General features: G+C 34.6%; 7 protein-coding genes and 5 long non-coding RNA genes across 25 annotated transcripts; 9 read left to right on the top strand and 3 right to left on the bottom strand.

Annotated features, from left to right (window-relative positions):
• Window positions 1-456: 456 nt before the first annotated feature.
• LOC110933908 (gelsolin-related protein of 125 kDa-like) lies at window positions 457-1,592 on the top strand. The gene is made up of 2 exons (XM_022177107.1): window positions 457-991; window positions 1,165-1,592. Exons 1-2 carry the CDS (start codon window positions 457-459, stop codon window positions 1,590-1,592), a joined length of 963 nt encoding a protein of 320 aa, XP_022032799.1.
• A 5,669-nt stretch (window positions 1,593-7,261) lies between these two features.
• LOC110935067 (thaumatin-like protein) lies at window positions 7,262-8,202 on the top strand. The gene is made up of 2 exons (XM_022177666.2): window positions 7,262-7,403; window positions 7,481-8,202. Exons 1-2 carry the CDS (start codon window positions 7,361-7,363, stop codon window positions 8,143-8,145), a joined length of 708 nt encoding a protein of 235 aa, XP_022033358.1. The 5' UTR covers window positions 7,262-7,360; the 3' UTR covers window positions 8,146-8,202.
• A 1,771-nt stretch (window positions 8,203-9,973) lies between these two features.
• LOC110935068 (pathogenesis-related thaumatin-like protein 3.5) lies at window positions 9,974-10,950 on the top strand. The gene is made up of 2 exons (XM_022177667.2): window positions 9,974-10,118; window positions 10,199-10,950. Exons 1-2 carry the CDS (start codon window positions 10,073-10,075, stop codon window positions 10,861-10,863), a joined length of 711 nt encoding a protein of 236 aa, XP_022033359.1. The 5' UTR covers window positions 9,974-10,072; the 3' UTR covers window positions 10,864-10,950.
• A 14-nt stretch (window positions 10,951-10,964) lies between these two features.
• LOC110937285 lies at window positions 10,965-16,276 on the bottom strand. Of its 6 annotated transcripts, XM_035988662.1 has the most exons (11): window positions 16,074-16,276; window positions 14,924-14,977; window positions 14,176-14,275; window positions 13,457-13,540; window positions 12,648-12,885; window positions 12,397-12,446; window positions 12,242-12,290; window positions 12,074-12,148; window positions 11,707-11,739; window positions 11,533-11,615; window positions 10,965-11,202 (listed from the first exon to the last, which is right to left on the bottom strand). In XM_035988662.1, exons 5-11 carry the CDS (start codon window positions 12,867-12,869, stop codon window positions 11,106-11,108), a joined length of 609 nt encoding a protein of 202 aa, XP_035844555.1. In that variant the 5' UTR covers window positions 12,870-12,885; window positions 13,457-13,540; window positions 14,176-14,275; window positions 14,924-14,977; window positions 16,074-16,276; the 3' UTR covers window positions 10,965-11,105. The 6 variants fall into 6 exon arrangements, with proteins under 6 accessions (XP_035844555.1, XP_022035371.1, XP_035844553.1 ...); XM_022179679.2 differs by lacking the exon at window positions 13,457-13,540; XM_035988660.1 differs by lacking the exon at window positions 13,457-13,540 and having other exon boundaries at window positions 14,924-14,953.
• Window positions 16,277-21,818: 5,542 nt separating this feature from the next.
• Window positions 21,819-22,357, top strand: LOC118491157. The gene is made up of 2 exons (XR_004890641.1): window positions 21,819-21,908; window positions 22,036-22,357. It is a non-coding gene; the product is annotated as an uncharacterized LOC118491157 (long non-coding RNA).
• Window positions 22,358-26,570: 4,213 nt separating this feature from the next.
• On the top strand, window positions 26,571-27,761 carry LOC110935069. Its single transcript, XR_002588841.2, has 5 exons — window positions 26,571-26,871; window positions 26,947-27,067; window positions 27,222-27,317; window positions 27,466-27,524; window positions 27,622-27,761. It is a non-coding gene; the product is annotated as an uncharacterized LOC110935069 (long non-coding RNA).
• A 46-nt stretch (window positions 27,762-27,807) lies between these two features.
• LOC110935070 (probable protein phosphatase 2C 38) lies at window positions 27,808-28,730 on the top strand. 2 transcript variants are annotated; one of them, XR_004890640.1, is made up of 3 exons: window positions 27,808-28,128; window positions 28,213-28,468; window positions 28,581-28,606. XR_004890640.1 is itself a non-coding variant. In XM_022177668.2 (2 exons), the coding sequence occupies exons 1-2, from the start codon at window positions 28,063-28,065 to the stop codon at window positions 28,423-28,425; spliced, it is 279 nt and encodes a 92-aa protein (XP_022033360.1). In that variant the 5' UTR covers window positions 27,808-28,062; the 3' UTR covers window positions 28,426-28,730. The 2 variants fall into 2 exon arrangements, 1 of the variants encoding a protein (XP_022033360.1); XM_022177668.2 differs by having other exon boundaries at window positions 28,213-28,730.
• Window positions 28,731-28,792: 62 nt separating this feature from the next.
• Window positions 28,793-29,338, top strand: LOC118491156. Its single transcript, XR_004890639.1, has 3 exons — window positions 28,793-29,061; window positions 29,132-29,201; window positions 29,273-29,338. It is a non-coding gene; the product is annotated as an uncharacterized LOC118491156 (long non-coding RNA).
• Window positions 29,339-29,414: 76 nt separating this feature from the next.
• Window positions 29,415-45,454, top strand: LOC110937286. Of its 2 annotated transcripts, XR_002590685.2 has the most exons (4): window positions 29,415-29,604; window positions 30,352-30,593; window positions 30,694-30,795; window positions 45,387-45,454. It is a non-coding gene; the product is annotated as an uncharacterized LOC110937286 (long non-coding RNA). The 2 variants fall into 2 exon arrangements; XR_002590684.2 differs by lacking the exon at window positions 45,387-45,454 and having other exon boundaries at window positions 29,417-29,604; window positions 30,694-30,893.
• A 3,906-nt stretch (window positions 45,455-49,360) lies between these two features.
• Window positions 49,361-53,906, top strand: LOC110937287. 7 transcript variants are annotated; one of them, XR_002590689.2, is made up of 6 exons: window positions 49,361-49,613; window positions 49,703-49,823; window positions 50,123-50,307; window positions 51,378-51,642; window positions 51,750-52,164; window positions 52,249-53,906. It is a non-coding gene; the product is annotated as an uncharacterized LOC110937287 (long non-coding RNA). The 7 variants fall into 7 exon arrangements; XR_004890638.1 differs by having other exon boundaries at window positions 51,378-51,907; window positions 52,059-52,164; XR_002590691.2 differs by having other exon boundaries at window positions 51,378-51,917; window positions 52,059-52,164.
• A 3,280-nt stretch (window positions 53,907-57,186) lies between these two features.
• LOC110933909 (ATP-dependent DNA helicase pif1-like) lies at window positions 57,187-57,651 on the bottom strand. The gene has a single exon (XM_022177108.1). It carries the CDS (start codon window positions 57,649-57,651, stop codon window positions 57,187-57,189), a length of 465 nt encoding a protein of 154 aa, XP_022032800.1.
• A 20-nt stretch (window positions 57,652-57,671) lies between these two features.
• Window positions 57,672-58,751, bottom strand: LOC110933910 (ATP-dependent DNA helicase pfh1-like). The gene has a single exon (XM_022177110.1). It carries the CDS (start codon window positions 58,749-58,751, stop codon window positions 57,672-57,674), a length of 1,080 nt encoding a protein of 359 aa, XP_022032802.1.
• Between the last annotated feature and the right edge of the window lie 12,384 nt (window positions 58,752-71,135).

Here is a 71,135-nt window from a genome sequence, read left to right as displayed (position 1 = left end):
GGAACTTATTGATATCAGATGGTGCTTAGCTAGTGGCATTAGAAGAGTGCAACGGTTTATGGAGATCACCGGTAGGCAATGTCTAGAAGGTTCAAACACAAAGCTGGAATTTGACAAGTCAAAGGTTACATGCTTTCGATGTAAGCAAAAAGATCATTTCAAAAGAGAGTGTGTCAACCGGGAAGTAGCTGATCATGTTAATCCATTTCATGATTACTACTATAAAAAAAGCCATCTGTCATCAAGTCAGTGATCAATCATCAAAGTCGGTTCAAAAGCAGATTGCTGAAGGATCGTCTAGAGATAAGAAACAAGCTATGGTGACGATTCATGATGATGAAGGGTTCAACTAGAGCAAATATATACTGGAAGAAAAAAAGTTTGTAATGGTGGCCGAAGTAAAAACGAAAGAGGAAATTCTTAGAGAGAAAACGTACAGATTACCGAATAGATGAGATGCAAAAAGAATACGATAAGGCTAGGAGGTTTGGTAGATGGGACAAGAAAAGAGAATGCTACGTCAACCACAAAGGAGATCCAGTTCTTGATTCAAGCAAAGTGGTTTATAATGATGTACTTGCAGTCATACCTCTGTCCAGCGAATATTATTCTAAGATAGAAGCAGATAAAGATTATCTCAAAAAGCTGGATAGGATAATCAGAGATGTAATGAAAGTAAGTTTGAAGAAGAGAGATGAAGAAAGAATGAAGAACAGTGTTGAGAAGCTGGTGGATGAGTTGAAAAAGATTGCAGAGGAAGGCAGTGATGAACAGAAGTATGAAGAGGTAAAGAAAGAAGAAGGAACTGGTGAAGAGAAACAGGAGAAAGTTGAAGAGAAGCTGGAGAAGCAGGTTAGTGAAGTTGTTGCTGTAGAACAGCAGGAGAAGGAAGAAGATCAGAAGCAGACAGCAAAAGAAGCCGAGGTGCCAACTATTGAGGTAATAACTAAACCTGAATCTTCTGACATATTAGATAAAAATGTTGAACAGTGTAAGAATGCATGGAAACGTGGAGTGCTTGTACTGAAAAAGATGAAAAATTCAGAACCAGAGACATGGAATTTACTAAAATTGAAAGAGTTTTCAAAAATAAATGCAAAGAGATGTTTGAAAAAGAAAAGGTTTTGATAGATAATGATGAAAAGCTGACACAAAAATGTATAGTTTTGGAAAAAGAAAATGAGATTTTTAAACAAAAGTGTTCAGCAATGACAGAAAAATGTGTTCAAAAAGAAAATGTGGTTCATGAAATGAAAAAGGAATATGAATCAATAAAATTGGCTTATTATATTACAAAAGAATCATATGAGGCAGTGAAAAGCCAAATGAAACTTGTTCAATCTAGATTGTCACAGTGTTCTGAAACGTCACAAACGCTTAAACAACAGTTTGAAATAAAACAACAAGTTGTAAATTCATATATTGAAGAAGTTGTTGAGCTTAAACGTAAAATGGCTGATTTAGAACAAGATAATAACAACTTGCATAGTTATCACACTTCATCATATGTTCTTGAACGTATTTTCAACATAAAACCGGATGATAAAGATTCTGAAAGAAACAAGAAAGGAATTGGTTCAGAATATCATTAGGTTCCACCACCGTTTGAGAATAAGTTCACATTCTATGATGACGAGAAGGTGGAAAAAGCTTTCAACATGGTTGATCAATTGCCAAAAAATATTGACGTAACCTATTCCAAATATGAGGATGCTGGTGATTCAGAGGTGGTAGGTAAGGTCGTTGAAAGTGTTTTACAAGATGATTCTATCAAAACAGATAAGCCTGAGTCACATGATGAAAATGAGGGAAGTTTTCATGAAAGTTATTTAAAAAATTCAACACCTGAGAAAGATGCGAGTGATGATTCAAAAGGATTGGTGTATACCATGATTGGATCGGAAAAATTAGTCTCAGAATTTGAATTTCCGATTCGAAATGTGGTTTTGGATAAGATTGACAAGGTTTGTAAATTGGTAGAAATTCAAAATTTTGAAATTGCAAAATTTGCTGGGAAAAGCAAGAAAACATTTTATAACAAACCTGGTTACAAAAAGAAAAACATGAAGGCTGGGTTGGGTTATAAAAGTCATCATAACAACAAGAAACGGTTTGAAAAGTCAAATTATCAGAAAAAGATGAACTTTGTTCCCGGAACAAGTTCAGAAGAAGAAAAAGAACTCCAATTTAGACGACAGTCTAATGAAGAGTTCTATGCTCAGAAGAAACATCAACAACATGTTAAAGATGTTTCAAAGAGAACATGCTTTAAATGTGATCAAATTGGACATCTTAGTCGCAAGTGTCAAAATCTTAAACCTGTTGATGTTGAAAAGAAAAAGAAGTATGATATTTTGAATCAGAAGTCAATAAAGTTTGAATCAAAACAAACTTGGAGACCGAAAAGATCAAAGGCTGAATCACAACAAACTTTGAAACCAGTGACACCCAGATTTCAGACAACACAAAGTTGGAAAACAACTGTTGATATGACAAAACCAAACCAGTTTTGGAAACCAAAAGTTGTTGAATCAAAACAAAACATTCAAACTCATTCAAGATTTTATAAAAGGAATGTTTCAAAAGGTCAAATCTGGGTGGTCAAGCAACAAAAGGTTTCTAATAATGAGGAAATTAAAGAAAATGTTTTTTGAAAAGAATGAACGAAATTATCCAGTTCTACCTGGGAAAATATATGTTCAGCTACCTGTGTTAAAGCAGGCTTGGGTTGCATTATTCAAGTGATTGAATTGTTTGAATGTGAAGGTGCTCCTGAAGACAGACGAATGTCAAGTCGAGGAGAGGAGCAGCCTGGCACAGGAGGCTGCAGGTCCCTGCAACTGAAAATAGGGAGTTTGTTTGTTTCTGTTTATAAATAAACCATAAATCAAAAATCCTAAAAATAGAAATTCTAAAAACCAAAAATATGTTTGTGTTTTAAATTTTTGTCAAAAATCAAAATTTTCAAAAATATGTTGAGTGAATATGCTGAAACCCTCACGGCTGAACAAACATGATTATTTCATAAGTGATTAAATGGTTTTAACATTGTTAAAAATCAGTGTGTTGTAAATCATGGGGGTACTTTCTGCAAAACAGAGCATGTGAAGCATAAAATGGATGGCGAGATAAAGCTATCTGCATCGGGTCGTCAAATTTTCTTTAAATGTTTTGAATTTTAGGGGGATTAAAAATTTTAGAAAATACAAAAACATTTGAAAATTTGAAAAAGCCAAAAACAATAGAAAATTCAAAATGAGTTTTTGTGTAAAAAGAGGGAATGATGGTACATCAGTAGACAATCACAATACGCTAAAAAAATGGAAAGTCAAATGTGATAAACGGTCTCACTGATGATGTGCCAGTAGGTTTTTACACATTTAGTAGATTGGTTTCGAGATATAAACATAAAATCTATATCTTGCTTATCTTGTGGGGAACATCTCTCGGGTATATGGGTAACCCCCGAAATCTCGTTTGAGAGATTGCCTGATTTTGAGATACTAGTTCTTTATACTGTTTGATATCTGGGGTATTATACCTGGTCTTCTGATTTTGTGTCAGCAATGGCCTAGACCTCGTATAATACTTTGCGTGCTTTAAAAGCTTTCCATCTGCATAAAAATTGAGAAAATATCGAAAGATATAAATCAAGTGCAGGTGTAAAGAAGATCCCTAAGTGGGACACACCTAAAGTCGAGCCTTCATCTCTTTGACTGAACGGTAATTCATACTTGAGCTCTCAAGGTCTCGCATTAACCTAGAGAACAGATATCAATATAGTATATTCACCTGTAAGACTGAATTTAGGGAATCTTGATACGGGAGTATATTCTAAGGTGGGACACGTGAATAAGTTAAGTTTATAAAACACTAAATCTCTTATCTCGAATCAGTTGAACTTTGTGTGGAAATTTAAGAGAATCAGTATACTGACAATCTAAGTGAATCGTTTAGAACTTAAAGTGTTTATAGCTCAACGGTGCTAGTGATTTGTCATAAACTGATATGATCCTCTATCACGAACTCAAACAAAAATATTATCTGTAAATATTTCTTTACTGTTTTATGTTTCAGAAAAAATACAAAAAGATTTTGTTTCTACTTTAGTTTCGACAACCGATGTCTGAAAGTTGAATTTCAAAATCTAAGTATGCTGAACATGTTTCTGAAAATAAACAAGTTCATTAATTTGAAACTTGAAGTTTTAAATGAAAAATAAAAAATAGTTTGTGAAATCTCCAAGGTCATTGAGTTGGACTTAGATGATTATTTGATAAAAGTTGGGATGCTTTAATTGTCATATTTTGATGCTTAGAGTCAGGTCACGTTCTTGGTTTTAAATTGTCAAGTTTTTGAAGTTGTTTGATAGGGGGAGTAATGTCGGGTAATTCTGGGAGTTTTTAAATTGATAATTTTGAGCCAGGTCATTGATTCTCGAAATCCAAAAATCTTTTACTGTTAGATGTAAAAAACAGATTTCTGTGAACAAACGATGTCCTGTGCAGTCACATATTTGAAATGCTCCAGCTTATCCATGTTAAATGTTTAGAGCTAGGTTTTTAATCCTAATCTTGAATTGTTAAATATCTTACAAATGGTTTGAGGTGTGCAGGTATTAATCCAGATTACGATCCCTATAGCTTAGGCTAAGGGGGAGTCTGTAGACAAGCTCGAAGCAAGGGGGAGCTTGCATTCAAAGAACCAGGTAACTATCCTGAAGGAGTCTGTGGAGATACCAGGTGTCGATTCTTAAAAGCACAGAAGTTTATCGAAAGGGGGCGCTGAAAAAAGAGTCAACTAAAAGGGGGAGCTGATTCAGAACGCAAAATCAAGAGAAGCTTGAAGAGGGATTCTGTTGTTCCTGAAGATGTCAAAGCCTTCTGAAAGACTCAGAAAGAGAGACAGAAAGCTACGAGATTGACTGCATTGATATCCAAGGGGGAGTCTGTGAGTGCATAATGTCTATCACTTCCGTCAATCACGTATCGTAGCTTATGATACAAGACCGGTGCTGAACTGAATAAAAAATAAAGTTGATATATGTTGAAGCTCATTCGAACGGATGGACGTCGGGTCCATTCGGACGGATGCATCATGTTCATTCGGAGGTTTATAGGTTTAGTCCATCCGTCCGGATGGAGGTCCATCTGTCCGTATGGAGCTATGCAGTTAATGCGGTAAAATAGCGAATAGAGGTCAAGGTCCGCTATATGATATATAGTTTATAGCGGTGGTATAGCGGTGATATAGCAGTAATTTTTATACCATGCATAATTTATGTATATATATATATATATATATATATAGGGGGCTGCTAGAATGAGAACCACCTCGAGTTGTAAGAACCGCGAGAACTACACCCCACGGAGCGCCGTTCGCCATGATTTTTTTTTACAAGTAGATGTGTGTATTATAAACACAGCTGTAAAAAATCATGGCGAACGGCGCTCCGTGGGGTGTAGTTTTTTACACCACAAGTTTGGTGTTTTTTAATTTTTTTTCTTTTTTCTTTTTTTTTTTCACCAAACTTGTGGTGTAAAAAACTACACCCCACGGAGCGCCGTTCGCCATGATTTTTTACGGCTGTGTTTATAATATACACATCTACTTGTAAAAAAAAATCATGGCGAACGGCGCTCCGAGGGGTGTAGTTCTCGCGGTTCTTACAACTCAAGGTGGTTCTCATTCTAGTGGCTCCCTATATATATATATATATATATATATATATATATATATATATATATATATATATATATATATCTGAAAAAATATATATAAATTCACAAGTACGAGGACTAAATATAAACTAATGAAGATGGAGGGGGTTATATGTTAAAATACCCAAACTTAAATAACCCTAAACATCCTCACTTTATCATACGCCGTTTTCCCACTCTCCATCTCTTCTTCACTGCTGCAAGAGGAACAGTCGCATCCACATTCACACTGTTCCCAGATACACATTCTTTAGACGATGATGATGATGGATGCTCTGTTCCGGTTACAGCAGGGAAGGTAAGGTTCGATCAGCATGTAAGGTTCAATTCAGCAACTTCGATTAGCCACCATTTCTTCTCTATTATTACCTAGCAACTAAGGACCAAGCTGTACACTCTTCGACTTGGGTTTTTAATGAGTTGAAGCTATAACCGCTATATAGGTTTCCAAATAGCGGCCAAATAGCGGTATTTAGCGCCGCTAATAGCGGAACCGCTATAGGCCACCGCTATTTGGACCGCTACACACCCTGAGGTCCGCTAACCGCTATAGCACCGCTATTTGGACACTCTCTGTCAGTAGGGATATGTCTAATCCAGGGAGAGCTCATGTGACACTCTCTGCTGCCTCCTTACTATTATTTTTTCGTCTCTCTCCTATTAATTAGTTAAACATATTATAATATTAAATCATAATATTCCTGTTTTCCTCTTCTTTTAAATAATAATATTAAATCATAATTTTCTTGTTCTCTCTTATTTATTTAATATTTATTTTCTCAATTATTTCCTTTATTAGTTTCGCTTGTGAATAAATGTTTACGTCTGTTTTTAACATAATAATAAACAAAAAAAAACATAGTAAAATGTTATATTAACTAAGAGTACATCAAAATTCAATTTCTAAAGGCATATGTTGACGATTGCAAGTGTTAATCCAATTAAATTACATTTTATTCAACTCGTGTAATAAACGGTTTTATTCAACCCATGCAATAGAAGGGTTTTTTAAAGATATGTTTTTTTACTACTTAATATACTTAATATTTATAAAATTAAATTTATTCAACGCATGTAATTCACGGGGTTCCAACCTAGTGTATATAATAATACACTAATATTTGTCAAACATTTTATTAGTATGAACTTCAAAGTCTTTAAATACATATATAAAAAAACCTAGTGAAATATCGAACATAAATGTACACATTCACGAACATAAATGAACAAACGTGACCTCTGTTCATATTTGTTCATTTAACTAGACGAACGAACTCAAAAGAAATTCCTGTCAAGCGGTTGACGAATTTCATATGCAATCCTAGTGGTGGTTTCAAAACCAAAAATTACATTTTTCATATTTTATACCCTGAAATAAACCACCAATTTTCAATTAAATACATTAATGTCATGAAGATAGATTTGACAAAGAAGCCTAAAGAGTGCATTAGTGCAACCATACATATACAAATGAGGGTGGCAGTCTTTGTGTTGCACACCTGCGTTCTCCCACTTTTGATAATTTTTAAGACCATGAGATTTGCATCTTAACAAACCTTGAGTTTCCTATATATTTTGGTTTTTTCTATAAATGAGTGTAATCTAACACATGTACTACACTTCAATCTATCCCTCCTTTGATGGCCTTTGTACATTTCTTCCTTCTACTTCTGTCTTGTTTTGGTAACTATCCTAAGTTTTCTGGTTTTTAATCATTCGGTTTTGTCTTCAAATCTTATGTTTTGGTATTTTTATTGCAGGAGTTGATGCAGTCGTTTTTACATTGCAAAACCGATGTGATTATACCGTGTGGCCGGGGATCCAAGCTTCCGGTGGCCAACCGCAACTCATGCAAGGTGGACTTGAGCTGAAACCTTTACAATCAAGAAACCTGACAGCACCAAAAGGATGGTCAGGCAGGTTTTGGGGCCGAAGCGGATGCAGGTTCAATGTTTATGGTGAGGGAACCTGCACCACTGGAGACTGTGGAATCGGTCTCTATTGCAATGGCGCAGGCGGTGAACCACCTGCTTCTGTAGCGGAGTTCACCCTGGATAGCCCAGTGGACTTTTATGATGTGAGCCTCTTGGATGGCTTCAACATGCCAATATCGATTTTCCCATATGATGACTCGGGTGTTTGCCCGACTGTTGGTTGTGACACAGACTTGAACCAGCATTGCCCCACGAACCTCGTAGTGAGAGGAGATCGAGGAGAAATAGTGGCGTGCAAGAGCGCGTGCACCGCTTTTCAGACGCCAGAATATTGTTGCACCGGGCCATTTCAAAATCCCAACAGATGCAAGCCCACAAGATACTCTCAGATTTTCAAGAGGGCCTGCCCTTCTTCTTATACATATGCTTTTGATGACCCGTTAACTACTGTTACCTGCAGAGATTCAGATTACATGATCATATTCTGTTAACTTTGACACTTGGTTATTATTAATTATACATATATATTTCCTCATATTCCATATCAAGTTCATTGCAACAAATAAAATGATTTTTGATGGTATAAATGTATAATATTATCTTAACAAACAGATGCTATTGACCATTTTTAAAACACGTCTTAGTCAGTTGTCACGCGATAAAATAGAAAGAAAAAAAAAGGGTCAAGGAAGCTTGGATGGACCATACATTCATACTTGTATGTTTATACATTTTCAAACCACCATCAACTGCAGTTAGCTTATGCAAACACAAATCAAGAGTGAAAATGAAATAAAAATGATTAATTATGATATTTTATATCAGTTTATTCACATTTATTATTGTAACAATTTTATAAGTGCATAGATTGAAATATACACTTGTAAATTTAAAAAAAAAAAAATTATGAAACTCCCAAACCAAACCAAAGATTGTTCAAATCATGATCAAGAACTCAAGGAAATGCGCGCGCAGATTTACCTAATGTAAATAGGAAATTTAACCTCTTTGAACATACCCATTGAATTCTTAATCATTCTTGCTGCCATATTAAGTTATCAGATTGTTGCTTCTACAACTTCTATTCGGCGGTTGAAATGGCCGGCTGCGGCTTCTTAAATGGAGGCAATTGAATCTTGAAGAGAAGTTTAGTAAGTGAGTGTGTATATATGTGTAACACCATGTTTTTCCTTTTTTTTTTTTTTTGCAAGAAATGTTTGTAGCTTTCTTGAAGATTTTGGATGATTGAAGCTTGTTGGATTCTGATATGTATAAGAATGAAGATGTAGCAGGTGTTTGGGAGAGAGATATATGTAATACTAAGAAGGGTAAAAATGATATATTTCATATTTTAAAATTTCTACTATTTATGTGAATTTATTAAAATGTGTATAGCTTCCAGTATTTATAAAACATATGTGCACATTTTTACACTTTTAATAAAATCATAAAATTGAAGAAAGAGTGGGGAGAAGCAAATAAACTATTCCTTTTTTTTCATTTTTACTATTTTAATTGAAACGCTAGCTATGTGCACGTACTTAAGAAGAAATAAGTTCAGAGGTAGATATGTGAAATTCTCGAATGTGTTTAATGCACTTGTATTGTTGATTTGATACAAGTTGTGAAAGATGTTAATGTGCTTTGTCAAACTATAAAACATAGATAGAAACTTTTGGTTTTCATTGACTTCTTAAGGTCATCATATGAAATCTTTGTTGTATATATGCTAGTGATGTAGTAAACATTGCTTCCTTAATCACATTGTAAGACATTTGATGAGTTATTCTGGCCTTTGTACCTTTAGGTTGCATATAATTTAATATTTAAACACTAAAGATAGTAAATGAATCGTGTTAAAATATTGTGGTTAACTTTCCAATAAACTTATTTAAAGTAATATGATATGAACTCGACGTCGGATAACATGTAGGGACGTCTATAAAGAATAATGTCCATTAGGTGATGGCATTGTTGTTACAAGTAATGATGAATTTGGCCCGATGGTTGTCTAGATTTTAGTTTTCATATGTAACATTCATTATAATTAGATTTCATATGAAAGGGTTTATTCAGCTTTTGTTTTATCATTAACGGCCTAACGGGTCAAACAGGTAAAAAAAGAATAGTTGGAAGATAAACAGGTGAAAGGGGTCATGCATTAAAACAAGCCACGTGTCAGGTGACATATTAAAAAAGATTATAAAAAGGTTGGTTGCTAAACTATGTACAAAATACAATGTCAAGAGAATGACTTAAAGTCGGTTAGAAAAAAAAAATAAAAAAAAAAAAATAGGAGATAAAAAAAGTGCAACCAGGCTGCAATCTTTGTGTTGCATACCTATGCATTTCTCATGAAATGTTATATTATATAAAGGCCTCTAGAAAAACTTGTATACATCATTCCCTCATTCATTAATGGCTTTTCTACACTTCTCTATGCTCTTACTTCTGTCTTCCATAGGTATAAAATCATAAATTTTTAGTTCTCTAATTCGGTTGTCTTTTAAAATATAATTCCTTTTTTCGATTATTTTGTTGCAGGCATTGATGCAGCAGTCTTTACATTGCAAAACAGATGTCAAAATACCATATGGCCAGCCATCCAACCTAACGGTGGGCAGCCTGTACTCATGGACGGCGGTTTTCAGCTTACACCACATGAATCAAGAAACGTGACAACCCCAGAACGATGGGCCGGCCGCATTTGGGGTCGAAGTGGATGCAAGTTTGATGGTCATGGTCAAGGAACCTGCATGACCGGGGACTGTGGAAGCGGTCTCTACTGCAGAGGTGCTGGTGGTGTACCGCCAGCTTCTCTAGCGGAGTTCACACTCGACAGCCCACTTGACTTCTACGATGTGAGCCTTGTAGACGGCTACAACATGCCCATCTCCATATTCCCACATGATGATTCAGGCGTTTGCGCAAGTGTTAGATGTGATGCGGACCTTAACCAACATTGTCCAGCAAATTTGATTGTGAGAGGGGACGGTGGGGAGACCGTGGCTTGCAAGAGTGGATGCACCGCTTATCAGACGCCTGAATATTGTTGCACCGGGGAGTATCAAAATCCTGAAACGTGCCAGCCGACAACGTACTCACAGTATTTTAAGGAAGGTTGTCCGAGTTCTTATAGCTACGCTTTCGACGACCAGTCAAGTACTTTTACATGCCGAGATTCAGATTACTTGATCATATTCTGTTAACTTTGTTACTAGCACATAGTGTCTGGTTCCTCACTCCATATCAAGATTATTATAGCAAATAAAATGATTTATGATTTAAGGATTCAATTTCAACTATAACATTTCCCAAATAGATCTTAAAATCCTTCTGAAGTTTATCATATACAACATAATAGATGCAAACTCTAGTGCGACAAAAGCTCCTATTGTAGGTTCATGAGCATAACATCATTTCAACAACAGATACCACATCATGCCTTCGATTACCCCTCTTGGTCCAATGCCATTAGTAGATCATCCAAACTTAGCATCTTTGGTACAAACTTCTTTTTTCCACAACGATGAGCATATCTAGACATTCTGCAAACAAGAAGGAGAAATAACTTATAGGTGTAAGATGGGTGGGCGGTTTGAGTAACATGACAAAAAGGATCCGTTGGAATCATATCAACTTTTAGAAGAAACTTGAAATAAAATGGGATGGGATGGGATGAGATGGGTTAGGTTGGGCTGATCCGTCAGCAACCTTCCTTGCTATTTTTTAAAACTGTTATATATAATTAAGATGTTCAACATAAGTCATAACCACAAAAAAACATTATTTTTACAATAAAAAGCCAAATACTTTATTAAAAACATTATAAAAGATTGTATAAATTAAGAATAGATCTTAAGAACGAAAATATATACCTGGCCAGAACCTTAGCTGCCCTAGCTTGCTCAACAAATTCTTTTAAGTACCCCTTCAGTTCATCATCGTCACTCCTGTGACACTGTAAAATATAGTATAAGTAGGATAGTTTGTGAAATGCAATGTAAATTTGTCGAATATTGCATTAGAAATATAAAAAAAATAAAAAATACCTTCTCCTTCTTCTGCATGTCTTTGGTAACACACTGTCAATTGAAACATTAATATTAGTTTCATAAAGCATAATAAGAGTAAACATCAAGTGTGACATGCAGTCTTTTGCAAATTTAGAGCCAAAACATTTAAAGGAACTATTTTTAACACAATTAATAAATAACCTTCGAAGAAACATATCAACAATGTGACTTAGAAGTTTGAACACTTTATGATATGAAAATCAACTCATGGGAAATGTCTGATCAAGTCTATTCAGTTTTGTTGTTTTCACTTTGTTACTTGAAAATATAATTTTGCAGACAAAAAAAAAAAAAAAAGCCACCGAATGAACAGAAAATATCGAGAATAAGCCATGACAAAAACCTTATCTTCCTTAGTGACTCCTTCCTTGAACCATGAACGGCCCAGAGCATACAGAGATTTTCCCGGAAACTTAGCCTGAATCGACACATTTATCGGTGAATGAACTAATGCCTTTATCCATAATATCATTTTATCAAACCAAACATATAATAAAGAAAACACACATACCTTCTTTTTACCCGAAACATACATCAAAGATTCATAGCTACTCAAAAACCTACAACAACATGAAAGAGAAAAATATATAACTACCACTGAAGATAAATAAAAACTAAGTGAAGAACAAATAACCAACAATTGGCATGCGAGAGATATAACAATACCCTAACTTTTCGAAGTAATCATCGGAAGTAACTTCCGGTTGGTGCAGAACCTACACAACAACAAATATTTGTACATCATGTGTATGTATTTATGTGTCCATTAAGCCAAAATAACAACAGCATAAAAAGTTACAGAAAAAACTAACCGAACATCATGACAGCATACATAAAAAAAGCAAAGTATTATACTAAAAGACTATGCTAGCACGTGCAAAATCGCATGTTTTTTTTAAATCTATTTTTTAGCATACCTTGTATTTCCGATAAATTTCCGCCTTCTCTTCTTCATTAGGGAAACAAAGGTTAATACTAAAATGTGGTGGTGGTGGTGGTGGTGGTGGCGGCACATCATCCTTTGGTTGCTCAACGGAACGAACCACTTTCTCCTTGATTGGCCCATGGTTCAATTCAAATAACAATCTCTTAAAGATTTCTTTGACACTTGGGTCACGGTTGACAGGGACCGGTTTCATCTCCAAACTAAAAACACTTCATAAAAGAATAAAATAAATTAATAATTAAAAAAAAACTATTTACAATCTTTAGGTACTTGAATTAGTATACACACTTTTCATATACAATTAGCATGAAATTAAAAAAAAAAAAAATAGAGGGTTTATATTCGAAACTGATTCACTAGAAGACCCTCCACTGAAATTCTCATCAGAATCGTGTAATAATTAAACAATCTAAAACAATTAAACTCATGTATGAACCATAAATTGATACCCAAAATTCAAGTATTTAATAGAACATTAAAATTTAAATCCATTACCGTATAAAAATAATAATTAGTCATTATTCATTGTCAAAAGAGGAAAACACAGAAGATCCATTGTACCAAAATAAATCAACAAGACAAGCATTCAAAAAGAATGATAAAAAGAGGGCAATGTGAGCTTTTTGAAGAATCAACCGATTTGTTGATACCAGATAAAAATCAAGAATTGGCACCGATCTTACAAAATATAAATAGACAATCAACCGATTTGTTGTAATCAGACATCAACGACTCTCTTCACCGAAATAATAACAAAAAATGAATCCAGAAAAAAATTACCTAGTTTACTCCGCCGCTGGTATCGCCTTTGCTCTCTTAAGTCTTAACCCTCTTGTATCGCCTTTACTTTCGCTCCCTCTCTCGCTATATACACAAACACACACATATATGTATATATAATTAACTAATTAAATATATCTCAACTTTCTAGTCTATATTAGTCAAGATCATTACTTTCACCGTGTGCCATTAATATTTATTTACAGATTTACCAGTTTTAAAATTTTCCTCCTCTTGGGAAAAAGACCGAAATGTCCTTATTTTACCCCTAATCTTAAATGCCATTGGGATAAACCACACTTATGCCACACTTTAATATAGGATACAAATGGGCTAGACGCTTGGTTTTAAAATGCGTGTAGCAATCCGATGCGTTTTGATCCCAAAATCTGATGCGTGATGCGGTAAGCGCATGCATCACGTATGCAAGGTGTTCTTTATTCAATAATACTAAAAAAATATATATAGCTAATATTTTAACTTGTGAACCTTTAAACACTAAAATATAATATATTCTCATCATCTATAGTCAGATTTGTTCGATTAAAGATCTAATTTGTTCAAATACCGGTCAACTGCATAAGGCGCCACATTAGACCACCTCCTGTAATGCGCGCATCATGGAACCGCAACACGCAATGCGATCTCATCATTGCATCATGTGATGCGCGCATTATGCGCTCCTGATGCGCGCATTTTAAAACCAAGGCTAGACGCACCTGAGAATAAGAAGTTGAAGGACTTCCCATGAGTAATCGGACTCCTTCCTTGTGTTTGTGCAATCTTTCATGGCGAGGATTTGTTTAGACATTACACAGACTGAAAAAGTTCAAGGCAGATATCATGATCAGGAGTAGCTAGAAAAAAAAGCGTAATTTGAAAATCAAATTGTATAAAAAAAAATGCGTCTTACTACTTACTAATTAACTGTTATATAGAACATTTGCAACAATACCATAGCTAAGTATCTCAACTGACATGTAATTTATTTATAAAAATACACTGAACAAGAAAACATCCAAATCAAAGTGAGCAAGAAACGAAAAATCTGGATCCCTAACAATTAAGTGCACATATGTCTACTTCAAAAGCACAAACCATGTTTACAATACCTGGTACTTCGTATATAAATGTGCAATCAATGTCTACGTAGTAACGAACCCTTACAATTCCTACATTTTCCGAACCTTTAGTACTTTTTGATGATTAACCTCATACAAAAACCATCCACCAAAATATTTAATCAAGTTTTGCACAAATTGTAGATTTAAGACGTAGGTGGTATAATATAGATCACTTATTTCGAATCCTTACTCCCTTTGCTCGGAACCAGAGTCTTATCTCAATCTGCCATCACTAATTAGGTAGTGTTTGGATGTGTGTTTTAAAAGTGATTATTGCAACTTCAAGAATCACAATCAAATGAGATAATCAGCAAGGTAAGAGATATATCGATAACCCGGTTACCTGTTTTCTTATAGCAACTTCTTATGGATCCTGCAATAATAATTCTTTAAGTGCCTATAAAATCAAAACCATAATCGACTTTACCCAAACACTTGAAAAAAAAAAAAAAAAGATAACAATAGCATTATAAAAGGTCAAAAGTTCAAAATAACCCAAACACTTGAAAAAAAAAAGATAACAATAACATTATAAAAGATCATAAGTTCAAAATTACCCAAACACTTGAGAAAAAGATAACAATAACATTATAAATGATCAAAAGTTCAAAATAATGGTAATTAACAAAAACTTTCATATGACAATCCGCCAATTTATGATCATTCCCTCTATATGTTTCCCTTGGTGTTGTGCTGCAAACGAACCAAAGGTTTAGCAAATAGTTCGTGAACCGTTTGGCGGGAAGTTCATTTGTGTTTGTTCGTTTGATAAATGAACAGTTAACGAACACGAACAAGAAATTCCGTTCGTTTCATTAATGTTCGTGAACGTTCGGTAACGTGTTCGTTTATGTTCGTTTGCGTTCAATAGTTCATTAGTGTTTTAAATTTTTATTTAAATACTTCAAAATTCCAACAAATAACATATTTAATATGCATTAATGTATTATATATTATGTTCATGAACGCTTATTTGTGTTCAGGGGCGATGCTTTGAAGGGGCCGGGAGGGGCGCCCGACCCCCCGAACTTTTCGGCCGGTAGTGTTATATATGTAGTTTTCGTATAGAAATTTTTGGGTATATATGTTTTCGACCCCCCCCCCCCCGGTTCTATAGAAATTTTTGGGTATATACGTTTTTGACCCCCCCCCCCTAAAAAAATTTCAAGCTTCGCCACTGTTTGTGTTCATGCACGTTCGTTACCTAAAATTAACAAACAAACATGAACTAGTTCATTTCCTTAACGAACGAACCGAACATAAAATCTTGTTCATGAACAGTTTGTGAACACGTATATTTTCTTAATAAAATCTAGCATCCAGTTCAAGAACTACTCAATTGAGTTTTGGAAACTATATATTCAAAATCAAAACACATTAAGGATGCCAAAAAAATCTAAATGAAATTGCAAACTGCCTCGTCATCACGCACAAATTAAGCAACTTTGAAAACACCTGTACAAATTTATGAATAAAAAGGGAAGTGATAAAACCTTTGGGATTTGCATACGCTGAGAATCATGTGGGGCACCGTCAGGAGACCGCCTGTAGAAGATCCGAAGGATGAATAAAAGCATTTAAATACGCAAACCAATACACGAGTGACCACCATCGTCGCTACGAATCATTCTGAAAGTGGTTAAAGGGTTTGTTGATGGAGTTTCAAGTGGCGGTGGTGGAAACAAAAATAAGGGAAAAATCGATTATGTATCATATTTCTTCTTAGTATATCAAATTTGAGGCAATGATAGGACCTGGGTTGGATCGTTAAGCTAAACGGGTTTGACCGGTAATTTTATCGTAGTGCTTATTGGCGGGTGGGTTATCGGGTTTTTCTCGGAATTGGTGGTGGACTCGGGTTACTCTCAGAGTACTCCGTTTGTCCAGTGGGTGCCCCAAGAGTGCTCGGGATTGATTATATTGGTTGTTCAAAAAAAAATTTCAAATCTGATTTGTGGGAGTATTTTATATTTACCAATAAGATAGGTCAAGTTATTCTAGAAAGTCTTTTAAAATTAGGGGTGTAAATAAGTTTAGAGGCTTAAGAGCTACTCGTTATTGGCTCGATTGAAAGCTCGAACGAGCTGAGCTTTCACGAGCTTGAGCATGAAATAGAACTCGTTTAGTTATCGAGCCCGAGCTCGAGCCAGAATTTTTTTTTTATAAATAATATAATGTTAGTGATGATAACATTTGCGAGGCGAGCTTGGCTTGTTTAAGCGATATTGAAGTGAGCTCAAGCTGGACTTTTAACTCGTTTGAGGTTGTTCTCAAAATAGCTCGAGCTTTGGCTTTTACTCGCGAGCCGAGCTCGAGCTCAAATAAGTAGGCTTGAACCGAGTCAAGCTCGAGCTTCATAAAAACATGACGAGCCGAGCTCGGGCTCAGCTCAGCTCGTTTACACCCCTGCAAAAATAAGAATCGTACTAAGACACAATGGATCACAAAGATGACACAATTTCGAGCAAAATATAACTTAATGCTGGAAAATACAACACAACTAGAATTGACTCCACTGCATTGGAGCGGCTGAACAAAAATTTGAGAACGACGTAAAACCAAAACACGAATTTAGAACACTAAGTGACTCAAACGACGTAATCACGAAAATGCCATTATATTTGACTTTACTCGAGAGGGGTCAAAGAGATAATCTATAACTTTTTAGAAGGTGGGTGGTAAAATAATCATGAAAATGCATTATATTTAACTTTACTCGTTTTCGAAAAACATTTACATCGAATGTAATACAACTTTAATTTGTACCGAGACGTACATAAAAATAAATAGACGTATAAACGTTGAAACGTGATTTCTATCCAATAGTGTATTTCCTTGTATGCATTTTAAATAACTGTACTATAATTTTAGTTTACTAACAAATAATCTACGACATTAAACAGTTAGACAATGAAGATGCAGAGGCGCTTGTGAAGTCGTTTTCTGAAGAAGAGATTAAGACGGTTGTTTTTTAGTGTGGTAGTGACAAAGCGCGGGGCCCAATGGTTTCAATTTTAGATTCGTGAAGCAGTTTTGGTCGTTGTTTGCAGCTGATTTCGTAGCGATCGTTAAATACTTCTCAGAAACTGGTACTATTAATCGGGGTGTCGGGTCTTCTTTTATTACGTTGGTTCTCCAGCTCATCTTGGTGAATATCGTCCAATTAATCTTATTGGGGTTATTAGTAAGGTTATTTCTAAAACTCTTGTTAATAGACTCAAAACGGTTATGTGGAAAATTACTTCTGAAACACAATCGTCATTTCTATCGGGAAGGTATATCCTTGACGGTCCCTTAATCATTAATGAAATTTTATCTTGGGCGAAAAGTACGGGAAAAGAATTATTTCTTTTCAAAATTGATTTCGAGAAGGCTTATGATAATGTTCACTGGGAGTTTTTGTTATTGGTGATGCGCCAAATGAAGTTTCCTGTTATGTGGTGTAGGTGGATTAGAGGAATATTATCGTTGGCCTGTTCTTCTATTCTGGTTAATGGTTCCCCTACGTTTGAGTTTAATTGTGAGAAGGGTATTCGTCAAGGGGACCCGATCTCACCTTTTCTTTTTATTATTGTGATGAAGGCATTGTCTTACATGATTCGCAAGGCATGCGATAGTGGTGTTTTTGATGGGGTTTTCCTAACGGGGGTCCGACCATTTCCAATCTGTTGTATGCAGACGATGCGATGGTGATGGGTGAATGGTCCCAATTTAATTTTTCGGCTCTGAAGAGGATTTTGCGCATCTTCCACTTATGCTCTGGTCTCAGGATTAATATACAGAAATCGAGCTAATTTGGGGTAGGCAAAAACATGGAAGAGGTGGGTTCAAAGGCGTGTGGGTTGGGATGTAGTTCGGGCGCAATTCCATTCAAGTATTTGGGTATTTTAGTCTGTGCTAATATGATTCGAATTGGCAATTGGGAATTGGTGGTTGATGTGTTCAAGAAAAGATTGTCGAGGTGGAAGTCTAATGTTTTATCTATGGGTAGAAGGGTGATTCTTATTAAGGCGGTTCTAGAGAGTCTCCCGACATATTACTTTTCATTGTATAAAGCTCCGTTAGTCGTTATTAATAAGCTTGAAGCGATTGTCAAGCGATTTTTATGGGGTGGGAATGATGAACGAAATAAAGTTCATTGGGTTGCTTGGGACAAGGTTACGAAATCTAAAAGAGATGGGGGTTTGGGTCTTAGTAGACTAGAGGAGACCAACAATGCGTTAGCATTAAAATGGTTATGGAGATATCGGTTAGAGCATGATGCGCTTTGGAGGAAGGTTATTGATGCGGTGCATGGATTGACTAGAAGATAGGAAGCGTTTTCGTGTAATAAACGCTTCTCTGGTACATGGAGTAAATTGGTGACCTTTGGTTCTCGGTTGAAGGTTCAAGGTATTAGTTTTGTGAATATGATTCGTGGGGTTGTGGGTAATGGTAATAAGGTGAAGTTTTGGATTGACCCGTGGCTAACAAGTGAATCGTTAAAGACAATGTACCCGGCTTTGTTTCGTCTTGAGGTTAATAAATGGTGCTCAGTGGCGGATAGGGTTCTTATGGGAAGTAATGGTCCTATAATTGCTTGGGAATGGAAGACATATCCTTCCTCAACTGTTGAAGTTAATAACCTCATTGAGGTTCACAGGAAGCTTGCGGCCATTTGTTTACAACGAAAAGAAGATAGTCGGGTTTGGAACCAAGGGGACAATGTCGACTTCTCGGTTAAGGAGACAAGGAAATGATTAAGAAGCAATGAATTGAAGGACGATAGTATTGGTTTTTCTTGGTGTAAATGGTTACGTAATAAATGTAATATCTTCATGTGGAGGGCTAGCATGGATAGGATCCCAACTCAGAGTACGCTTCAAAAGAGGAATATTTGTGTGGGAGATGGTTTATGTCATCTTTGTGGTAACGCGGAAGAGACCTCGGACCATTTATTTTCGGCTTGTCGCGTGGCGTGTGGAGTTTGGATGGGCATATCGACTTGGTGTAAGTTCTCGCCTTTCTTTGTGTTCTCAACTAATAACATCCTTCAATTAGTTAATTATTTGGGTGGTTCGGATACTATGAAAGAGGCGCTATATAGTGTTCTTATCTTAGCTTGTTGGCGAATTTGGAAAGCTAGGAATGAGAAGGCTTTCTCAGCTTCTAATACAGAAGTGGTTCAAATTGTTTCGGATGTAAAATCTTTGGGTTTTCTTTGGTATAGGAGTAGAAGTAGAAAGGGTAACGTAGTTTGGAAGGATTGGTGTAAATTTTCTTTTCCTGTGATGTAACTTTTGTTTTGACGGGTCATCTCTAGCTTGGAGATGTCCGTCTTATTTGTTGGTTGAATGAAGTTTGCCTTTAAAGAAAACAAATAATCTAAACCTGTTGACTTGTTAAACATGGAACGGATGATCATTTAAATAAACGACTAAACGACATTTAAGATAAGTAGCATTACCAAAACTTTACACCACAAACCACGGACTTCACGTAATTAAAATCATATAGCAACCGGATTACAAGAAAAAATGCGAACCTCACATAATATTATTAAAGTGGATATATTATTACAGAAACAAAAAATTGAGAAAAAAAAGATGGTGGTGGACACAACTAAGAAAACAAAACAAGGACATTTGAATTTAATGATTGGATTGTCACTCACCTACGTGTGAATTTAAAATTCATTGTAGCTGTGCAACGGTTCAAAACAGGATCGAACCGAATCAAATCAGAACCGTTTAATGCTAAATATCAGAATTGAAACCGAACCGTATTCTAACGGTTTAGGTTTAGTTCAGAACCTGGTTAAACGCGTGTAAACGGTTCTTGCCCGAAACGGTTGTTAATTAAATCCTAAAACTAACAACAAAATTAAAACAATAAATTGTTTAAAACATACAACTAGGAGTTGCAACATCCAAAATTCAAACCAATCAAAGTAAAGTAGCAACAATAAAATGTTTTAAACCATGAAACAAAAGAATACAATGTAAAAAACAAAAGTTAACTAAAAAGCTTTTAGTAAACCATCACAAAAACTTTATTCAAACATTATGTTAAAACTATTTTATATTCTTTAATACTTGAAACATTCTTTTAAATATAATATTTAAAGTTTAAATAAATTAATGGGGGTTTTTAATATATTACTTAAAGTTTAAACCCAAACCGGTTCTAGCGGTTCTCTAAACGTAACCGTCAGTTATAACCGGAACTGAACCGGGAACCGTTTAATGCTAAATATAAGATCCGAAACCGGACCCGAAATACAACAATACGGTTCGGATCTGACGGTTCCGGTTTGGTTCCCGGTTCTTATATTTAGCATTAAACGGTTCTAGTTCTGAACTGTTGCACACCCCTAATTGAAAGGGTTAAATGTGCGAATCACGAAAGTTAAAGGTTTATTTATTATTTGTTTACTTATTTATTTTAGTAGGGTTAGAAGACTTGTTTGACAAGGTTTATTTTACTATAAATAGTGGTTAGAATCATTGTATTTTTATCGAAAACAATAAAACAAATACCGATATTAACCACTTGTGAAGAACCACATTTATCACACTTTTTGATATCACTAGACTACAAACTCTTTCATGGCAAACCTTAGTTATCCGGATAACAAAGGATCTAGACTACAATCACACTTAACAAGGAAAATTTAAGCATATCCTTTTAGGCTATAGGGTGTGGTTATGACTTATGACCCTCATAGTCACTATGACCCTCCACATCAGCGTTATGTCACCCACTTCTAATATATTATTTAAAATCACTACCCTAACGGTGTGGTCATGACTCAAACCACTATTCATTTATTTTAATTTATTTTTGTGAAATTAAAAGGAATTGTTGAAAAAGGAAAGGAGGCTTATGGTGTGATGGTTTAATCCATGCCAACTAAGATGGACGAGGCAAGGTGGTGATGTAACAATCCATTAATGGTCCTACATGACGATTAATGATCCAACCCATACCCCCCACACCCTTTAGCCGAAACGTTTCTTTATCTTTCTGCAACTTGCCTTTTTTTATTTGATGATATCTATGATACTATCAATGCTTGTTTTTGCATATCATTGGTGAGATCGTAATCAATATGTAATCAACATTGTTCTTTTGGCTTGTGTGTTGGTTTTATAATAGGCCATGACATCTATAAAAGAGGATAACATATAGCACAACAAATGCAATATATTTTCAAACATCGATCCATAGACAACACGGTCTACAAACATCTATAATGGCTAAGATCAACAAAACATTTGTATGCTTGCTTTTTGTGCTTGTTCTTGTCGGTATCATATCAACAACCGAAGGCAGAACTAATTCATTCGGTAAATCCTACACTATAAAATCATACATAATGCATCTTAAAAGTGAAAAAGACTTTTGAACTACGTTTGAAATAATGTTTAGATTCATTATCTTACTTGATATATATTTTGATCTTAATTTTCTCAGTTTTTCCAACAAAATTTTGGCATGCCTGTACGTCTGTTGTCGGTGTGAAAAGTGGAGATACTTGTTTTGACATCGCTCAAAAGTTCAAGTTGAGCACAAAATTCTTCAACTCCATCAACCCGAATCTCGACTGTGACAAGTTATTTGTGGGTGAATGGATTTGCGTCGAAGGAATCTAGTTTGTGTCTTTCAAATGAGTCCATTAACAGAATAAACTTTTCTTTTTTGCTTTGTGATTTCAAGCTAAGATCTGTGGCTTTTTATGTATTATTGTTTTCTCTAATTTTCAAGAAACAAATTGCTTTGACATTTTTCTAGATTATATTGTATAGTGATTTTTCAAAAAATGAGGACGGCATGTTTTCTAGCTAATATTGTATAGTGATTTTTTCAAAAACTTGGATTTTAGAAACCTAAAGGTATATAAAGTAAGCAGATGATGGATGCTAGATTCTATTATTATTTGAAGTTTGTATTGATCAATTAATGACATATAGAAAAGACATAAAGGTATTAACCATACTGATAGTTTGAACAAACAAAGACGGTTCGCATATACATGAAAAACACCTCCTTACATACAAATATGGAAAAACAAAAGAGTAAATTACAAAAATAGTCTTTTATATTTATACCAAATTGCAAACTATGTCTTTTGTTTTCAAAATATGCAAGAAACGTACTTAATATTTGCAAACCCTTGTATGTTATGTCTTTTATCCCTAATTCAGTTAGTTTTCATTTTTAAATCTGACCACGTTGAATGTGTGCCTCCCTTGTAGTGGTGGTGGTGACGGAAGGTTGTGGCGGTGGTAGGGTGGGTGGTGGTGTGAAAACAAGGGAACTAGAGAGAGAAAGAAAGAGAGTATAGAGAGTAGAGAAGAGACTGAATTAACCTGTTTATATATTTTTAGTATCTAAAAGTTCTTGTTTTTGTTTTAGAGTGAATTTCAAGGATTGTTCTTTATCTTTATACCTATTTTCAGGCGTTGTCCTTTATGTTCAAAATTGACGAGTTTTGTTCTTTATGTTTTCATATCATACACGTTTTGTCCTTTAGTCCTAACCCAGTTAGTTTTTTCAGTTAAATTTGGTCATGTGTTTTGCACATGAGGGCATTTTTGTCAATTCAAAGGTTGCAGAAGCTTTGAGCTGTAAATCTGCCGTTGAACTTACCTTTGAATTGACAAAAATGCCCTCATGTGCAAAGCATATAACCAAATTTAACTGAAAAAACTAACTGCATTAGGCCTAAAGGACAAAACGTGTATGATATGAAAACATAAAGGACAAAACTCATCAATTTTGAACATAAAGGACAGCGCCTGAAAATGGGTATAAAGATAAAGGACAATACTTGAAATTCACTCTTTGTTTTATTTATTAAATAGATTTTAAGTTAATGAGTAAAATTATCAATCTATCCTGATTTAAAAATGAAACCTAACTGAGTTAGGGTTAAAGAACATAACATGCAAAGGTTTGCAAACATCAAGTATATTTTTTGCATGTTTTAAAGAAAAAGGACATAGTTTGCAATTTGGTATAAACATAAACGATGATTTTTGCAATTTACTCAAAACAAAATAACTAGATGCAAATCAGGCAACACGCAATCAGATTTAAGGAAGGGTAAACGCATGATTAAATGACCTTTCAATTTCTTCCGTATTTTTATTAAAGATCGAGATTTCCGTTGGTATTTTGATTTTATTTTTTGGAATAAAGATCCAGTTTTTCGAAAATTGATATTTGTGAATACTTTTTTATTTTGTTTTGACTTCTTCGCTGGGGAATGAATTAATGTATTGCAAAAAGCCCAAAATAATTTGCATGCATAATCCGCATGGTCGGTAGTTGGGGAGGGACAAAGTGGACAGTCCAAGATACATGTGCACAAATCGCATATTGGGCTAGAACTGGAGCCGGGAAGGAACCGTGTAGGACCTAATTGGGTACACTTGGAACCGGGTATTTCAAGAAACCAGGTAGGAACCGGACCCGGACCCGGGGGCTAGAGGTATAGCCGTATAGTTGGGTACCCGGTGTAACCCGTTCCCGAGAACCGGGTACCACCGGGTATAAGTTTAAAAAATGGCATTTGACCGTTGGAACCGGTTATTTATAATTCTAACCCTCTTATGTTGAGTATAAATAGTTGTTGAAGGTTTAGGTTTGATTACACCACTTCTTTAACTTTCAAATCCTCTCTAAAACGCAAACCGCTCAAACCTCTCACTACGATGGCAAATAATGAAGAAGTTGTTTTGGTACTCGAAACCAAAAGAAACCCCGAGAATTAGTCCCACTACGACTTATGTCTTATGCCGGACAACACCGAGATGGCTCGTTGCAAGTATTCTTGAAAGGCAAACTCAGTTTCAAAAAAACATACTGTTAAACATTGTCTAACGAAAAAAAAGCTAAAAAGAGAAGAGGAATCATCTGGATCCGCAAACCCTCGTAACCAGTGGCGCATCCGGGATTTTTTTTTTCCATTAGGCTCGCTTTTTTAGATGCTCTCACTTCATATGACCGAACATAAAAAATTCGGGTCGGGTAAGGCCCATCATATAATAAAAATACCATTCAATAATGAAAAGAACATCGTCATTAGAATTTAAAAACATGTAATTTAAAATATATGGTCTTTACGAATAAAAAACTAACAAGTATTACGGATAATCCTCCTTGACTTACTCTCCATGGAGTGCTCTACATCCATTATTCTCTTCATCAGAATTATTATATATCCTTTACTTAAAATAGTTTCCTTAAATCACTCCTGTAAATGCTATATATATATATATATATATATATATATATATATATATATATATATATATATATATAGGGAGGGGCTCATGCGAGAACCACCCTTATTGTGAGAACCTTGAGAACCAATGTGAACACAACCTAAAATAGCTAAAAAAACCTAAAAAACCTAACCCCCACCCCCCCCACCCCCAAAAAAACAAAAACCTAAACCCCCGACCCCCCCCCCCAAAAAAAAAAAAACCTAACCCCTCCCCCCCCCCCCCAAAAAAACCTAAACCCCCTCCCCTACCCCCCCCCCCCAAAAAACCTAACCCCCCCCCCCCAGCTAAAATGCTAAAAACTAAACCTCCAAAAAACCTAAAAAAATCTAAAAAAATAAAAAAAAATCTATTTTTTTTTATATTTTTTTTGCTCAAATCGCTACTATTAGTGGCCAATTTTTTTTATTTTTTTTTTTGCTTCGAAAAGTAGCGATTTTTATATAAAAAATATTAAAAAAAAAACATTTTTTGTGATTTTTAGCTATTTTTAGGCATTTTTGGTGTGTTCACATTGGTTCTCGCGGTTCTCACAATAAGAGGTGGTTCTCGCATGATCTCCTCCCTATATATATATATATATATATATATATATATATATATAGGGGAAGGTTCAAATGAAAACCACTAGTTAACGCGAAAACTCGAAAACTAATTAAAAAAAGCCAAAAAAACATGCAAAAAAATTTTTTTTTTAAAAATTTTTTGTTTCAATCAAATTTTCGCAGGTTTTTTTATTAAAAAAAAAAAAATTCAAAAAAAAAAAAAAAAAAAAAAATTTTTGTGTAGTGCACATGTGTAATACTGCACATGTGTCTGTGTACTACACATGTGTATTATTACACATGTGCACTACACAAATTTTTTTTTTTTTTTTTTTTTGAAAAAAAGTTTTTTTTTATATATAAAAACTAGCGATTTTTATTAAAAAAATTGAAAAAAAAAAAAAATTTTTTGTGTGTTTTTTAGGCTTTTTTTAGTTAGTTTTCGAGTTTTCGCGTTAAAAGTGGTTTTCATTTGAACCATCCCCTATATATATATATATATATATATATAGGATAGGAGTTGGCCAGAAAGTCCAAATTTCCTAAAAAGTGTAAAAAGTCATAAAACACCATAATGTCAACCATAAAACACACCAAAAACCCACAAATAATATGATGAAGATTACTAAAACATCATTTATGTGGGTTTTGTGTTGTGTTTTAGATGTTAAGGCTCTGATTGTGGAATGACAAATATTATTGTGTTTTATGTTGTTTAGCATTGTGTGTTTTATATTCATAGTTATACGATGGTGTGTTTGAAGTTTTTATGGACTATTAGAGTTTGAATATGGTGTTTTAGTAATATTCATTCTATTATTTGTGAGTTTTAGGTGTGTTTTATGCCTGAAATTATTGTGTTTTATGACTTTTTACACTTTTTAGGAAAAACACACTTTTCGTAGGATCCCCACTCTATATATATATATATATATATGTATATATATATACTACTTTATAAAGCATATAGGAAGGATAGAATGGTCATTTGCCACTTTACAAGTCTTTAAAGCCCATTGTACAAACCTGTTAAGCACAAAGTGTTGAAAACTTGTTTTCAACACCTGATACCCACGCGGATCTTACCCGGATTAACTTGACCCGTTTTTAGTTTGATAGATCCAATATAATCTTTCATTCACTCTATCTAACCACAAAATTCGTTTCATCCATCCAGACGCTCCACCTTTCTCTACAAACCCTAACCCTAACCTTCATTTCATCCATCGATCCTCCACCGCTCCTCCACCGCTCCTCCATCGAACCGGTCGTTGCCATCACTGTCTTCTCCCCTTCTCCACTCCAACAGTCGCTTCATGGCTTCTTTCCCGGTGGCTTCAAGATCCGACACTATCTCAGCAGATTCGACACCAGATCCGACACCAGATCGATTTCTATGGCTTCTTTCCCGATGGCTTCAAGATCCGACACTATCTCAGTAGATCCGACACCAGATCTACTGGTTTGACTGTAGGGTACCTTTCTTGTTACCATATCTTATTTATTTTTATTTTTTTTGTTATTTGAATCTAATCTGGGTAATGTTTCAGATCTTCCTTTTGGTTGTGGGTTCGTCAACGATGGTGCTTGTAGGTGGAAGATCTGGCAAGATCTATGGTTTATTTGTAGTAGATTTCTCTCTAGAATAGCACAACAAGCACTCTGTTCTTTGTAAGTAGATTTCTCGGGTTTATTTACAAGTCTAGGGTTTATTTACAAGATTTCTTGATTTTTTGTTTAAATTTATAGGCTTTTTTATGTGTTTTGTGTTTTTAGGGAGATTTCGTTTGGTTTTCGGTTTCTTTGACTGTGGTTTTTTTGCTAGGGTTTCGAACAGTGCGAGGTTATGGCGTCTGCAAATGCTGAGCTGGAGCGACTGCTTAAGGAGACAGGGAAACAGTTATCGCTTCCTCATGATTATGTACAGTTTACTTCTTTTGTTGAATCAATACTTTTCACTGTTAATGAAATATTATGGTTACACTTGAAGATTTGTGGAATTGTATGAGTTTGGAAGGACATTTACTGACGTTTGATTGATTATTTTCTTGATGTTGCGAGAACGGAAGTGGTACATCATACATGGGGTCGACTGGTCGAGCAACTATTTCTAGCGGCACTTCAACAGGTAAGATTTGTATCTCTAATGAAACAAATTGTCTTAATTGATGTCTTTGTAGCATTATTTGGTACAGCCTTTTGATATTTTGTATTTGTGCATACAGTTATCATCTTGCAGGTGTCTATAAAGCTTATGATTTAAGAGATGAGGGTTCCGACTACTTAGGAAAAGCTGTCTCCAAGGTGAGAACTAATAGTCTGGGTTAGTGAGGCTAACTGCCTTTGCAGGCCAGATCAGTCCCTTTCGTTTCTATATCACTTTTGCGATTTTCTTACATGATTTTGTTTTCTATATCACATAAGCATCTGGGAGGTTGGTTCTCGAGAAAGGATGGTACATAAACCCTTCAAGGTTTGGGATTTATCTGCTTGCTCAATGCCTTTCTAGGTAAAGTTCCTTTTCCAATTTTGTGTTCATTGATGCATGTAAGTGATGAATTTTCAATGGTTGTGATTCAAGCAAACAATTTGTTAGATCAGCCAGGTTGAATCAGGACCGTTGAGTTCGATGAATTTAGGTCCGTACGGAACGTTCATCGGCGTCTATGAGGGACATGGTGGACCGGAGACGTCAAGATTCGTTAACGAGAATCTGTTTGCTAATCTCAAGAGTAAGTTCGGTTAAACGGTTTCAAGAATTTGATTCGATTGTGTAAGTGTGAAACTTTATAAAGTATTTGTTTATTTTGGTTCAGGATTTGCGTCTGAGGATCAAGATATGTCTGCGAATGTTATCAAGATATGAGTTTCTTTCGGTTGTAAGAGAACAATGGCGGATATGCCGGCAAATAGCGTCTGTGGGGACGTGCTGTTTGGTAGGTGTTATTTGTAAAGGGTTGATTTACATTGCGAATGCTGGAGATTTGAGAGTGGTGTTAGGGAGAGCTGATCGAGAATGCAGGCGGTGAACGGTTAAAAAGCCAGAAGTCGAAGGTTACCGAAATTCAAAATGTAAGTACAATACATTACTCGAAAGGTTGATGTTGTTCAAGGTCAGCAACAGTTTATATTTACATAATTCTTTATGTCAGTTCAGTTTACGATCTGTTTATCGTATTTTCAGGTGCTGATTTGGCAAATTTGGTAAACATGTCGGCTCTCAAGGTGGCAATGGACGGTGCAAAATCGGTAAACATGGCTGATTTAGGATTATAGCGACTCATAGCGAGAATAGTGACAATTAATTTCTTTTGATATAAATAGCAAGTAAATATAGCTATAAAATGGTTGGATTATAGGTTTTTGTTAAATATATATGTAAAATGGCATATATATACCAGGGTATTTTGATATAATATACATATAAAAATATTTAAAAAATTTTCATACGTATCGCTGTTTATAAAATTTCCGCCCACTATTTATCGCTATTCGCTATGTGTCTTATAGGTACCTTATCGCTATTTGTCGCTATTCGCAATTAACAACTATGGGTGCCCTCGGATGTTGGTGGAGTTGCTAGAGCACGAGCTTTTGCTAAAAAGTTATCTGATGCGCCATTGACCATTGTTGATAAGCGGCGTCATGGGCACAATGTAGCTGAAGTAAGAAGTTTATAGATGAAGGAAAGAATTATATTCTCCCTTTTGATGTTTCTGATATTACCCTTTTCAGGTAACGAATTTGAACGGTGATGTGAAAGGTAAAGTAGCAGTTATGGTGGATGACATGATCGATACTGCTGGTGAGGTTTACTTTCTTCTTCCTCTTGTATCTCTTTATATGGCGATTAATATGTTGATTTTGTGTTTATAGGTACTATTGCCAAAGGAGCAGACCTGTTGCATCGTGAAGGGGAAGGGGCATGGAAGTTTATGCATATAGCACGCATGCTGTTTTCAGGTAACTCACACACCTTTTACCTCATACTTTGTCTCTTCCATATGAAAATGAATGGTTTAAGTTAAGTGGATATGTTTTACGGCAGTCCACTAGCAATTGATCGGTTGTCAAGTGGTCTATTTCAAGAGGTGATTACCACGAATACCATTCCGGTGTCTGAAAAGAACTATTTACCACCGCTGACTGTCTTATTGGTAGCAAACCTACTTGGCGAGAGCATCTGGCGTGTGCATGATGATTACCCTGTAAGTATTGTTTTACATTTATATGCTTTTTCTAGAGCTGTAAAGATCGGCACTTGATTGGTTAGGTTGAGCTGACCCATAAACACTACTTTGTTTGTACTATTAAATTTTTTGTTAGCAGTTCATTCATTTATCATTTACAATAATAACATTGATGATAATTAATGGTTTGTTTTATGGGTTAGTCTAAATGGGTTCGGGTCAGTTTTGGGTCGAACCCATGAAATGGGTGTTTGGGTTGATTTACTGGGTTCGTGGGTTGATCGTTTAGTTACTCAAAAGAATTTTAACTGTGCGACTTAAATTTACGTGGTTTATATACAGTTGAACCGAATAAAATGTGCGACTTAAATCTGCGACTTAAAGTTACATGGTTTATATATACAGTTGAACCGAATAAAATGATTACAAAGTTTTGTTATGCAAATATAACTAAAGATACCCAAAAACCAACCCGACTCATGCTTTTTGGGTGCACTATAACTAAAGATACCCAAAAACCATCCCGACTCATGCATTATAGCTGGAAGTATTACCCCTTTCAAATACCAAATGGTTTAGTTAGAATCCAACTTCAAGTTATAATCCAAAGACTTTTTTGATATTCTTAATAAGTCTTTAGTTAGAATAATATCTTTTAATATATCTCAACCTTTTCAAAAACCAAGTCATGTCAGGATCTTTTGTTTGACTTTTGTCCTTTTTGTTTTTTTTTACTACTTACCGTGTACTGCTTTACATCTACAGCTGTAAAGCAAGATTTTACTGTTGTCTCATGCTTGCTTCAGTCTCTATAAGTACTTCATCAAGCTCAACACTCTACAAACCCTCAACTACACTCAACTGACGTACTGCTTTTACATCTACATCTGTAAAGCAAGATTTTACTGTTGTCTGAAAGAGAGCATGCTTGCTTCAGTCTCTACAAATACTTCATCAAGCTCAACACTCTACAAACACTCAACTGAGACGAATTAAACTTTCAAATTGTAAGTTTATCTCAGTTGAACTAAATCCTACTTTTAAATCTTGCATCAATTAAACCTTCAAAACATCAACCTAACAACTTCTATTTTACTTCGATTTCAGAATATATTGACTCTTTGCATCTGGATCTTGCGTTGTTTCTCGGCTCTCACATCAAGGTTTCACATTTTTTGTCGGCTTTTTACATCTGCCTCTTGCATTGTTGTAAGTTCTTCCAAATTTCTTGGTTTTTTTGTAACTTTTAACTGTGGCTTTTAACTTTAGAAGGTTGTAAATGTTGAAATAACTGTGGTTTTTGGATCTGTATTGTTTAACTGCCTCTTTGTTTTTTTTATTAATTAGTTTTTATTGTTGAATCCAAATGTATTGTTTAACTGCCTCTTTGTTTTTTATTTAACTAAAAGGGTTAAAATCCTGTCAAAATTTTATCGGTTAAAGGTTCATTGTTTGATATAACTGTTTCCTAATTGTCTGTTTACATTTGTTTATTTGTCAACTAGGAAAAAAATGTGGTTTTACATACTAAATAATAAAACAATATATCTTTAAAAACCTTTATTACACGTGTTGAATTACTTTTGGGTGTTTCTAACCGGTGATTAAGCATCACGTTGCGGGTCAACAAAAAATATTACCCAGATTAACTTCATGATTCTCAATTGCATAATTGATTCTCAAATGATCCTACACACACCTATGGAAGATTTAAGATTGGAAATATAAATGTTTGGATAAATATTCATGGAAAGTTGGTGATAAAAATTGGGTTGGGTAAGAATCATCTTTGTAGGTATATGTTTTGTAATGGGTGTTGTTAAATACACCCAAAAAGTCAAACCTTTTTTATTTTTACCCACAAGTCAAGTCATTTAATTTAACTTTTCAGTTTCTTTTTTTTTTTTTTTTTTTTTTTTTTTTTTTTTTTTTTTGCATACACCAACTTTAATACTTAAATGGAACAAGTTTCCATAAAGCAACTTTATTTAATAAAGGTTTTTTTTTAAACTAACTTTTTCTCACTCCTAATCTTATTGTGTAAAATAATTTTCTTTTCAAAAATATGTTATTTAACATGAGTTAAAAGGAAAACAATTTTAGTTCAACAAAAAACAGGTTTGTAAAAAACACCTATTTTGGTAAATATTTTTTAAAGTACCCATTTAGTTAAATAATTTTTTAGTGGCGGAGCTAGACCGTTAATTCAATAAAAAGTACTTTAGCAATTTCATTATGAATGTCCAACACTGTATTTCATTATTAATCTATACTACTTTTTTTATAACTCTTTCCTTACTTTTTTATTCATCAATATAATATTATAGTATTTTCTTTTAGGAAAACGAACGAATCATCTCAAATATATTTAAAAGTGAAATAAAAAACATAAAAAAAGAATTCTACAAACATTTCTGTTCATTAATATAACAGGATCTTTTTTCAACTATTTGATACCAATAAATTAAAATTTTATTTCTTTATTTTTAATTAAATGTATTTTTGGACTATTAAACTAAAAAAATTATGTCGTAATTTTTTTTACAATAACTTATATTATATGCTATATTTACAAATACACAACTTTGTTTTACTGCCTGGGTTCAATATTATGTTTTCATGTAGCGTTTATTGTTTTGTTTTTAAATTAAATTATTAATAAATGATGTCTGAATATAATATCATGGGTTTCGAATTTTCATGTATTGTTTATATGTATTACTGTAGATTTTTACATGTCTTATCATACTAAATGTAGTGTTTATGTGTATTACTTTTTAAATTTTTACATATCTTATCATACTAAAAATTTGGCAAGCATTCTATTCCACTGAGACCCGCAATATATTTAGTATAAGAATAAAGTTCTGTGTTTTATTAAACATACCATTATTTTTATCCTTTTTATTAAGAAAAAGACACAACTAATAGTTAAAAAACACTATTTTGGTAAATATTATTCAAGAAACACCATTTTGGTAAATATTTTTCCTCCAACACTACTTTGTGAAAAAACTCAATAAAACATAGTAATACTAATAATAGTATAACAAAATATAAAAAAGTAACAAAAGTATTATAAAAATAAGAAAAAAACATAATCATTACTTTTGACTTTATAATAAAACATAATTATTACTTTTTACTTTATAATAAAATAATATAATAAATTAGTTAATCATTACAAAATCATTACTAAAATTGACTTTTGGGTATATTAATCCTTGTGATGGGTATATTTATCATACCCCTTTTGTAATAATGTTGTTAATCTTTCTTTTAGTTTTTTATTTGGGTATTTATTGATGGTTGGGTTAATCTTTCTTTTAAATTTATGTTTGGGTATTTAAAAACATTTGAAACAGACAAAATCGGTACTGATCGAAGCAAGTCAACCATTTTAGATCCACACCATTCGGTTTTTACCATTTAACGATTCGGGTTGAAACTTAAAACTGATCATCTAATTGATTCTCAAATGATCCTACACACACCTATGGAAGATTTAAGATTGGAAATATAAATGTTTGGATAAATATTCATGGAAAGTTGGTGATAAAAATTGGGTTGGGTAAGAATCATCTTTGTAGGTATATGTTTTGTAATAATGTTGTTAATCTTTCTTTTAGTTTTTTATTTGGGTATTTATTGATTGTTGGGTTAATCTTTCTTTTAATTTTATGTTTGGGTATTTAAAAACATTTGAAACAGACAAAATCGGTACTAATCGAAGCAAGTCAACCATTTTAGATCCACACCATTCGGTTATTACCATTTAACGATTCGGGTCGATTCGGGTTGAAACTTAAAACTGATCATCTAAGATGAACCGATTGTTTGATCTTTTATTATTAATTTTTTTATACGAACTAATGATTTAAAAGATATTTATAAAAAATCAGTTTAAACCAAGAAAACATAACCCTTAAATTACCATACATGTAAACTATAGGTCGGCAACTAATTTGGTTTGTGGCTTTGCAGATCTTTTCCGATGTTAACATTAAATTTAGTATGCAAATATTCACTTAAATTTGTGTTTATATTTTTCATCGTAACCATTTAAATTGATGTACTTTTACTTTATAGACTTACAAAATCTTTATCTTTTTAAATATTTAAAACGCTAATATATGTTTTTAGATTTTAATAATTAATATATAATTATAACAATTAATATATTATTATCGGTTATCCTTGTCTTTAGCATTAAAATCTATTCTATAAATTTTAAATTTAATATTATCAATAAAAATAAAATGATTATTACTAGAAGATGTTAAAAAGGGCACACGTTTTATCCAATAATCATGTAATTTAATATATGGGCTTCCCCTCATACGGGCCTATCCTCAGGCACAAAAGGTCGTGTTCAGCACTTGCTTCCATTTCTTTTGGTCAAAAAAATATAAATCCAATAAACATTTGACTTAACTTTGATGTTAAAAATGTTACAATAAAAATTTTGTTTTTAAGTTTACACAATCCTTGTGTTTCAGTTTACTTTGATGTTAATTTTTAACATGGTAAGAAAATTGATCTTTATATCCAATAAAAATTGTATGTTTAAGTTTACACAATCCTTTTTTTATATTTAATCAAACTATTTTTATTTGCTTTAAAATTGATCTTTATATACAATCAAAATTGTATTTTTCAGTTTATAAATCACTCCAAACAAATATCAATTGAGAGGTATGGGTGGTGGTTATCCAATTCCCGTTGAACCACAAGGATCAACAAACAATGAACGATCATCCCGTCGCCATTTAAACCTTCCTGATTCAAACCCTCTAACTTCAAACCCTGAAGTTAGAAACCCTTTTCGTCCGATGTTAAACGCACCTCCGGTGTCAAACCCACCTCCGGTGGAAAACCCTCATCCGGTGACAAACCTTGAACACGATGATCCATTTGGTTGGGCGGATGAAGAGTTGAATTGGGCGTATGACTATACATTCGCTCAACTACAATTTGGTGGACTACAAATTGAGGAGGGGCATCATCGTCCGGTGGCAAACACTCCTATACTGCCTATGCATCCTCCACCTACAAACCCCCCTTATGTGGAAAACCACAGTCAAACACAAGAACTACCGAGCTGGGCTGAAGGGTACGAAACTGACCCTGGGGCGGTTTACGAACCACCATTGGATGAAGAAATGGTTTGGGAACCTTAGAACAACTTTGATGATGACTGTAGTTTTTTTTTCTCGAATTAGTTTGAATCTTAATTATGTAAGTTTTAATTATGTATTAGTTTAAATTTAAATTTGTTGTTGTTTTAATTTTAATCATGTTTTAGTTTAAATTTAAGTTTCTGGAGTTTTTATTTTTTTAGTTAACTAACATTAAACACTTAATAGGATATGTCTGATCATTTTTCCGTTGAAGAATTTTCATCATTGACAAATGATAGAGCATGGTATAATATAATCTTTGTTAAGGTGGAGTTTATTTGGCATGACGTCGATGAAAAGAGATCAGTGGTTATTTTTCTTGATCAACACGTAAGAACATTATTTTAATTTACTTTGTGTTATACGAGTAAGCGTTTTTCCACCACTAAATTTCTTTTCTTTTTAGAGACAAAAAATTGTTGCGTTCGTACCACAACATTTGATACATATATAATGACGCGGCATTGATGGGTGGTTTTTTTTCCTTAAATCATTTCCAAATTGAGAATCTCAAATATCATGAGTACCCAAAGTACCAGAATTACGTGTTAGTTTGGTCCGAGAAAAAAAATGTCATCAATGAATATACAAAGCTTTTTTCACTTATGCTTACGATTCCAAGGGGTGCTTCTTTATATGCATTGGTCCCTTCCATTATAGAATTGAAGCATGACAGGAGACCTCAAAAAATTATTGTTGGTACATATAAATTCTCTATCTATATTTTTTTATTAAATATATAAAAGTTTATATATGTATGTATGATATAGTGTATACGATTTGGCTGATTTTGTTATAGATGTGGTTGGGAGAATAATAGAAGGCAAACGTGATCGATGTTGTTTTGAACTTTCTCTTCAAGATAAGACGTAAGTTATTATTTATTATTAACATATTACAAACATAATATTTACATTATATGTAAGAAAATATTATTATTAGCAGAACTTTAATCCAAAATCGTAATATACAGTGGTCACACAATACAAATGTTTTTGTCCGCCCTGAAGCCTTCCGATGTTATACATACCATTCGAGCCATGCAACAAAAGTCTATCATATATGTATCGCGTGTCAAGTTGGTTCATCTACCAGATAGTATGTTATGCTTCACACATGAACATTCTAAAAATTAGTTAGATTTAATGGCTCATGTAATTTAATAAAAGTTATATTTTATTTGTTATTTGAGTTAATATTTTGAAGTCTACGGAGTTGAGTACGATTACGTACGAACCAGATATGGTCGAGGCACGGGATATTTAAGTTATGGATCGTTATCCAAGTTTGTGTTTAAGTTAGAAACATTTGGTGTTGTTATATGTTTAGTTGTTGAATATTAAAGTCTCTCTTGGTGTTTCGTGTTTTGCTTTTTTTCCCCCTCATATTGAAGTAATTGTAGAAGTATATTTTACTTTGTCTAATCTTATAATATGATATTACAAGTATGTTATATTACTTGCTTTACAAGTAATGGTTACACCTATTTTTCACCAAACTATAATCTTCTTAGATTGGACAACTAAATAATCATTATCTGTGTTAAACGAAGGTATAACCATGGCTGACCTTCCTGTTCATACAATCGTGTTTGAGATATTAACGAGGGTGCCAGCGAAGGATGTAGGTCGTTCTAAGAGTGTATGTAAGCAATGGTACGCGTTACTGTCAACACAAGATTTCGTAAGGATACATTGTTCTCGCTCATTAGTTTCATCTAACCAGAGAGTTCTACTAATTGACGACCTAACATGCTCTGTTCATCCGATCATCTTTCAATCCAATGACTATGGGCCAAGCTCCATAGTTACATTTCCATTCCATCACCAAAATAATGATGTCTCAATACTTTCACATTTGAACGGATTGTTGTGTGTTTGCTTGAATCATACATACGAGCTGCTTCTTTGGAATCCAACAACTACTGCTTTCAAGCATTCGTCAACCCCTGATTCTCATGGATTCTATATAAATAACCTTGATGCCGTTGGTTTGTACGTTGACGCTGACAATGATTACAAGGTCTTGCATATAAAGCGTAGGAGTGGTGTACTTGGTGTCTATGTTTATTCTAGGGAAGTAGACTCTTGGAGAAATATTCCTTTCATAACAAGACAAGAGTACCTAAGCCCTCATTTCAATTGGTCAGCTGGCACATTTTGTGGTGGTACTCTATATTTCACTTGTCACACCCCAACCGATGGCGGAAACATCGGGATGAGACGAACAAATTGCTCAAAACAACATAACACTAATTATGACAATATGAATTAAAACATTTTATTAAAACTAAAGAACAATACATTGTCTCAACATGATTAAAACATAAATCATCTTTCAACCATAGCTTATTTTCTAGGTGAGTTTCTAGTCCACCCTAACTTGATTCTTGAATTCTTCATCTATCAACCTGCAACATGTATTAAAGTACAATCAACAAAAACGTTGGCGAGTATACAAGTTTGATACATAGCATAGTAGAATAAAATGTTTAAATGTGCTCATATCCAACATGAATAAAATGATACATGTTACTACTTTGCCATTCAATATCGTTCAACATCGTTCAATATCGTTCAATATCGTTCAACATCGTTCAACATCGTTCAACATCGTTCAACATCGTTCAACATCGTTCAACATCGTTCAACATCGTTCAACATCGTTCAACATCGTTCAAATATCGTTCAACATCGTTCACATATCGTTCACATATCGTTCACATATCGTTCAACATCGCAATACCCCAAGACTCAAGGGCATTGAGATTAACACGTTCAACATGCATAGCATAAGAGATTAACAAGCATCAAATTGTTTCATGTTTAAATGTGGATAGAGCGTGATTATAACAAGACTCAAGTGTTGTGTAATTTGAATATGGAATACATGTTGCACCCAAATGTGTTTAAAACGAAAATGGGATCGAGTATACTCACCTTAGATTGCGTTGCGTTTTCTTGGTAAGTGAGGAAGAGTAGGAAGGTTTGAGATTATCCAAGAGATTTGCAAGAGATTACCCTATTTATAATATGAGGTATACATTAATATTGTTAGTAATTATAAGGGTTATAGTAAATTCGAGCTAGTTACCTTTACACTATTACCGAATATTATTAATAGTGATAGTAAAATTTGGATTTAAAAATAACAATACTCGTTTATAAAAAAATAAATCATTAATTATTTAAATTACTATTATTATTTTTAATATGATTATTTTTATTCCTGTGGCTCACTACCAAGAAATACTTTTTTAAAAAAATGATTTGTTGTCATGACCATCATAGTTCAGTATTATATTCCTTGCATGAAACCCATGGACCACACTTAAGGTAGGATTTAGATTTGGCACTAAATTAGTTTGAAACAGTAAGCCTTTTGCTTTAATTATGACCGGAAAATAAAAAAAATAATAAATAAATAAATAAAACATTTAAAAGTGTTAATTATTATCATTTGATAAAAAAAGCATCAACAACAGCTTATCTTCTTCATAGAATAAATAACCGAACAGTAACAACCGTTGTTCTATGATTAATATATTTGAAAGTGATATATAAGAATAGATTCGGAAAAAAGTTTATACCGAAGCGAAGGTACAGGAACCGTGGTTCTCGATGAGTTTTCCCGGCCACGACTGGTTCTCCGGCGAGCTTCCACTCTCCGGCAACCTCTGTATATCTCCGGTCGATCCTTCGTACGGCTCCGGCTGGTTCGGTTTACTCCGACAACTATGCGGGTGAGTAACGGGTCTTCTCCGATAGAGGGTGGCGGCTCGATATTGTTTTGGCAGTAGCGAGTGTGAGAGGGTGGCTGTGAGAAATGAGGCGTCGAGATGATGATGAAGGTGTGGATTTGGTGAGGAGGGACACGGTATTTATAGCGTTCATACGTCTCGAACATTATGGAAAGGTGTCGTGATTGAATCGAACAAGGGAAAGAGATCGGGTAATTATGGAAACGAGGGAGGTGATTGATTGACTAAAAAGGAACGATTATCAAATTTGATTTGCGGCTGATCATGTTTTCTTTTCTGGAATTATATCTATCACGGAAAAAGTCAAAGGTTGTTGCTGCATTTCTGTTTTGGGCGGCAAATCTTAAAATGGAAAGGATAGAAAACGTATATAAATATGATATGTTTCCATACTTGGTCGGATGGGGCATTCCCGGCCGGATGGTTGTGTGTTCGTTTGTTATCGATGAGGTCACGAGTTCGAGTCCCGTATGCGCCGGTTCCAGGGGGTTTATCCCCTTTTTTTTTGCCATTTTTTTGACACTAACTGGACTAACTGAGTTTTCTAACTCAGTTAGCGGTCCCCTTTATAAAACTAACATAGTTAGACTTTAACTAGGTTATCTCCAATGTTTCAAAGGATTCATTAACTTAGTTAGTTTAATCTAACAAAATTCCTTTTTATTTATTTATTTCACAAAATTTGATAAAAAAAAATAAAAATAATTTATTTATTTAATCAATTAAAATGTTAATTAATTATTTAAAATTAATAAATATTATAACTACTTGATTTAACCCAACTTTCTGGTAATCTACTGAATTAACGTACGAAGTCCCGATTTTTGTCCGGTTTAGGGTAATCTCTTGAAAATGCTTGTTTCGAGAGCCAAGATTAGGATATCTTTCCACTGTTTTTACGTGTTTGACATAGTTTAACGTGATTTAACGTGTAATAACATAACATGGTATTAAAACAAGCATATGATCAAAACGATGCACTTTTTCATTATGATTCAAGTCTCGAAATACAATAGAGTAAACTGAGAGTACAATTGACTGAAATTAGAAAGTACAACCCATAAAGCTATAAATAGAAAGATCAAAAACGCGGAGCGTTACATCACTGTTTGCGAATGTTGGATTGGAGGTACGAATGTGGTGATTTGTTTTGATGTTAATTCGGAGCAGTTCAAGGAGATAAGCTTTCCACCCATTCCTTCTACAGGAATGGTTCAAGGTGTTTTAGTGAATGTAAAAAATGAGCTTCACATGTTTGCTAGCACTGGCATGTTTGAGATGACAATTGACCTATGGACGCTACAAGAGGATTACTGGATTAAGGTCTTATCATGTCCTCCGATCCCCCCGATATATTTGTCAATGTGGTGCGATATAACACATTGTGTGACAAATGGTAATTGATTTGTGATGACTAAATTAGGGAAGTTGTTTACAATTGAAATGGATATGAAGCCCTTCGAATGTTTTTATCCCGTTACTTGGTTTCGAGGTTTTAAGGGTGCGGTGTTTCTGGAGACCATTGTTTCACCAAGTATTTAGTTTGGCTTTCACTTAATGTTATCATTATGTATGTCAATATTTTAAGGATTTGTGTTTTTTTTTTCTCTAAGTCATGATATTCGGCTTAAGTCATGTATTTTAATGTTATCATTATGTATTTCAATGTTATCATTCAGTTTGTTTTTCTCTAAGTCATGTGTTTGAATGTTGTAATGATTTGAGAATTTCATCATCTATGATAACTCTCTTTTATTTAATTTGCAAGGTATTTGTCACTTTATCAATTTACAATGACTAATGGACAACCAAACCATCGTAATCATGCTTCTAGCTCGAGCGGATCTACTAAAGCTGAAAAACGAAAAGAGTATCACACAAGATACTATGCTGCACGCAAAGAAAATAACAAAGTATCTAAATTTGGGAGTGGTGATGCCTCCCAAAGTGCTTCATCAATATCTTTAATGAGTAATAGGTCAACAGAAAGGACGCCGTTAAGAAGTTTACAAACTAATATTACTCAATTTACACAAACAACAAATGAGAACGCCTCAAGTGTTTCTACTATAAAACGCAAGGAGTACAATAAAGGATGTTCTAATACACGAAACGATAATGGAATGCGTATTTCAAATGGCAGTCAAGTCAACCAAACCCCGATAGATGATGTTACGCCGACAACCACATTCCCATCTGTAATTGACGTAGTCAGGCATAGAACATCACGAGGTTTCTATTTATTTAACAATGATTTCTTTTTTTTCGAACTCGACATCTTTTACAACCTTCATTACTTAATACACCAATTTTTTAGGTATTCGAATTCATCCACGTACTTTATTACCCCAATTTGCTGAAGTAATTGATCAACCTTCCTTCCAAGATGGGAGCGTGCAAGATGATCCTTATAATTTGGTTTACAATGGTGTACCTGGAGAGCATCGTGCATCGTGTTTTAAAGGAACGAGGTGCATGTCCTAATTGTGGAGCAAAACGATTTCAGTATGAATTTGATATCTTTTGTTGTATGAGTGGGAAAACTGTGTTAGCAAACTTAGAAATTCCAGAGGAATTGTACCGACTTTTCACGTATCAAGATGAAATTGGAGATATGTTTAGGCAAAACATCCGTGCTTATAACACCAATTTTTCTTTTGCCTCAATGGGTGTGACATTGGATGATACATTGAACAATATGAGAGACGACGTATATACTTTTCGTGCACATAAAGGAATATATCACAGAATCGACCAATTAGTTCCGAGGGATGGGACCCCTAGGTACTTGCAGTTGTATTTTTATGATCCTGATACTGAGTTAGATCACAGACTCCGATGGCCAAATCTTGATCGGCGTATTACTCAGATTTTAACACGTGTTCTTTCTACAAACCCATATGTCGATACATTTAGAAGACTTGCGGGACTAGGACCTCTGGACAACTATAGAGTCACTTTGAATACTTCGGTTGAACTTGACCAAAGGGTGTACAGCCGACCAACGACATCGGAGGTATATATAATATTATATTAATTGCAATTATTTAATTGTATTGCTTATTTTACTTACTTATAGTTCACAATTATATAGGTTGCTGGTATTTGGGTTGAAGGTAATGACAATATCACTTCGCATAAACGAAGTATTGTTGTGTACGGTAGGTCTGAATATAGTCAAACTATTCAGCCGTACTTCAGTTGTTACGATCCATTGTCGTATCCTCTATTTTTTCCTAATGGTGAGTCGGGTTGGCATGGTAACATACCACGTCAAGGAGTATCAATCAATGAGGTTCGCAACAATGACAACATCGAAGGAGAAATGGAAGGTACCAACAATTTGTTATCCTTTTTTAAGTGAAGATCATAAAAATAGCGTAATGCGTTTTATTTTTATTAACTGTTTGTTTTTAATACATCTTCATCGTTCAGAGGCAAACACACGAAGTGGTAGAACAACCGTGGCTATGCGAGAGTACTACTGTTACAAGTTCCAGATTCGATCTACCGATAATGTGCTTTTGTTCGGTGGTAGGCTGCTACAGCAGTTTGTGGTTGATGTTTACATCAAAATTGAGACGTCACGCTTAGAATTTTGTGAGAGAAACCAGGCTAAGATTCGGGCCGAATTGTACCAAGGTATTGTGGATTGCGTCAATACTGGTGAGGTTCATGCAAACAGAGTTGGGAAAAGAATTGTGTTGCCTGCATCTTTCATCGGGGGCCTCGCGACATGCGACGTCGGTTTCTAGATGCGATGACGTTAGTTCAAGATGACGGCAAGCCTGATGTATTCCTTACAATGACATGTAATCCTAAGTGGCCTGAGATATGTGATAACTTACATGTTGGTCAAACTGCTACAGATCGTCCAGACCTTGTTTCAAGAGTGTTCCGGGCTAAATTAGAAGATCTTAAGGATCAACTCTTCAAGAAACATGTCCTCGGGGAAGTTAAGGCATACGTCTATGTCATTGAATTTCAAAAGCGGGGTTTGCCGCACGCACATTTTCTCCTAATCATGTACCCGCAACACAAGATCAATAACGCGGACCATTATGATAAGGTTGTGTGTGCTGAAATTCCTAACAAACTAACACATCCCAGATTGCATGAGATGGTTGTCAAGCACATGATTCACGGTCCTTGCGGCAATTTACGATCAAGAAGTCCTTGTATGCAGGGTGATCCTAAAATTTGTCGTTTTCACTATCCTAGACAATTTAACGAACAGACGACACAAGGAGAAGATTCGTATCCGTTGTATCGAAGGAGAGACACCGGGATAGAAGTGGACCTACGAGGACAAACACTTGATAATAGATGGGTGGTCCCATATAACCCAAGGCTTTTGATGATCTTTAACTGCCATATGAATGTTGAAGTTTGCTCAAGTATAAAATCTGTGAAATATCTTTTCAAATATGTTTATAAAGGACATGACAAACAGGTTATTCAAGTCGATCAAAGTGAGCCAGGGGTTGTTATTAATGAGATAAAAATATTTCAAGATGCACGCTACATATCGCCCCCAGAGGCTATGTGGCGCATTTTTTCCTTCTCTCTTTCTCAAATCTTTCCTGCTGTTCTAGCCTTACAACTTCATCTCCCAAATAATCAGATGGTTAGATTTAGAGATGACGACTTGATGCCTAATATTGTGGATAGGGAAAGGGATAAGAGAACCATGCTAACAACATTTTTTGAGATAAATAGAAACGATGAAACAGCAAGGGTACATTTTTATAAAGATTTTCCAAAACACTTTACGTGGAATGGAAGCACACGCCGTTGGAGTCGTCGTTTCGGTAAAAAACAAAGAGGTCGTATTGTTTCCGCTAATCCAGCCGAAGGAGAAAGGTACCACTTACGCCTACTTTTGTCAAATGTCAGAGGGCCTACTTCTTTTGAACATCTTTGCACAGTTAATGGTCAACGGTGTGCGACATTTCGGAAAGCAGCTCTTGAGTTAGGCTTAATAGAAGACGATGAATATCTATCACAATGTCTCGAAGAAGCCTCTACGTTTCAGTTTCCCAATGCTCTTAGAAGGTTATTTGCGACCATAATGATTTTTTGCCAACCTGGAGATATTCGAAAGTTATGGAATGACCACTTTGATTCACTGTCTGAAGATCATCGGTTACACTGTCAAAGTATAGAACGAGTTCAAAATATGGTTCTTACCGAAATTAGTGTCTTGGTACAATCCATGGGTAAAAATTTCAGTGAGTTCGACCTTCCTAAGATAACAGACGATGTTAACTTACAAGATGCAGGTTATCGTGAGTTACAAGAAGAGTATGGGATTGTTTTGGAACCTGAACACTTGAGTGCCAAAGATTCACTTAATCCGGACCAAAAAAACGTGTTTGATGAGATCATGATGCATGTTGATAATGATCTTCCAGGCGTGTTCTTTATTGATGGTCCAGGTGGAACTGGAAAAACATTTTTGTACATTGCCTTGCTTACTGAAATTCGGTCACGTGGTCTTATTGCTCTCGCAACAGCTTCATCAGGTGCAGCGGCTAATAATATGCCAGGAGGTAGAACGGCTCACTCGAGATTCAAGATTCCTCTTAATCTTGAAAATAATTCAATGTGCAATATCAAAAAACAGAGTGGGGCCGCTAAACTGATTCGATCTGCCAAAATAATCATATGGGATGAAGCGTCGATGGTTAAACGACAGGCGATAGAGGCAGTCGATCGTACATTCCAAGACATTATAGGTGTTAGTCTCCCATTTGGTGGAAATATAATGGTTATGGGAGGTGACTTCAGACAGGTGTTGCCGGTTATTAAACGTGGCACTCGAGCACAGATTGTAGACTCCAGCGTACGAATGTCACCTCTTTGGTCTTTGACTAAGAAGATGCGGTTGACCATAAATATGGAGCGCTAAAAGATCCATGGTTTTCTAAATTTCTTTTAAGAGTCGGCGATGGAACTGAAGAACCAATCGAAGGAAACTATATCCGCATACCCGATGACATGACAATTCAGTGCAACAACAGAGAAAACGCTATAAAAGAATTGATCCATGCCATCTTTCCATCAATTGAAGATAATGTATATTCTTCAGATTATATAATCTCTAGAGCAATATTTTCCACTAAAAATGATAGTGTTGACGAGATTAATAATCAAATGATTGAAATTTTTCAAGGGGAGGAAAAAGTTTATTACAGTTTTGATGAAGCTGAAGACGATCAGCGCAACTTCTATCCGGTCATGTTAGTGGTTTGCCGCCTCATAAGCTTCGTTTAAAAATTGGATGCCCAATAATATTGTTACGTAATATCGATCCATCACATGGCCTGTGTAATGGCACGCGATTGATATGTAAGGGTTTCATGCGAAATGTTATTAATGCGGAAATTGCAGTCGGTCAACATGCCGGCAAAAGAGTTTTTTTTTGCCAAGAATCCCTCTAACCCTTTCTGAAGATGACATGTTCCCATTCAAGATGAAAATAAAACAATTTCCAATTCGACTTAGCTTTTCCATGACGATTAATAAAGCTCAAGGTCAAACAATTCCGAACGTTGGTATTTATCTTCCGGATTCTGTATTTTCACATGGACAACTTTATGTCGCGTTATCAAGAGGGATTTCAAGACAAAGTACGAAGGTGTTGGTACATCTCGCCAAAGAATTCAAACAAAGCGGAGTTTACACATCAAATGTTGTCTACCAGGAAGTGTTGCGTGATTAATTAATCGCATCCGAATAAAAAAGAAGGTAAGTTAGTAGATTTTGTGCCTTATTTGCTTCCAGAAATTACCTTTTAATTACTATTTTAAACCACCTGTAGGCGTCTAACATTTTTTATGTGTCGAAATCTGGTACAGTAGAGGAGAAGGTACAAGAAAGTCATAAGCGAACGGATGTATTGGTAAAACAGGAAGAGATACAAGAGACTCCCCGCATGGTGTTTTTATTGTTTTGTCTAGCTACTTGACTGTTTTGAACTCTTCTTGTTTTTAATTATATCTACTTCCTTGTTTGTACTATTCTTGTAGAAGATCACCAAATAATCGATAAACTAACAGAAAAACCAGTGCCATTGTATCACGAATAAGAAAACTAACTTAAGTACTATACAATATTTCATGAGACGACGGATAAACTAACGGTAAACAATTATACTATTGTAAATTGCCACTCCCGCCGCATCGCGCGGGTAAGTGACTAGTATATATATATATATATATATATATATATATATATATATATATATATATATATATATACTAGTGCTAATACCCGCGAATTTCACGGTGTTGAAAAATGACATGTTTATACTTCTGATATAAATGATTTATGTTAGTTATCATAAACGGACTATACGGATAAATTATAATGGCAATCTGAATTTAAAATACTAAAAAAAAACAAACGCATTGTACCACAAACGTAAATAAAGGGGGATGGAAAAGTAAATGTAAAATATATGTTTTTTCGGGTTTTAAATAAAAACTGAAAGTCTATTACTGTAGCGCTTCTGCTTGCTGGAGTTTCGTAACCAATAACTTGGAATTCGTTTTAGACCAGTTGAAAAAACAATCGTCACCTAAGGAAATATGTTCAGCTTCAAGTATATCATGCCATCCAACAACACCGTACCTATTGTAGATAAAATATGAAAAAATTTGTTAGTAATACATATACAAATAGGGTAAAAGATAAATAATAAATAAGATAATAAATTGATTGACAAACCTTCTTTGACCATCAATATTGTGTGTACGAAGATTCTTTACCCAAGTATTTTCTTTAACAACTTTGATCTTTAGTTCAGAAAACTCATTTAAACCACTTAAGTCAGTAATCAATTTGGGAAGGATCTACATTTTGTAAGAACATTAAAAATATGTAAATGTTATTAAATGAAAAACACTAAAACTAAACAAAAAAATAAACGTAAAACAACATAGTATAATACCAATTCATTAGTTACTGTCATTGCGAAAAAAAGATAGTTAGGATCGTCACTAACTTGTCGATAACCTTCCACATTGCTAATATGTTCATATTCTTGCTCAATCAAAGGAGTGTTGTTTAACAAAACTTGACAACCGTGTTTATTGAATATGGTAATATTAAATGTTTCACGTCGTTTATTTTAAAACACAGAATATCCCCAGGATTTAACCTTAGATCTTCAATAAATTTAAACCAACCATCAGCAAAACAATAATTTGGACCAATCTTTCTAATACGGACTTCCCATTTATGATTCTCGGATACGTTAAGTATAACCATGTTATTCGGTAAAGGATAATCATAATGTTTTGAAAGAAAAGTATCTGGTAGAACCTGTAAAAAAATCAATTATTATAAATTTATGCGTATTATGTTTTTAATAAATCGAAATAAAAAAATTAAAATCTATAATAAAAATACATACCATTGGACTTTGTAAAGGATTTTGAATAATTTTACAAAACGGTTTTCCAAACTCTTTATTTGGACCATGACAGAAGAGCTTGAACTTGAAAGTACGATCACCAAGATAGTTGAAAATAATGAAGAAAGATCCATGACCAAAGTAGTTTAAAACCTCAGACCATCCATCCGTAAAGTAGAATACATCTTATATTAATTTGATAACAACACACCATGAATGCGTTTCATCAAATTTAAGAGTAACAGTTGAGGATTCTAACTTATTCATCCATATAAATCTACTCATACATATAGGTATAGCCTGAAAGCCAAAAAAAGAAACGGAAAATTTCTTTCGAATAAAAGATAAAACAATACGAATCATTAGTTTAAAAAAAAATAATAATGAAAGTTATGTACCTGTTGAAGGGATAGCGGATCAAGCATAGTTATGATAAAATACGGACCATGACGATACATGTTAACCCAAACACGAAAGTTTAGAAAGAAGACTAACAATCGAATAGTACTGGCAACACATAGAATGAAAGAAAAAATTATGAGTATGTATTTATAAGAGAAAATTGCCAAATTATAATTAAAAAAACTATAGAATCAAAAGTTGTTATAACTATTTATGTAAATTATTATTTAACTGAATACTGGCAAAAAAATATACAAATTAATGTAAATGTGTAATAAAAATTTAACGGATTTATAAAATCTTGCTAGTAATAAAAATTTAACCGATTTATAAAATGTTGGTAGTAAAAAGCCAATATCTATTTATGTATAATATTCAAATAAATAATGGGAAAAAAAAACAATGTTAATGTAAAATCATGAAAGAAACGGATATATACAAAATAAAAATAACAATACTTAAATATTAAAATTAAATACCTAATACAATCATCACATATCAACTCAAATCTCCTTCAACACTCATATCATCTTCAATCAAAAATCACAAAGCTCAAGAAACTTAGAAACGACGGTTGAAGAAGAATTTGGTAAAGTTACTTTACTGACTTATTTTCCGATCATTTTAACGGCAATCTTCGCTTTGATTTACACACTTATTATCCAATCACTTGAACGCCAATTTTCGCTTTGAGTGACTTCACCGACTTGTTTCCGGCGATTATTGAAAAATTACATGTGAAATCAGGTTTTAGTTTTTTATGAAATTAAATGTTGTGTATCTTATGTGTATCTAAAAGAGATTAGATTCTATTGCATGTGTTTCAAACTATAGAATTTCGGTTAATTAGATTATTTGGTTGATATATTTTGTGGATCTTGTTGTGAAAATTAAAATTTCTTGATTAACATTGTTATTTGGATGATTGAATAGGTTATAACATAAAATTTAAGATTGAAATATTTTTTCTTGACTCAAAAGGTGTTTGTTTCCGGCTATTTAAAATTTAGACGTCAAATCTGGTTTTAGGTTTTTATAAAATTGAATGTTGTGTATGCTATGTGTATCTAAGAGGGATTAAATTGTATTGTATGTCTTTCAAAGTATAGAATTTAGGTTACTAAAGTTATTTGGTTGATATATTTTGTGGATCTTCTTGTGAAAAAAGTTATGTTTTTTTTGGTTAACAGTGTTATTTGGATGATTGAATAGTTTATCAGGATCACATAAAATTTAATATTGAGAATATTTTTTTTGACTTATATCACTACTAGAAAATGTGCCTAATGCAACCTTTTAGATACAACTTTTATCAATTATGTTGCATTTGACTCTAATGCAACTTCGTTCATTATAAAGGTTGCATTAAAAGATCTAATGCAACATTCTTCATTAAAGGTTGCAAAACTTTAATGAAATTGCAACCTTTTTATTTTGAACTTGCAAATCTTACTAAAAATTGCAACCTTTTTCTTGAAAAGTTGCATTATTAAAATTTATATGCAACTGTTATTGCGTAACTCAATAAAAATGAGAAAAAATCTTAAATATATTTGATTTGTAAATAGTAAAAAAAACATATATTATTGTTTTGTCGTCTTTGATATATACTTTTTTTGTTATAAAATAAGTGGTTTGATTAATTTTAAAAATACCTAAAATTGAAAATAAAAGATGACACATGCTGATACTAAAAAAAATACATATATAACTCATTGGAAGTCAATATAGTTCTCTAAGACATGCATGAGTGTATATATCTCTAAAGGCCTAACATGACTTATTAAGAATTATTTTATAGTTTTATTTTGTGTATATATATATATATACATATATATATATATATTCATATTTTATACAACTCTTTTATACAATATCCTATTAGTTTTATATAATATATTATTTGATTTCTTATATGAGTTTGATTAAAAATAAATAAAAAATAACTTATAACATTTGTTATTTTTATCTATTTGAAATTAAAAACTGCTTTATTTTTCATTCTCCAAATTCAGTTTCCCCACTAAACATACTCTCCTCATATTTCCCTCTCAGTTTTAATTTTTCATTTTCATCTTCCCACCAAAATCTCACAGCCTCCTAAAATGCCCTAATTAAGAATATTTCCTCACGATCCATCTCTTCTTTTCTCTGTGATTTCTTCTTCTTCTCTATCTTTGGCTCATTACTTCTTGATCACCATTTTGTATCGTAACTCATTGTTACAAGGGCTTCAAACCAGGACTAACATGTCTTTGTTACTAAGGTACTAGCCGAACTGTATAAGATTATTAGTGTAATTATCTCTTTTATTTCATTATGGTGGTGATCCAGATATGTAACTTTATGATTTAGGGCCAAGAATTTATGTTGTGCTGTTTAAAACTAAAGGTTTAAAGATGCACACCAACTGTTCGATGTAATGCTTCAACAAAGTTTTCAAGATGCAGATTACTGGCCTCTTTCATGTGATATGGTATTCCATATTTTGGTCCTATTAATTGCCTCATACAATCAAATTAGTTCATCTATAGCAGTCCTAAAGATTTTTTTAGATGGTATGGAATGAGGAAGTGTTTTGCATATTAAAAAACATAGATTTGTTTTGGTATCTTGCCTTTTGTTCTTGTAAGGTATTAAGGATTAGAAATTGCACTAGTTGTTTGTAAAAGTCCATTATTTATGAAAACATAATTGTAATCTATTTTGCTTCTGTGATTCAAAGATAAATATGTATTTTTAGAGTTTATATACGCTAAGTATTGGTATCTGCAGGACTTATCCAGTATGTTGGGAGGGTTGAGAAGGTCGATAGGCGGTGAAAGAAGAGTGGGTGCTGGTGGTGATCGGACAATCCACGATTGAGAACTTGATTCCGTATGACGCAAGTAGTCCGTCCATTGCAGTGGCTGGCTTACATCCTATTAATTATGCATGTCTATCTTATCACGAGTAAAAAGGTCATCAGCTCTTAATTTACACTTTTTAATGTTTCAGCATGCTACACTTTGATTTTTATAATTAAGTTTGATTTTTATATTAATTTCATCAGCATAAATTCTTAAAAACTCAGGAGAAAGCTACGAAAGTTGTTTAGGCACAGAAGCTTAGGGTTGAACTATGAAGTCTTAGATCAAAACATGGACCCCTTACATGCTTTTTTAGGTGATTTGTTACCCTTTATATGAAGTTAAAGTTAAATAAAAATGGTTTTTTTTTAAATGTTAAATAACTATCTTATATCTATAATTCTATATATAATGAAGATTTCTTTAATTATTGTTGCAGCTAGGAATTTAGTACATTCTTATTAGAGGTGGCAAAATCAGCGGTTTCGGGTGGCATGTCTGGGTAGAATGGGTTTGGGTTTTTAGGGTTCGGGCCAGGATGGGTCAATTTAGAAAAAAAAAAGCTATTTTGGTTCGGGTAATACGTAACGACTTTTTATTCAAGTTCAGATGTTCAATCTATCTGTCATTTTTATATCCTTATAACGTAAATACTCTTGGTTGACAATTTAAAGGAGTTAGTATGTATAAAATTCCATCAAAGATCTTTTGCCATGTTATGAATAGGGATGCAAACCAGTCGACCAGAGCCTCTGAGATAGTTTAATAAATGAAAGCTCGAGCTCAGTTTGGTTCGAGCTTTCTTTCTAAAGCTGAAGCTTGACTCGTGGGTGTTTTTTCAAGCTTGAGCCCGACTCGTTTAATATTTATTAATTAATTTATAATCATTATAGTTATTGTTTTTCATAAATTTAGTTATTTTGTCATAATGTTATAAATAATAATTACTATAATTATTAAAATGTATACTTAATATATTATTTAAAAATTATGTAAATAATTGGCTCATTTAGGCTCTCGGGCTCTGGCTCGTTTACTAAACAAGTTAATTTTTTAGACTTAGGCTCGAGGTTGTTTAACTTGCATTTGCGGGTAAAATTATTATTGAATTTGATGTTTATGGTTTGCTAATTGTTGCGTTTTTTATTACGTTACTTATATTTATGGTTTTGCGTTTGTAGGCTGAATTAGAGTCAGACGAGGTGTTCGCTGATATATCTTTGATGCCTAAACCTGATGTTAGTCTACCTTCTGTATATCCTTGTGGTATGCGTGTAGTTAGCATTTGATTAATGGTTTGCTGGCACACTACTGGGATCAATGGAAGTTTTGGCACTACGAGAAATATGAGCGTTAGCGACGACCTTTTTAGCGGCGACACCAAGCATGTCGTCGCTAATGATCACAATCTGAAGCGCTCACATAACAAAGGAACTTCCGCCTTAGGTCACCTTTTGCTTATTAGACACGCCTCGTAAACACTTTTTAAAACTAACATATAGTAGAATAAGAAAAATAATTATTTTCATATGTATTTTTCTATAATATATTAGTCTATATTAGTCATTCTGGACACGGGTACCTGCAACCTGGATTACGGAAGAGAGACGAAAGGATTACACACATGGAAATCGAAGGAGAGAGACAAGAAGGAGGTGAATGGCAGTGAGTGGCAGGTGACGGGCGGTGGGCGAAGATGCTGAAGCAGCTGGTTGTATCTGGTTATAGTTTGTTGCTCCTTTTCTTTATCACACTTTATTTTTATGTTAAGTTATTAAAATATTAATCAAAATGATCCTTGCTACATAGGTGATAAGTTTTAAATGCGATAACGTTAGTGGTAAATATGAAATTGATGATAGGTGGTGGAGCAATACAAGTTGGGATAAGAAGTTACCCTTTGCTCGTGCAGATTGGTGGAGTTTTATATGTGGACATAGCCGGGTTCGAGGCGTGGACATACTCAAGGTATTGAGCCTAAACCACGACTCAATTTTTGATTTTGGGTAAGGTACATGAAAGCGGTCTGTTGATATTTTTGTTTGTGGTTAGGTCCGGCTCTTGTTTCTAAGGCGTTTTATCTTCAATTTCGGTCAATTACTCCTGGTGTTAGAAATGGAACACAGGTATTTTTTATTCCTATGTGCAAAAAAGTGACTCTTCTTTAAATTGTGTTAATCTAGATGTTATAGGTGGCACAATGGGCACACCGGGTAACGGGTCAAAACGGGTTCCGAGTGGCAAGAGGTGTACAATAAAAGCCGGTTTTAGGGCCGAAACCGGGACCGGTTATGCTAGTTTGGGTTCCCATTGTGAAAACCGGTTAAAAAACCGAACCGGTTTTTTTTAAAATCGGTTTTTTCCCACACAACAATAACCTGTTCGGTTAAAAACCGACCGGTTAGAAAAAAACCGATTTGTAGACCTCTCTACGGGTGGCCTGCAAACACTTTTATGTCTATTTTCTTAAAAAGTGTAATAACTAACTAATGCGTTTTTAAAAATAGAAAACAATTTGATACTAATTATTATAATTTGAAATATATATTTATTATATCAGTTAAAAATTGTATAAATAATGGGCTCGTTTAGGCTCCCGAGCCGGTTTAAGCATCACAAGTCAAGCTTGAGCTCGTTTAAGCCCGGCTCGTTTCAAGCTCTTTTTCGAGTCGATCTTGAGTAGGTCAGCTCATTTACATCTCTATCGACCACCCATTATTCCTCACGACCCTCATAATTTTCTGTTAACTTAATATAATAGTGGACTGGGAAAAACATCGTGTCAGTGACACTAATATGGTTAGGCGATTCTAATTGCTTTTGAAGAATGCCAAGCTTCATCAGCTCGTTATAGAGCATAAAAACAAATATTTATGTGTATGCTACTAGACAGGAGTGGCTTTATTCTCACTTGAAAATTTATCCCTTTTTACTCTTAGCTTGCCTTTTCTTCTCGGTTTTCTTTTTGTTCACTTTTTCTGTTTTGCAGATTGAGCCAATCCCAAGCAGAAATCTGCCTCCTAGGTTTTAACCAAATACATCTCGCAGTGTGAGCGGTTTACATATGATTTTTTAGTTTGTTATTCTCCTTTTCATATGCATGTTCAAGCATGACGAATGCCTTAGTATGTCCCTGGTAACCAAGTAAGTGTTTTTATAATTTGCTATATCTTACCAATTTGTTTTTCTCGTCCCCCAATACACACAGTACTGAGGTTTTTAGTTGTGATATGCAAAAGTGTTAACTGTAGGATGGCTCTATGTTTTATGTCTACTGGAAATTGTGTATTATTCTGTAGCTAAATGTGTTTTCTTTTTAATTTCTACTTTTATTTTTGAGAAAATGCTGGTACGTTGGGAACATCCATATACAGATGACGGGACAATTTCTTCAGGAGGTTTTTGCAAGCTAAAGTTGTGAAAAAGCAGTCGTTTGAAACTCATTAAGTGAATAAGGAGGATCATGAAAGAAAAAAAGTTGACCTTGAAGCTATACCACAAGATATTGATATCCAGCGACAAGACTTGGAAGATCTGTGTGGAATGTTACGAAACAACTACAAGTTGAAGATCAAGATGCGTAGAATGTTTTAGTTACTCTTTATTATTGTAATTGACACTTTGGTATTGACTTTTTTTGTTATTTGAGTTTGGAAAAGTATGTTAAGGTACACTATTTGACTAGCAATGATATTTGTGTTAATATTGTTTTGGCTAAATTGCGATTAAATTCATATTAATTAATAACAATTATATTTATGTCAGAAGTTGCATTTGCGTGTAAAAAAGGTTGCATTTACTGTAAAAAAAGGTTGCATTAAGCTTAAAAAAAAGGTTGCTATTTTGTAATAAAACTATAATAAAGGCTGCATTATAGTATATAAAAAGTTGCATTTAAGTGTAGGAAAAGTTGCATTAGAATGTAAAAAGGTTGCATATAATAAAGGTTGCATTTGAATAGTAAACGCAACACTTACAAAAATGGTTGCATTAGGCTTAAAAAAAGTTGCATTAGGTCTAATGCAACTGCTTCTAATGCAGCTCCCAATATAAGGTTGCATTAGGCCTAATGCAACCTTTTCAAGGCCTAATGTAACATTTTACTGGAGTTGCATTAGCTTCATTTTCTTGTAGTGTATTGAAATAGGATTACATTGATGTCATATACTTTTATTTTTCATTATATATGAGAATATATATATACACTAAGATTAAACACTAAAAAAGAGGTATCTTGTTATAAATTGATCGACTAAATAGAGTATTTATTTAGTTGTAATCAAATACATTGATCCGATAACAGTTCCTTTGTTATTGTTTATATGTATATTGTATATTGTATTATTGAAAATCTACATAGACAGATTTTATGTAGATTATGAATTAGGATTAGGAATAATGAAAATATTGGTTACATTATATCAGTATACATTTTAGAAATATAAGAATAATAAAGGCATATTTATAAAAACGTGTCTATCTAGTATTGATTAAGACGTAATTTTGTTATTGCTATAAACATATATGTACGCATTCAAGTTGAATACTAAATGTTTATAATAGTTGTTGCTATGTGACAGGTATATAAAAATGGGTTCGTCATGCGTAGCTGTGTTAGATGATGATTCCTCGTTAAAACTGGTATGCTACAAATGTTACAAAAAAAAAGTATATATAAATTGTGTTAGATAATATCTAAATCATAAATTTAACCACAGGTGCTGTCAATTGACTTTGTTAAGAGTGTATATGGTGATTATTGGCAAAGAACTAAACTAATGATACATCATGAAAGTCGAAGAAGTTGGCCAGTTTATTTGAGAAGTATAAGCGGGAAATCTGTTATCACTGACGAATGGAGTAATGTGGTAAGGGATCTTCAGTTGACAAAGCAGACATTCTTGCGCTTAAGGATAATCGAAGATAAAAATATTGAAATGGATTGTTTCGTCGAGAACATATGTGGTGAATCTTTTTTAACAGTAAACCGTTATGGCATTTTAAAGATAATAGTAAGTATACTAATATGTATGTATGTATTTTTTTTATTATAATTATAAAATAAATGCTATATATATATATTTGAGAATAAAATGCTACATAACTTTTCAGGTGATTCCAGAAGCTTATGTCACAAAATGTTACTCTTACACGCCAGTCAACGATTATTATAACATATGTGCAGCAGGTCAGATTTGGAAAGTTGAGACGAACAAAATAAATGATAATTATGTTTTTACAAAAGGTTGTCCGAAGTTATTTCATCATCTTGGGATAGAAGATGATGATATACTGTTGTTGATGAAGACGGACAGCAAAACATTTGAGTTAAAAATTTATCGTCGAGGACTTGAGGTTGTTTTGACCAACAAAGAAGAAAGTGAAGATGAGTCTCTACTGGAAATACCTAAAGACACATACTACAAAAACGTCCAGTTTGTAAGTATTTTCAACTTAAACTATAACAGTTTACTAATAAATACGACTTATTTACGTATCTTATTGTATACCAGAGATTCTGTGATGATGATGACTCGATAGATCAGATGATTTCTGAGGTACTAACCTTACATTTATGTAGATTAAAATACAATACAATCCGAATTTGTAATTTTATTAACTATCATACACAGATTCATGAAGGTAGTAAAAAAGAGGAGGTGAATAAGAACATTGCTGGAAAAGAAAAGTCGAAGGTAGAAACAAAGATTTCGATGACAGAAGAGACAAACCAACCAACAAAAGATGATGTAATTATTTCTAACATAATAATAGGTGATTAGTTTCATTAATATATGTAGACATATTTAATTAATAATCGTTGGTTATTGTTATCTAAAGTTAGTGGTTCTCTTAACAGCTTAAGAAGAAAGGAAAACAGGTTGAGGCATATTGTCACGCGGAGGTCAGTAAGGAGCTGATATGCGGGACATAAGTTGAAATGCCAAATGTCTCAACAGTTGGACAGAGAACTCGGAAACGGTTGGTACGTATATGATAAAATAACAATATTTAGTGATCAACATTTGTTATAAATTTAGATATTAGTCTAAATATAATGTATGTCTTAAAAAATAAGGTAAACGAAAAAAAGAAAGAGAGATGATCATGCATTGAAGATATTGGATGTTGAACGAAAAGTTGTTACAAGGACAAATACTGTTGAGAAAAGTGGTAAATATGAATTCACACAGAAAGGAGAAAACCGCATGGTATGTTTTTTTAACATAGTCAATAATAAACAGAAATACTATAACATGCATAAGGCTGATTTACTTGTTAATTACGTCATTCATGCAGAGAATGCCTGCTAATGTTGTAAGATTTTCCGGATTCAGAAATAAAGTGCATGAGTTAAAAGTGAGGAACATGAATGGAAAAACCATCAATATGAATCTTAGGCGCCAGAAGAATGGAAATGCTGTAAGGTATGCAATCGAAGGCTGGCCGATGTTCATGAAGGAGAATGGCCTTCGTTTGGGTGACACAATGCATTTCACATTTGTAAGTTCAGGAAATCTCCTGATCTTATCACACGTGGATGGGGTTAATGCAAGTTAACAGGTAATCTAATGATGAAGGTGTTTGTGTAGAAGAAATCATGACTCTTTTGTGCTAATGTTTTTATGTTTACTCTCTTTTGGACAAATCATCTATGGTTATCATGTATTATTTTGTTCCTAGGTAGTTTAAGGTTAAAGACAATTACTATTATATCATCCAACCACGTACCATATTTTTTAATGTAATTAACAGTTGGTATCGTGTATAAACACTTGTTGGTTATCAATGTTTAAATATATCTATTTAAAAACTAACTTGTGGTTGTTTATATGTCCTTCGGATTGTTTATATAAATTGTAAGTAAGATGTATTACAAATGTAATGTAAAAAAAATATGAAGTAAAAAGTAAAGATAAATATCGAAAAAAGCAAGGAATAAAATGACAGTTGGAAAGTAATATTAAAATAGTGAAACTATAAATCAAACTATAAATTTGAGAATACCTCTTTGTACACAACATTTGTAGTTTTATTAGTAACGTTCCCATCAGCGTCTAATATTAACATCCTTAAACCATCCATGCTTTTGACTCTTGAAACTGCAACATATAGTTGTCCGTGAGTGAAAACAGGCTGCTTTAGAAACAAACCAACCTTCGATAATGACTGTCCCTGGCTTTTATTTATCGTCATTGCAAAACACACAGCTATCGGGAATTGCCTTCTTTGAAGCTTGAAAGGTATTCGTTTGTCAGAGGGCGAAAGATTGATCCTTTGAATAAAAGTTCTAGTCCCAATATTATTACCAGATATAACTTTTGCTTCAATAATCCGATCACCAAGTGTAACGACTTGTAATCTTGTACCATTGCACAGAACGTTTTTCTGATCAAGGTTACGTAAAAGCATGATGGGAACACCAACTTTTAAAACCAACTTATGATTCGGCATTCCTGAAACTTTAAGACCATTTAGAACATCGGGGGGTAAACATTGTGACGAATATGGTCAGTTACATTCTCAGATTGGCAGATAGAATCTGAACTTAGATACTCTTTATGATCACCAGGAAACATTGCTAATAAGGTATCATTTATCTCGTGAACAACGTCGTTCTTAGGAGCAAGTATCGCTCTCTCTTGAAAATAACTTGGATCATTGAACGATTCAAGTATCGAAGGATACACAAAGTTGATCAGACTACCGATAGGGTTAGTGGAACCAGTAATCAACAGTTTTTGAGGTGTATCAATAACAGCTTCCCCGTCGTTGCGACCACCAAGTTTTCCCTCGCCAATATCCAAAAGCCATTTAGCAAACTCTTTTGTCTTGTCAATATCACCATGATTCATGCCAACAGTGAGCCTCATGTTTTTTGTTAGCGTTAGTAACTTGCATTTATTCCATATATATGACGAACTCAATGAAGCATTCACGATATCTTGTCTAGAGCCATTAGGAACAACAGGAAGAATTTGTCTAAAGTCACCACCAAATACAATTACCTTTCCTCCAAATGGTAAAGCTTCGCTGTTTGAACAATCAGGCATCAATATATCTTTTAAGGTTCTATCCAATGCTTCAAAGGCATGTTTATGAATCATTGGAGCCTCATCCCATATAATAAGTTGTGTTTTTTTAAAAAGATACGCAAGTTTAGATCCAGGCTTCATGCGGCAAAGAGAATCCTCATTTAGATTCAGAGGGATGGAAAACCGAGAATGGGCTGTTCGATCTCTAGAAAGTAGCAAAGAAGCTATACCGCTTGAAGCAACATTTAAAACAATTTCAGACTTACTCCGAATTGCTGCCAACAATGTCTTCCAAAGAAAGGTCTTACCGGTGCCACCATATCCGTAAAGAAAAAACACACCGCCTTTGTTCGTTCTAACAGATTCCATAATCTGATAAAAAACATTACGTTGCTCATCTGTTAAAAGTACTAACATATTATTCAACTCATCTTCCGTAGTATTTTGGTAATAAGATAACTCCTCATTGATCAATCGATTGTTAGACGAAGAAATAGACTCATCATTAGGGTAAGGCATATTTGAATAGTTCCTCAGCGATGAGTTACATCATCAGGGTAAGGCATATTTGAATAGTTCCTCAGCGATGAGTTATTACGAAGTAAGAACTTCTCAATCTCTAACAATGCCAAATTCTTTATTTCTTCGTCAGAGTAATGTAAATCTGCAAAAAAAAAAAAAAAAATAGATGATGTATTTAATAATACAATAAGTCGTACATTTGAGTATTAAAATATATTTTGGTAAATATGATATAAATGAATTTGAAGGGTAAATAATCAACATTTTTTTGGATAAATGAAGTTTTTTTTTTATTTCATTCAGATAATAAATTTATAAACAAAAAATAAGTAACTTGATAAATATATTAATTGAATAAATAGATAACATGCAAAAATTAAAGAAAGACATACCATCAACATTTAAATGTTTTTCTTGTCTATATAAAATGTCATCCGATAAATACGTCCATGTCTTCTCCTATACAAAATCAGGTCTAGACAAACTACCAGACATCAGCATTGTTCCAAATAACGTCCGTAGATAAGTAGCGCTTCCATACACATTAGCTTCTTTAATAGCTTCAACGTACTCGTTGTCATCATCCAAAAGCCCTAGCGCATAACATGCGTCCCTGAAAGTTGGATACAAAGTACCATTTACAATACGAATATCTTCAAAAGATTTTGGTCCCTTTACTTTGTTTAATAATATTCTGAGGTAGTATGCTTTACCAGCTGAAGGAAACACCGAACGAATCCTACCGATTGAAGGATGTCGTTTCCTTATATCCCAACTGCGAGTATTTAATTTAAAAACAAACTTTGAAGGAAACTCAACATAAGTAAGCTCACGTGCCGCAGGTAATCTTTCGTTACACTTCATCCAAGATAAGAACATAGTAGAAGCAACAGATGTGTAACACCTTGAAAATTCATGTCGAATAATGTACGAACACATGTCATAAGCTCTGAACGTGTGAAAGAATACTTTAGAGGGACTAAAGTTAACAAACAAGGAAACTATGTGAATATAAAGGTCCAAAGTGTCAACAATGGATAATTAAATTTGAAAATATCCCTACAAGATATTTATACCTTCAAACAAATAAATCATGGATCATACGAAGCTAAATATGAAAGAAAGTGAGGAATTACAAACCACATGGGCTAAATATGTCAACATGTGTAAAGTATACCTCTGGGTGACCTTTTAGCAGACCCGAAGCTTTGTAACGGTAAATTATACTCACTAGAAAATGTGGTAAAAATTTCATAAAGTTTCGCTATCGTATGAGAAAGTTATGATCAAATTCGTGTACGAGGGGTTAAAAGCGTCAATATTGAAATTTATGACTTTTCGGGTGATTACAAGTTGATCAAGGACTTGCCCATGTTTATACATGTTTTGGAACCCTTAAAAATAAGTTTAAAAGGGCAAAATTGCAAGAACAAGAGTCAAAACCACGTAACAAAGGACCAGGGACCAAAAATGCAATTGTTAAAACTTGTTTGGCTGGTTCTGGCAGGCCAGGCGGCCCGCGTAAGAGTCCCTTATGGACTTACGCGGCCCGCGAGAGAGACACGGCGATAGAAAAACCTGCAGGTGCCAGTTGCAGGCTGTAACCGACTTAAATGAGTTGTTTTCTTATACTAGAGGCCTCTCCAATGGTATAACTTACAGTAGGGGCACTTGTCTTGATCTGGTAACAATTGTAGACCCTTTTGGCATGATCTTAGATGATCAAAACTCATATATAAGGAGCTCTAGTTGTGACCATGTTGTTCATTCATTTGCAAAAGTTCACAACTTCATCTCTGGAGCTCTCTGGACATCAAGCCAACTTCTTAGTGGTCCCTAATCATAATTAGGACTCTTGTAAGTATACTTAACCTTTCTAAATTTGTTTTAGCTTAGTTAATTAGCTAAAAGTCAAACCGTCATAATTAAGGTTTGACTTCGTGATTAATTAAAATTTGTCCAGTCAAATCACGAATTAAAAATACCTATAAGTAGGTAATTATGTGGGTAATAAACCCCTAAAAGGGTATTCTCAAATTCCCACTCTAACTATGTTAATTGTCGAGTCAAAGCTTACTTTAAAAAGTCAACAGAATGTTTATTTTCAAATTAATGCATAATTAGCAATGTAGGATACATGCAACCTGTTTGATCATTAATATAACTTGGTAACTAATGTAAGAACATGTCCCAACATGTTCAACTCGACAATTTTCAGTTTAGGCTCGGTTTGGAACCGAAAGTCGCATAGTTTGACTTCTGCTTTGACTTTCAGTTCTGACCCGTTTAAGCCAAGTTTAGGATTGCCTTAGAGCTTCTTTTGGACTTATACACATGTTAGTATAACCCTCTGTGATTTTACAACTTGGTTCATTAGAAACCCGATTCACATGCATGTTTCCGGTAAATGCTTATATGTTGACCATTATGCCCAAATAAACTTAAAATATGATTTTTGGAAATATGAAAAGGTAGACACCTTAGCTACTGATTTATAAGCTTGCACCAAAAATTTGACATCAGTTTGAGGTATAGATTAAGGGTTATGGTCATTAGCGTAATTAGAAGCTTCTTTAGTAATTAAATGGCGTAAATTGCATATAGCCTATCTAAACCCAATTTTTTATACAAAACTTTGTACCCACTGTTATAAAATAATATTTTGGGATTTTTAAAGGGTTTTATTCAATTTTAGGCTGAGCATAACTTAGTGTTCTAAGCTTAATTCGGCTAATGCCGGTTTTGCCCTTTTGGGCTATAAAATGAGTTTTATAAATCCTATTGACCCCAAACCTTTTTCTACTGATCTAATATATTAAATAAAGTATTTTAAGCCTTCTGGAATTTTAAAAATATCAGCCTTCTATACCAAACCCGGAAATGGCTCCAAATCGCCTTTTTAAGCGTTTTTAACGCATAAGTATGTACTAGAACCTTTTTAAACAAATGGGGTTGAAACCTACTGAGTATTCAGTAAATTTTTATATTTTAACAGTAGGCTAATGTTTTAAACTTAGAATTTCAGTTTTGACCTTTTAGGCCCTTGTGAAATTACCAAAATGCCCCTACGGAGCATAATATGGTTATAAGAAATAAATTTCACATATATATGATACCCTACTGTTATAACTTATTAAATTAAGTATATTTACTGATTTAATCAGACCTGTAACCCAGGTTATTAGTTAAACTCTTTCACACCCTTTAAAATGACCAAAATGCCCTTATGAGGCATAGTTTGGGTTTAAAACCATTTGGGGCATAATGGAAGGTATCTTACTGATATCACAACATGTTTAAGGCATATTAACTTAGGAAACTTGTATATGACTCTTATGGTTACTCGTTACGCACTTTACGCGTTCGGATCGGCTTATGTAACTAGTTTACCCATTTTAGCCGAAACGGGTCAAACCATATCAGTTCTGTCTCAAAATCCAGAATGTGATTAAGTTACCCATATTAAACAAGTATGCAAACTTGTCGGGTCAAAACCACATTCTAAAACGGTCTTCGCCTTATCGTGCGTTTAAACCGTAATCTTCATTTAAAACTAACCGGTCTAAGCTTAGGCTAAATTAAAAGACCCGTTAGGATTCTAATAGGTTATTAAAAACCTTCATTCCAGATATAGGAGCCCAGTAAAAGCTATCTGTACTTGCTGATTTGATATGGCTGGGATTAAATCTATATTTAGCTCAGGTAAATACATTTAACTTATTTTCCCTTATATGGGCTTGGGGTACGGTATATAAAATACCGCTTGGTTGGGTAATTGACCTTAACCGGTCGGTGGTTAAGTGTTGTCAAAATGACCCGTTTGAAAATATTGTTTTGTTTGTTTAACGCCTTTGGGAGTTTAATGACCATGTCCCGGATATCCTTGGCATCATTCAAAGAATGGCCACGACCTTAGCACACGGGTGTAGGCGTACACCCGTAGTGCATTCAAATCAATAAAGTATAATTGTCGGTACGAGAGAAGTCTCGCGGCAGAACTATACTAAGTGGTGTGTCTATTAATCTTTAACCCGGCACGACCCGGAAAACTGAACGCATAATAAACATGTAATTCTTTTACAAGATTATAAGCAAATAATTATCCCAAGTTATAAAAAGTTTTGTGCCGCGGGCATTCAAATCAATTTTAAACCTTTTCAAAATGAGTCAGTTAAATTTACCAGTGTAAACTGACGTATTTTCCAAAAAGGCTAAGTGCAGGTACTACGCGTAATAGGCTGGCCACTCCTTAGCATCAATAAAAGTCTCGCAAGCTTAGGATGCATGAAGTCTGTTGAATAAAAGTTTCCGCTTTGTTTTGATCCGCCTGTGGATCTGTTTCAACTGTTTGTGATACTCGATATTACAATTTTATTTGGTTGAAATAAATCTATCTTTTGCTTCCGTTGTGCATTTATATTTTGTATTGTTTGACTATGACGATATCAACTACGTCACGGAACCCCCACCAGGCCCACCGGTGACACGTGGAAAATAGGGGTGTGACATGTTGGTACCAGAGCCAATGCTGAGTGAATTAAACACTAGCCTTTTGTGTTTAATCTCAGTTAAATAAATGCACATTCCTCGAGTTCCGAGTCTAGACAAAGAACATAGGACAAACTCTGTTTTGTTTTGTTTTATTTGGTCTTTATTTTATTCTATATTTGTTGTAGTATCTTAATCATGTTTGCAGGTAAGAATGCCGCCAAGGTTTTTGAGAGGAAGAGGCAAGGGCCCAGTAACGGGCCATGACCATGAAGCCGGGCCTTCGCACCGGCGTACACCATCGATCACAATGAGCACTAGCCCTCAGGAGCCGTGGAGGGTTTACGTTGAACCCGGGAGGCGATCAGTCTCCTTAAGTTCCTCACCCTCCTATTTGCATTCTTTCAGGCCGCAATCCGAAAACGAGCCCGACAACCCTCCGCCTTCCTTCATACCGTTGCATCGGTCAAACTCCCACCATTCTTTTGGTGACCCTGCCCCTGCCTTCCAGAGCCGGTTCAACCCGGGTAATTTCATCCAAGAACCCGTGGGTTTTAACCCACTTGGACCAGAAGATAACTTTTCTGGTGATAACGACATGGATGAAGATACGGATCCCATGGAGCCTGCAACCGGGACCCCGAACCACCCCATCGAAATCTCCGATGGGTCATCTTTTCATGGATCACCTTACCGTGGTCCTGACAGCTACCAAGCGAGGTTCAACCAGTGGGACTGGTATTTCATGCCCTCTGAACACTCGTCCCCATATCAGCAGCAGCAGCAACAGTAGGATCCTTCCGAGGATTCCCGATTTGTGGCAGTCACTCCGCCACCACCACCACCACCAGTGGAGCAACCGCTTCCGGAACCATCGAGGCGGAGAAGGTCAAACGCGCGGATGTCCGTGCGAGCCCCAGCCCTCGAGTGGCAGTCATTATCCGCCACTCCAAGAAGAAGAAGACTCGCAGATGGGGGTCCATCAAACCCCGTCACGGAGGCAAACTGTGCACCTGTGGTGCCACCATTGGGTTTTGATAACCCAATCCCTGCTTATGCCGGTTCAGCGGCATATAACCCGTTTGAGGTACCGGGCCACAACAGCTACAAGTATGCCAATGTGGACCCATACTAGGAGGCATGGGACTACAATGCTCGTCACCCACAGGGACCCTATGGTGGTCTTTGGACCGCTGGTTACCCAACTTATGGGTACCAGCGTCCGCCACCTCCTCAACCTCTGTATCAGCCGCCACAGCCGCAGCTAATTCCGCCGGAGCGCCAACAAGAGGTTCTCAATAGGTTGAACCAAGTTGAGCAAGAAGTTCGAGAAGACCGCAGGGAGCGGCAAGGCTTCTTCAAGGGTCTGTCAGACCTACTCAAGGGGAAGTCCAAAAGAAGGGGTCATTAAAGACCTTTGTTGTTTATTTTTTTTGAGTTGTAATCAAGTCCCTGTGCGGACTTTTTGTTTCTGTACTCAGCTCCTGCGCGGGCTTGTCTTTTAGTATTCTGCCCTTGCGTGGGCATGTCTTTTAGTTAACCCCTGCGTGGGTTTGTTCGTTTGTATTTCACCCCTGCGTGGGCATGTTGTTTCTTAGAAAGTCCCGTTTAGGGCAAATGTGTACTTGTTAAATTTTAGTAATGGAATGGTTGAATTTAAATTTTCATATTTGTTTATTATTAAGTATATGCATAAACTTAAAACACAAAGTAAAATGAAAATAACATTCCTATAAAAGATCTACCATTATATTAAAGTGGCAAAATCTAAAAAGGACAAGACCTAGCCATGTGTCATTTTAAGACAAGGCCAAGATGGTATCTCCATAATTAGATTCAGATCTATAATTAACATCTCAACTTAGGATTGTTCTGCGTTTAATATTAAAAGAGAATCTTAGGGGTAAAACCTATCCACGTGTCATTGTAGATATGGCCAAGATGGTAGAACCTGTCCAAAAGATTCCAAATTTTGTTAACATCTGTAAGTATGTTAACATGCTGGGCAAATTGTGATGCAGTAAAAATCACACAGGCCATCTTTAAAATGGGTTAATTTAATTTCCCTGTAATTATATGACCATCCCTCAAGGATGAAGTGTAACATCCCGAAAATATAAGTTCATAAAATTTACAATTTATTTGTAAATAAATTAGTAAAATAAACTAACTAGGGGTGACACTAACCTAGTTAGATAATGACTAGTGAGTAGTTAAAGGACAAAAAGGGGACTAAAGAAAATTAGAGGGACCAAAAAGGGATTAAACTAAAATTTAGTTTAATAAAACATGAAAAATAGAAATCTCAAACACACATACGTGTGTGAGATCGACCAGACAAGAGCAGGGGGCGACCAAGTTCATCAAAACCCTAATTCAGCATAAAATCTCTAAATTGAAGGATCAAACTCAGTCCAAATCAAAATCCGAACATAGATTAGTGATCCTCATCACAAGGGGGTTACAAGGTATGTAAAATTTGGTGTTAATTCTCTGTTTGAAATTCTCATGAAATTGGGAAATCTGAAATTTGATGATGCATGTTTGTGATTTGGTTAACTTAGTGATGACATGGTGTCTAGGAGTAAAAACCTAGACAATAACATGTGAAATTATGGCTAATTCCTGAAATTCTCATGAACACCATGAAGGTGATTCATGGGTTTTGTGGAAAACTAGTAAACACTAGGGTTTAGAAGGATTATTCTAGTGTGATTTGGTCATAGAAAGCAATTTCTGAAATTATGATGTTTAAAAGTTACATGAAGGCTTTATTGATGAATAAGTTTAGCTTAATAGCAAACTATGAACTTGAAACATGAATGATATAAAATTCTGCCCGATAGGTGTTCGCATAAATGCCTCAAAGAAGACTTAAATCTGAAAATTTGAGTTAACCGTATGATTGTGATGTCTAGGCAAAATATGCGAATTGTGAATTAAAAGGAGTTCTAAACGTGTTTTCGTTGAACTCAATAGGCAAAGAATCCGGATCGTCAAGCGGACAAGCCGGAGCGGATACGCGTTTGAAGGGTGTGCTCTAAAGGTACGCGACTTGTCGTCTCGTTACATTTATGTTGATAAGCCTAGTCGTAAATACGTTAATGTTGTTATAGCAAAAATAGTTGCGTTTGGTGAGCCTAGGAAGTGATGGAATTCACTCGACAAACCAAACGGGTCAAAATAAATAGTTGGGTAATTATGGTTAGAAAGCAATGTCGACGAATTATGAAGGTATGTAACTTGACCCGTTACATTTATTAGATTTGATGATTTTAATGTAACTAAATCTTTGAATAAGAGTTGTTTTGAAATAAGCGATGAAGTCGTATATTGATTGATTGATTAAACTCGGTTGGTACTCGTTGGTAGTCGTCATAGAGGAGGACTCCTTAGACGAGCCAAACGGGTCAAATAATCTAGTAAAACATGATTAAGGCTCCGGAATACGAGGGAATGTTCTTTGATTTTGCTTAATATATAACATGTTTGAGTCACTAGAATCTGATGTAGTGGTTTGTTAGAAAAGTAAATTCCAGGAGTTGGGTTTGAGTGAAATGAACAAAACAAACGAGACATGGAATTTCCAGGTACCACCGTAAATTACGGTAGTACCGTAATTTACGGTAAAGATCATAGATTGTTACGATGTGGGTCTCCTGGTTTACGTTGACCAGAAATCTCCAGGTCTCACCGTAAATTACGGTGATACCGTAATTTACGGTGGATCCAGAATAACTTATATATATTTTTGTTATTTTTAATGTGACGTCAAACCTTGGAATTATGTTATATCATATCGTTAAAACTAATGATTTTAACGGTTTGATCATAGGTAACAAGATGGATCTTACGGATGGCGATCAAGCACATAATGAAGAACCGAACACTACATTTTGAAGCTTCCGCAATGTTTTAAATCTTTAGTAGTATTATGTACGGGTTGTAAACGTTATTAAACTACTTTTGAAATGTTTTAACTTAGCCACTAGTTGACTAAGGTTGATGTACTTATGAGTTCCGTTAACGAATACTTGTCACTTAATCAATATTCTGGATATGATGGTGTATTTTACTATTAAAATCAAGTGATAAATAGAAGGGTGTTACAAGTTGGTAATCAGAGCTTAAGGTTGTCAACAAAGTGTTCGGTTCAAGCTTGATCGATCGTCCGGTAAGGATTAATTATTCATGTTAGTAGATCTTATCCTATTTAAATGAAAGAGATGGAAATTAATGTGCATGGGAAGAGTGCGTTAATACACTCAAACCCGGAAAGTGCACTAAATGAGAACGGTCAAAGCAAGTTACGAACTTGGCTAGACCGAAGCAAACAAAGTTATGTTATAAATGAGATGTTTAATAATTGATGTAAACATTTCTTGGAAATTAATGTGCATGGGAAGAGTGCGTTAATACACTCAAACCCGGAAAGTGCACTAAATGAGAACGGTCAAAGCAAGTTACGAACTTGGCTAGACCGAAGCAAACAAAGTTATGTTATAAATGAGATGTTTAATAATTGATGTAAACATTTCAGTTTCAAGACATCCGGTAAGAGTTACTTATAATTGAGATTAAACAATATGAAATATGCGAAAAGTGTATGGGAGGAGTGTATAAATACGCTCGAACCTGGGAAATACACTAAGTAAGAAAGGTAAGGCAAGATATGTACTTGACCAAACCGAAGGAAAATAACACATTACTTATGACTAAGTGAGTGTGATATAAATTCCGTATAATAAGATGGAAATGAATTAAATAAGTATTGATTAACCATTATGGATGTTTCAGTTAAAGAAATGTCTGCAGTAACCAGAGATGATTCGGCATCTCAATTGACTGAGCAAATGAAAGCTAAGATTTCCGAGGCAGTCGGAAAAGCTCTGGAAAATAGTCTATCACATTATATTGATAGATTACAAACCACAATCGTACCGGTGGTGGATGGTATGATGGCTGAATTGAAAGACATCATATTACAAGAAATAGAAGAGAGGAGGGTATTGGATATGAATCCAAGTTCCGTAAAGAAGTCCAAGTCTAATAAAGCTCCCAAGAGAGGAGTTACAAAAACTGTGTTACATCAGTGCAAATTTTGCGGAAAAATTCACAAGGGCACGTGTGGTAAGCCAAGACACAAGAAGTCTAAACGTCCAGAAAGGCTTGGAACCAAAGACGCAACTGACACAATGTCTGATGCCCAGAAGTCAAGGACAAGGTCGTCTTATATAACAGCCGCAGAGATTAAAACTGAACCCGATATCATTTCAGGTATGTTTCTTGTAAATTTAATTTAACACAAATTTATCCGATGCAAGTGCGAATGATAGTTGCATAAAGGCATATATGAGTAATGAATTGGGAAAATTATGTAAAAGAAATACCTATATGAAGGTATATATATATATATGTAGATAAGAAAATAAATAATGGAGAGTATGTGAAACCGAGGTAAAAGTAATCTCGGTAAATATTTCAACGGGAAGGAGTGCATGTACACTCGAACCCGGGAATGCAATGAAAGACAAGTGTCATAACGGGAAGGAGTGTGCGTACACTCGAACCCGAGAACTTAACGAAGTGAATAAATGTTGGGTTGGGAAGGAGTGTAATTACACCCGAACCTGGAAATTGTATTACTAGCGAATGGCAAGGGCAAGGTTGTACACTTGGTTAAACCAAATAAACGATACATATTATTCGCCACTACGAATAAGAAAGTATCGTCAAATGCGAATTTAGAAAATTGGGTATGGGTAACCATCCAAGTAACATATTATTAACCAAACCCGTATGAGGAAGAACAATAATTACATTGATAAGTGTAGTTGAATAAAAGATTAGTAAAATAAACATATTAGAAGTGTTAGAACGAAAACGGGTAAACCCCAAGAGCTATAAAACGATAGCAATGGTTTTACCTAACAAGGCCTAAGAAATGAACCCTCGGGACATTAATAAAAGAGACGGTGATGCAGATTAAAAGTTAAAAGACTCAGATTAAGAGTTATGACTAAAGGACGATGAAATTCTGCAAAACAGGAATTTCGATAGTTTTGTTCAACTATTCCAATGTTGGACGGGCTTGAATAAAGTATAGTACTTGATATTTCAAGTAAGTGCTAACCGAATAGTGAAAGTGCGAAATATTAGTAAATCTACGTGATAGGTCGTAAAAGATTATGGAAAGGAAAACGCAAACCAATAAAACCGGGGTGTTAAAAACATTAAGATAACGAACCCGGTAACGGGTTGAAAGGAAGTAGAGGCATAAACCAAATAACGGCATGAGTAAAATAAACCGACACGAAGGACACATAAGAAGTCATAGAGTCGGAAATATTATAGGAAGGAAAATGAGTGTAGCCATAGACTAAGGTCAAGGTAAAACTAAACATGGCGTAACGTGATCACGGACACAAAAGTAATATAGAATGTAATCACGTTATAGTGTAAATGACTAGATATGGAAGTACAAACACGCAAAGAGGGCCGATGACGGCAATATTGCATACTCGAATGACGAGGTATGAGGTAAAATGGTGACCAATTAGTTTGGGCAATAAAACAAGTTGTAGCCTAATTAACATTGTGACCTAGGTAGAGCGCTTGTTAATATAAAACTAGCGTCAAGTAAGTATGGCTTATACTAGACTTATATTTTAGAATAATTCTCTATCGTATTGGTTACGAATAAGATGAATACATAGTTGAGGTATGACGTTTTGGCGTGTAGACGTACGGAACAAGATAGTTGAGCATGACAAGAAACCATGTGGAGGGTTTTAAAAGAGGTTAAATCGGTAATTCGATCATTTTATGGCGAATGGAAAATGAATTTTTTTAAATGAGTACCTTATAGGGTAAACCAAAACAAACAATAATGGCAAAACGGTAAATTGGTCACGCGTCGACCATAACTGTTGGTTTTAAAAAGACGCTTATGAAGTATGCCTTAATAGGCCGAAAAGTGTTAAGAAATGAATTAAAAGTAAAACGACCGCCCGATGTAAATCGGAGCGAGTCATATAGTCGAGATGAAAATACATGTCATCTCGCTAATAAAATCGGCCATTTAGACCAAACGGGTCAAAGGGTGAAGATACCACCTTTTAATAATGGCGACTAATGATTCTTGTCGAGTTATATGATTTCAGGAATAAATGTAGAAATGATATTTGCATCACTATTATTTAGCGAATATTATAGCAAGGCATTAAAACAGGTCAATACATTGACCCGAGCCAGGTATGTGTAATGGAGTAATTACTCATTTAGAACGTAAGGTTCAATGAGCATTAAGGGTCTGTTTGGTATGCGGTAATGGAATAGACAAGGGAATGGAATGGACGAGGTAATGGAATGGACAAGGGAATGGAATGTATCATTACCATTCCATGTCTCGTTTGGTTACCATGTGGGAATGGAATGAATTATTATCGTGTATTGTTTGGTAGGCAAGAAAATTAAGGAATAAAATCGATGGTGAGTGGTGGTGGTCGATGGTAGTGATTGTAGGTGGTGGTGGCAGCGATCGATGGTGGCGGCGATCGGTGGTGGCGGCGACGATGATGGGTGGTGGTGACGGAGGGTGGCGGCGGCCGTCGATGGTGGTTGGTAGCGGCAGTGGTTGGTGGTGGCGGCGACGGTGGTAGTGGTTGGTGGCGACGAGCGGCGTTGACGACGGTGGTGGTTGTTGGAAGCGGTGGTTGGTAGCGGCGATGGTTGGTGACAGCGGTGGTAGGTGGCGGCGGCGGTGGTCGGTGGCGGCGGTGGCGGGTGGATGGCGGCGGCGATAGGCGTCGGTGGTGGTGATGGTAGTGGTAGTGAGTGGTGGCGAAGGTGGGGGGTTGTGGTGTTGTTAATGAAGGGTGCAAGAGGGGATGG

Source organism: Helianthus annuus, chromosome 4, assembly GCF_002127325.2.
Source record: "Helianthus annuus cultivar XRQ/B chromosome 4, HanXRQr2.0-SUNRISE, whole genome shotgun sequence".
NCBI lineage: Eukaryota > Viridiplantae > Streptophyta > Magnoliopsida > Asterales > Asteraceae > Helianthus > Helianthus annuus.
Note: the sequence above shows the minus strand (reverse complement) of the source record. Positions and strands in the feature narration are given on the sequence as shown.

Coding starts and splice junctions, on each gene's coding strand:
- LOC110933908 (XM_022177107.1), top strand. CDS start 457: ATGCAAAAAGAATACGATAAGGCTAGGAGGTTTGGTAGATGGGACAAG. Junction 992..1,164: donor AGATAAAAATGTTGAACAGT/GTAAGAATGCAT, acceptor AAAAATGTATAG/TTTTGGAAAAAGAAAATGAG.
- LOC110935067 (XM_022177666.2), top strand. CDS start 7,361: ATGGCCTTTGTACATTTCTTCCTTCTACTTCTGTCTTGTTTTG. Junction 7,404..7,480: donor TCTACTTCTGTCTTGTTTTG/GTAACTATCCTA, acceptor TTTTTATTGCAG/GAGTTGATGCAGTCGTTTTT.
- LOC110935068 (XM_022177667.2), top strand. CDS start 10,073: ATGGCTTTTCTACACTTCTCTATGCTCTTACTTCTGTCTTCCATAG. Junction 10,119..10,198: donor CTTACTTCTGTCTTCCATAG/GTATAAAATCAT, acceptor ATTTTGTTGCAG/GCATTGATGCAGCAGTCTTT.
- LOC110937285 (XM_022179679.2), bottom strand. CDS start 14,267: ATGTCTAAACAAATCCTCGCCATGAAAGATTGCACAAACACAAGGAAG. Junction 11,616..11,706: donor ACATGCAGAAGAAGGAGAAG/GTATTTTTTATT, acceptor TATATTTTACAG/TGTCACAGGAGTGACGATGA. Junction 11,203..11,532: donor GCAGCTAAGGTTCTGGCCAG/GTATATATTTTC, acceptor TCTTGTTTGCAG/AATGTCTAGATATGCTCATC.
- LOC110935070 (XM_022177668.2), top strand. CDS start 28,063: ATGAGGGACATGGTGGACCGGAGACGTCAAGATTCGTTAACGAGAATC. Junction 28,129..28,212: donor TCTGTTTGCTAATCTCAAGA/GTAAGTTCGGTT, acceptor ATTTTGGTTCAG/GATTTGCGTCTGAGGATCAA.
- LOC110933909 (XM_022177108.1), bottom strand. CDS start 57,651: ATGCCGAATCATAAGTTGGTTTTAAAAGTTGGTGTTCCCATCATGCTT.
- LOC110933910 (XM_022177110.1), bottom strand. CDS start 58,751: ATGCCTTACCCTAATGATGAGTCTATTTCTTCGTCTAACAATCGATTG.